This window comes from Gobio gobio (assembly GCF_949357685.1).
Source record: "Gobio gobio genome assembly, chromosome: 9".
In the NCBI taxonomy this organism is placed as follows: Eukaryota; Metazoa; Chordata; class Actinopteri; order Cypriniformes; family Gobionidae; genus Gobio; species Gobio gobio.
Window position 1 is genome coordinate 44,053,400 of NC_137115.1, and position 72,089 is coordinate 44,125,488.

Consider the following 72,089-nt stretch of genomic DNA (forward strand, 5'->3'; position numbering starts at 1 on the left):
TTTTATTAGACAGATGAGCAACTGTTTGGATACATTTATCAACAGAAAACTGATCATTGTTATACAGCTCAACCCGGTTAGTCTTATTGTTTGAATCGCTTGTTTTCTTGATTTACCTTGAGTAGCCTACCATGTTTGACCACGTCTCAAAGACTACACTATTTTGTAATATTTTCTAACATAGCATAATCAGAGAGAGGTTTCTCCATCATACATTTTAAAATTAATTGCATGTCATTTAGCAACAGTCATTTAGTCATCTAGATTACGGCAACAAGTGTCTCATACCAGCCACCGAGCGAATGCACAGTTATGTTATAGCATAGCTTTCAACACACTCAAATGTATTTAGTATGATTGTTTTAACCATGTAAAACAGCGCTGCGTTACCCCACATACGCAACGAAAAGAGTGGAAGCAGTCGACTGCAGCATAATAAAAGCTCAGCTGGCCTCGAGGTGTGAATTGCAGGTGTCTCTCATTAGCATTCACTCCCACGGCTCTCGGCCCGCCCTGCTTCATACCACCTTAAAGGGGTACTTTGGAAAGATGAATGTGTATTTTAAATTGGGTCATTTATGTTGTAGAAATGTGAAATTATTTTAGAAGTTGGTGCCTTCTAGACTGAGAAAAGCCAGAACATGTATTTTTGGCTCATATGGATGAAAGACAACAACTCCCAGAATGCACTTTCTTCACTGCCCTACGAGGCCACTCCCAACATGTCCGTGCGGCCGTCAGTGTCTTACATTCTGTGAGTGAGATCCCACCCCTTTGGGCGGGTTGAAAACATGCGGAACTTGCTCCTTCTACTGGCTGTAGTCTTTAGCCTCTGGCCAAAAAATCCTCCGATGATGCAAATATCGTCATTTTGTGTCATCGGAGGCTTTTTTCCAGACATAAAATACATAAATCTCTTGTCCCGAGTTTCTACTGATACAAAGCTTAATGCTAAATCGCTGAAGTAACCCTTTAACGTTAATGAAACTTTAATACATTCCCTCATTCACAAACTTGATTTCTGCCCGAGTCTGTTGGATTCCATTCCATCGACTGTGGAGGTGAAGACAGCAACTCCCAAGCTACACCTTTGTTTTGAATAAGTGACCTCTAGTGGCGAAAATGACACATTGTGCCTTTAATTCTACTTTAATATAAATTTGAATTGCAGTTATGCATCCTGCTTGCTACTTCAATTTACATACAAGAAATGACTTGGAAGTTAGTTCAATTCTAAATCGCAAAACTCTAATGCTATACATTCCATATAGTAGTCTGTGTGTAGATGGTAAATATTCTTTTGGAAACTTTGAGGTGGACGTTTGTGTCTGACGTTTCGTGTTTTTCTTTGACTAGGGGAGTTCGCTTTTAAAGTCGGTGTGCGGGATGTGTTTGTTTTTATGGAGGCCTCAAATTTGTCCAGTTCTCAGTCTGTAATAAGGCTTGTGGGTCTGCCTCCTTCACACAAACTCACACACATGGATCTGTGGTAACAGAGTGATCCAGCGTTGGCTGGCGGCCCTGACCTCAGCTCTTCCCAGGCTGGGTGGGATGGCGAGCGCTGCCAGGCCGCAGTTTTACCAAAATGGGCTGAGAGCTCAGACACCACAATGTGCGTGTGTGTGTGTGTCCATAGCGCAAGGGGATGTGGCTGTTTCACCAGTGACCCTGTTATACCAATGCCACATACCAGCGTGGCCCACCCAGAAGCTCCTGAACACCAGTAGCCTAATTACCCGCCCAGCACCTGGCTGCACCATCGCAGCGGCTCAGTACGTGGCTGTGCATCAAAGGTAGAGGGCTTGAGCAAATGTGGGGCTTTCTGTCCACAGTAATTCATGTCACCTCCGAGGCCTCTGTGCTCACCGTAACAGCAGTGCAGTGCTGTGGAATGAAGGCTCTGTGTATAATAGGAGTCGACACCCCGCTCTTATACCCATTGGCTGGGGGGTGATGGAGTGGAAGAGTGCTTCTCTCCTAGGTACCACAGACCCAGATCTCTCATCGAGCCGTCTCAAGGCGCTGGGGGCAGAAACTGTGTGTCACCCAGGCGCGAGTCACCACAGTCCTCTCCCCGCGGGTGCTGCCCTTTGTCCTTGTCATATTCTGTTGATAGAATCTCTCAGACTAAACTGTACATTTGCACAGGAAATAAGGCTGAGATAAGATTCCTCAAGGGTCCGACTTATCTGGAGGTATCAAAGGGGAAAAAGCTGGAGTCAAGCCAACTTATCTTTCCCCTCTGTCCCACCAGTGTCCACAGGCCTGCTGTTTTGTCTGGCTGTAAATGTTAGTCAGCTCGTAAAATAGTTTTTAAATGGAACTGTAACATTGTCAAATAATATTATTCCAATCTAAATGAACTGTTATCTATTTTGATACATTTTAAAATGTCATTTATTTCTGTGATGGCAAAGTTGAATTTTTTAGGAGCTGCATTTGATCGATGTTGCTGCTTAATATTTTTGTGGAAAACTTTTTTTTTTCGGGACTCTTTGATGGATAGTAAGTTTAAAAGCAACTGCATTCATTTGAAAGCCTTTACTGTCACGTTTGATAAATGTAATGTTTCCCTGCTATAAAAGTATTCGTTTCTTTTTTTCAAAAAATTCTTACTAACCCCAAACTTTTGAACAGTGGTGTGTGTATATATATAAAAAGTAAAAAAAAAAAAAGAAAGGAAGGAGGAAAGAAGATCTTGATATAAACATTAACAGCTGTCACAAGTTTACTGCACTGCACATTCCCTCATGTAGGATTGTCTGCGCGGTGTTTTCTGCATGTTTGCATTGAGTGCAGGCGAGGGACATGAACGTCTGTCTGCCTCTGGGTTTTAGAGGAAATGCTTCACTGCTACATTTTACAGCTTGCTACCATATGAAATATCAAAACAGAGTCTGAGCAGGAAGGAAAATAAGACATCACAGTATAAGTAGCAACTGTGCGCTCATCTGAATACATCCTGTGATCTGGATGCCCATGGAACCATTATAATAGTCTATGCGTTACAGCCGAATCAATCACATAGCCATAGACATTGCACACAACTGCAGGGGCCCAGGCACCACTCAGCACTACCGCAGTCCCAAATACAGGGTAGCCGGCTCCACGCTAAACCCCATGTTAAGCGGCTTCCCGACCTCAGCACTAGGGGTCAGAAGCGGGAAAAAACATCACACAAGAGCCACAATTACAGGCCTCAGACATGAAAAGTGTCTCTTTTTATTCCCTGACAGGGCTCCCGTTGTTAATGGCTGGGTCTGCATGCTGCGTAAACAAACTGGCAAGCCGAGGCCAGGCCGCGTCTGTGTTGGCTGCCAGCAGCAGCGGCAGTGGTTTCAGTGGTGGCGACCGATTACAGGATGCAGCATGGGCTGTGGCTGAGATGGCACACAGTTCAGTCCACTTTGGGCTTCCGTCACATTGTAAAGTGCTCTCTATCTCTCTCCGTTTCCTCCTGACCCTCAGTCTCTCACTTTTCTCCCTTCCGATTTCTTTCTGTCTGTGTTTATCAGTGGTTTTTGCTAAGGGAAGCATCATTAGCTTAGCTTTTTTTAAATCAGATTGATGGCCCAATCTGCTCATCATGTAAACACCTCAAATGATCCAATTGAAAGGGGTGGTGTAGACCTGACAGGAAAAAATAAGCGTGTAAACACATGATGTGATGTGTATGTTTACTTACATTTTAAATTGTACGAGCACTTGAGTTTATTTATGTATAAATTAACTCATCAGTGAATGAGACTGAATATCTACTAATATTTGCTAAAAAAAAAAAAAAGCTCAGTTTTCTTATTAAATGTTATCTTTGAGGCCAGTAAGTAATCACAAAGCAACAACCCTATATAGCCTACTGTAACATCATGGAAGCACCACTCACATTTGCTTAAAAAAAATTGTTTTGTTTGATGTTTCCCTTTCTTCTGCTCTCACTGCTGCCATCAACATCTATATCATAGTATTTTGGAAGAGCCTTTGGGCTTTACGCAGATTCAAATCAACTATCTTCTGGTTTTGGAACCGTGTGTGTTGTACATCTGTTATGCAGATATGCTCCCTAAAGGAATGACTGTCATTATGCTGATAAAGTCCATGAGGAATGACTGTTACCAACCATCATTTGAAAAATTATACTAATGTACAATATTTTTAGTGCTGAGAACATCATACCCCAGAGTTGGGAATTATCCTGCTTATCTTATCCTTTACATATTCAGCACAAACTGAGCCTGCATGAGGTGCATGTCCACTGTGAGAGACATAATCTAAAAAAGAAAATCCAGAAATCACAATGTATGATTTTTTAACTATTTATTTGTATGATACAGCTGCAAATAAGTATTTGAACACCTGAGAAAATCAATGTTAATATTTGGTACAGTAGCCTTTGTTTGCAATTACAGAGGTCAACAGTTTCCTGTAGTTTTTCACCAGGTTTGCACACACTGCAGGAGGGATTTTGGCCCACTCCTCCACACAGATCTTCTCTAGATCAGTCAGGTTTCTGGCCTGTCGCTGAGAAACACGGAGTTTGAGCTCCCTCCAAAGATTCTCTATTGGGTTTAGGTCTGGAGACTGGCTAGGCCACGCCAGAACCTTGATATGCTTCTTACAGAGCCACTCCTTGGTTATCCTGGCTGTGTGCTTCGGGTCATTGTCATGTTGGAAGACCCAGCCCCGATCCATCTTCAATGCTCTAACTGAGGGAAGAAGGTTGTTCCCCAAAATCTCGCAATACATGGCCCCGGTCATCCTCTCCTTAATACAGTGCAGTCGCCCTGTCCCATGTGCAGAAAAACACCCCCAAAGCATGATGCTACCACCCCCATGCTTCACAGTAGGGATGGTACTCATAATTCTTCTTCCTCCAAACACGTTTAGTGGAATTATGACCAAAAAGTTATATTTTGGTCTCATCTGACCACATGACTTTCTCCCATGACTCCAAATGGTAGCCTGGCGTGGCCATACTCAATTCTAGTCAGAATTTGAGTCTGGTACCGCTCCATTGAGCTTTGATTATGGGGCGTGTTTCAACCGAGCCAGGAAAGACCTCAATTGGATAGACCCACAACCAATCAGAGCAACGGAGCGACGCGTAACGTTAGTTGTCAAATGTCAACAGAACTCAACTGCACTGTGTTGCCAAGTCCGTGTTTTTCTCCATGTCCGCGGGTTGAAGTGACCCCAATTATGTGATTATATAAACCCAGGAATGCGAATTTTAGCAGGCAACCTTGCCAAAATAACATATTTTGCCAACCAAACGCCATTTTTTTTCCGGAGAACACCCCGGAAAGTTATTGTTTTGGGCTATAGTTTTGAGTAGCAATTGTGCGCAACATTGCAAAAACACTTGGAAACCCTGTCTGCACGCACGCTGGATTAAGTAACGTTACAAGAAAAAGATGTGTAAACGATCTTTGCCAGTAATAAAATTATTTAAGGATACACAGAGTACTTACCAACACGATCATCGTTTCTGAGAGAAATAGTGAAGGTGAATGTATATACGAACAAGTTCTCCGTTTAGGATAAGAGCAAATTCAACCCAAGAGCCTTTGATGACGTGGATGATTACGTTACTGTTGATCATCTGTCCATCATCGTCTAAAGCCCGCCCTGACAATTTCATTGGTCCGAACAGTTTCTGTTCGGGCATAATTACTCCTCTATGGAGCGAGTCCAGACCGAATTGCCCGAGCAAAAAAAATTGTGGGCGGGGCTAAATTCAGCTGGCATCCAGGCTATCCAAATGGTCCAAATGACATCCAAATGGTCATTGGCAAACTTAAGACGGGCCTGGACATGTGCTGGTTTAAGCAGGGGAACCTTCTGTGCCATGCATGATTTCAAACCATGACGTCTTAGTGTATTACCAACAGTAACCTTGGAAACGGTGGTCCCAGCTCTTTTCAGGTCATTGACCAGCTCCTCCCGTATAGTTCTGGGCTGATTTCTCACCTTTCTTAGGATCATTGAGACCCCACGAGGCGAGATCTTGCATGGAGCCCCAGTCTGAGGGAGATTGACAGTCATGTTTAGCTTCTTCCATTTTCTAATGATTGCTCCAACAGTGGACCTTTCACCAAGCTGCTTGGCAATTTCCCCGTAGCCCTTTCCAGCCTTGTGGAGGTGTACAATTTTGTCTCTAGTGTCTTTGGACAGCTCTTTGGTCTTGGCCATGTTAGTAGTTGGATTCTTACTGATTGTATGGGGTGGACAGGTGTCTTTATGCAGCTAATGACCTCAAACAGGTGCATCTAATTTAGGATAATAAATGGAGTGGAGGTGGACATTTTAAAGGCAGACTAACAGGTCTTTGAGGGTCAGAATTCTAGCTGATAGACAGGTGTTCAAATATTTATTTGCAGCTGTATCATACAAATAAATAGTTAAAAAATCACACATTGTGATTTCTGGATTTTTTTTTTTAGATTATGTCTCTCACAGTGGACATACGATGACAATTTCAGACCCCTCCATGATTTCTAAGTGGGAGAACGTGCAAAATAGCAGGGTGTTCAAATACTTATTTTCCTCACTGTATATTAAATATATTGAAACAGTAATATATATATTTATATGAGTGTTTATATCCGATCTTAAGGAGAGCATGCAAGCAGCCCAATTATGGCTACCTCCTCAGATAAAACAGGTCTTGTAAACCCTAACACTCAAAATAATGAATTGGTTTGAGTAGAGCCAACTCAAATTAAACAAATTAGTTCAAACAAATGAACTTTTATGAGTATTTAGAACTTTCTTTTTGAAATCTCAAAATGGATACATTTTAAGCAGTGCTTGAAGTGGAAAAAATAAAGTGCCGGTACTCATCAGAGGGGGCGGGGCTTTGTTTGGGGGTGTGGTTTAGTCAATAATTCTAGAAGGTCCATATTTTAAAGCTCTTTCTAACTTGTACTCAGCCTTAAAACTAACATATAATTCTTGTAATTGTTTAATTATAGCATTTGTTACAATAAGGGTTTATTTACAAAGCAAGACCATTGACGCCTCCTCATTACCATGCAGGCCAATGTTAACTTTTTTCTATCTTTTTTTCTAATCAAAAAGCAACACCGTTAGAAACTATAGCTACAACATGCCACAGGTGTAATATCTTTAGTGAAAAAAATGTATTCCCTTAACTGATTATCTATTAAAAATTCTACAACTAGTCAAAATTTACCACAATAAATACAATAGAACATGATAAATTCTAGTAAATTTGGTCATCAGGAGTTTAAAAAGCTTGCAGAATGATGCTTCCCCTCTTTTCATCAGTCATTGTAGTGGCTGTTTTAGCTCATGTTTGGGACGCACATTTTATCATCAACGTCACATAGGAACGGCGCGTGCAAATCTTTGCGCGAGGGTGCGCGCGGGAAAAATTATGTCATCGCAGAGTGGACGGTCGTGTGCATTGAGAGCGCAAAACCCCATTTTGCTTGCCGTTGTGCCAAGTGGACGAGGCGCGCGTGCAGTCAGGGGATGCTCGCGCTGCGGAGCCAGGCGAAAGTATACTTTCGCGTCACTTAATTAAACATTTGGGCGTCCGTTATAAAGGCGAGAAGTAGCGGTACGCAAGAAAAGGTGCAGGTACGCTTAAGAGTAAAATGTAGAGGTGCCGGTACTGTGTACCGGTGAGTACCGCCCCACTTCGAGCACTGATTTTAAGTAATCTGAATTGTTTAATTGTTTTGAGTTTTATGAACTTGTTTCTTTTCATTTAGACTAACTTAAATTTAACCGAAACTGGGCTGGGATTTCTATTTCCCAGCATGCTTTGCCATGATACTCAAAGGGAGAGAAAATGCCAAATATTATGTTTTTTGCACAAGATTAACGTTAAGTGGGAGATTTAGTAGTGTTTAATGTTTTGTTATGCTAGTTTAAAAGAGTTTCTGTTATGTTGTTTTTTTTGTTTATTAGCTTACTCAAATATTTCAAGTTCAGAGCAATTCAAATGTATGATTACAAAATAAAAATATATAAGTTCTGCTTACTTAAACAACCGATTGCCTCAATTTTGTGTCATACATATAAAGAATACTTTTTAGTTTTTTTTGTTTCGTTTTTTTGAGTGGCTTAATGATGGCTTAAATAGGCTCCCTCCGTAACACCTTTGGAAAATGTTTGATGTTAGTTTAGAGTAGACAAAAATGAAAATGAAAACACAGGACATATTGAAAGGAGAAGATTACCGCAAATACAGCCCTTCCATTAGACATGCACACACAAACATCCGTAGGCTTACACACACCATTCCCCCAGCGGCCTCTGAAATAGAAAGAGAAGTGCAGCTGGTGCACCTGCCTGTGTTTGTCTCCTCTCCCCTCCTAAGCTCTGCTAATGAGGGGGATTTTAATTACTGATAGCGTGTCCCAATCCCTCCGCTAACTGTACTCGGCTTCATTAACCGCCATCAACAGGAGAGTGCTGAACATAAACACAGCTCATTAATGCTGCCTATCCTCCCGCTCAACTCGCCTCATTTTTCTCTTTCTCTCTCTCACACACATTCTCCCTCCCTCTCTCTCTCTTTCCTCTCGTTCTCCTTAGTGGCATTCCTGTGGGATGGGAGGTCACAGTCCAGGTCAGCCTCACTTAGATTAAGAAGCAGAGTGCTGAGAAAGTGATGTTTTTTGTTTGTGCAAGGACTATTTCAGTGAGTTCTCGGGGCAGGTCAATATTTGTCCCCATAGAGGTCACATGACTGTATAATCTGCACAGGAGAGATTCACCTTGATGTAGAAACACTGGCTGTTGTTGTTGCTGAATTATCTTATGAAATGTCACCGAGCAGTTTGAGGAGCAAGTGAGCAGAGCGCCCAGCACCCAGCGAGTCCCTGTGGCACGTCAGATAATATGGATTAATCTGCCTTTCACACTCCAGATACAGCAACAGCATGAGAAGACCCGGGCCTGCTCCCTCTCTCTCGTCACTCTGGACTGTTCATTGGACCTGAAAATGTATTTTCGCATCTCAGCCATACAGAGAGGGATGGAAAAAGGGAGGGAGAGTGCTTGGGCAGACCTCTCGGATACAAGAAGCACACAAGAACTGTGTTTTACTTTCTCAATCTTCCTCTTTATCTGTACACACTCACACACAATGCCTTTACACATTATCATTCTGACAGACACCCAACACTGAGTGGGTAGCTGCTAAGCAGCACATTTTCTTTTATATTCTCACCCAGACATTTTGTTTAAAAAATGTGTGACAGTGACAATAACAACAACGTACAAATGACTTGTTCATGACATGCATATAAAAAATTGAGAAAAAAAAAAAAACATTTTACTTTTTCAAAAAAACTAATTCTGACTCAGTCCCCCACGGTGACACGAGTCCCCATGAGTCAGTGTGCATTCAGGTCCCCACCAGGATAGAAAACTATTGAACACACACACACACACACACACACACACACACACACACACACACATGATCTGTCCTTTCAAACATGTTATACTCATATTCACATTCAAAACAAAATATTATTGTTTTTTACCTTTACCGTATAAAGCATAACCATGTATAAAGGCCGGGACACCCCAGTCAGCCATTTTTTAATGTCGGTCGGCTTAGTTTTTTTGGTGTGTTCCACTCCATTGACTCTAGTCTGGGTTTTGTGGGGCGATTCAGCATGTTGATTCGGCGAGCGATTCAGTGCGCGACATTAAAAGCAAAAGTGATGAAAGTAAGCAAAGAAGTCAAGACTGTACAGACCAGGGTTGCCAGGTTTGTGCAACAATAGTAGCTCAATGGCCAGTGAAAAGTAGCCCAAAAACAGCCCAATGCTATTTTTTCTCCACTGAATTTGTACATTTGGAGGGTGTTTTGAGGATGTTGGTAGCCTGGATGCCAGCCGAACTTAGCTCCGCCCACAACATTTGAGGTAGGGAAGTTTGGTCTGGACTTGATCCGTTGTGGAGCAACTATGCTCGACCAGAGATGTTCGGACCAATGAAATTGTCAGGGTGGGCTTTATACGATGATGAACAGATGATCAACAGTAACGTAATCATCCACGTCACCAAAGATCCCTTGGGTTGAATTTGTTCTAATCCTAAAGGGAGAACTTGTTCGTATATTAATTCACCTTCACTATTTCTCTCAAAAAGGATGATCGTGTTGGTAAGTACTCCGTGTATCCTTAAATTCTTTTTTACAACACCGGCAAAGATCGTTTACACTCATCTTCTTCTTCTACTTCTTCCAGCGTGCGTGCAGTGGAGTTCTGTTGACAACTATGCGTCGTTCCGTTGCTCTGATTGGTTGAAGGTCTATCCAATTGAGTGCAGAGGCATTTTCTTTCCTGGTTCGGTTGAAACGCCTCATAATCACAGCCCAATGGAGCAGTATCAGACTCATATTCTGACTATTGAGTATTACAATGTCAGGCTAGGATGTTGGAGGTGGAAATCAACCCATGGGGGAAAAATTAACCCACAGTTAATGTAAAAGTAGACTTGGCAACACCGGTATGGACAGAAGGCTGTTATAATTTCATGTCGTCTTACCTGAGCATTCAAATGCACGGATATTTTTAGAATAACATGAGCCGACTGGAATGAATAAAGTGATCAGCGTGATTGATATTCAAAATGGTAAGCAAGGGCTGCTTTGTTTACAGGTTGTATATCTGCAGTCCTAGTTACGGTTTCCCTTTTTGAATGGCGAAAATACATTTACATTTATGCATTTGGCAGACGCTTTTATCCAAAGCGACTTACATTGCATTTAAGGTACACATTTTACATTTTGTCAGTTCTTGCTTTCCCTGGGAATCGAACCCATGACCATGGCGTTGCTAGCGCCATGCTCTACTGTTTGAGCTACAGGAAAGCCAGGAAGCTTAAAATAGACAACTGATACCTGCTGACGTAGACAGATATCTACTTACACGCAGACGCACATGCTAGTTGACAGTCGCCTTTAGTCCTTTTGGTGTGTTCAAGCGCAGCATTTGGCGGGGACGCAGCCGTCGAGAGGGGACAACACAGTCAGCTTTCATCGCCGCTAGTTCTTTGACGTCGGCTTGGTGTGTCCTGGGCTTTAGATTGGAAAAAAGTCAAAACATTTGACTTGCACAACATTTGGATATATGTAACTGCTCAGAAACCCTTGTATTGATTATCTCGACATCTTTCATGGCTCGTTTTGACGGTAAACTGGTTTGAGATCCGCAAAGAAATCTCAGCGATAAGCCTTATGGGATATGCGGCCTTGCATGATATCAGTGCTCCAGTAAAACCAGTCTTGGCTCTGGAATGAATGATTAATGTGGCTACAAAGAGGGAACGTTTATGACATCATTTTCCCCTCTGGAACATGAAATGTGTCAGATGTAAATGCAATCATTTGCCATTCTAATTACTCTCTAACCAATCTCTTTCTCCATCTCACTGGCAGAGTGATACATTGCACCAGCATTCACACGACGGCCCAGTCATTAGGCAAAAGTGGCGTCAATATCACAGGCCTGGAATGTCGGCCCACGTATTTGGAGCTGCATGAAAATGTTTTGGACCATGCTCCGATTCCTGCCCGCCACACGTCATCAAAGCCTTTAATGTTGGCTGGCTTATGCGTGCACAATGTAGCAGGTACACTGTGCTCTTTGTTTATCCTCTTCTCTTACCAATCTGGTGCACAGATGGCTAACAATTATTTCTCTGTGTGCTCATTGCTGCTGGCAAACTACCAGCATGCTCCGAGATTGGTGTAATCTTTTATTATTTATGATTGTCTTAGATTTCTGGATCAGTATTTGAGCACAATCTGTTGAATAGCTGAGAGGCGCGACTGAACGGGGGAGGCGGAGGAGTAAAATTGAGTGTAAACAGAGCCGAGAGAAGTGGAGGAGCTACCGTAATGAAGCTGTGATATTGGGGCCGTTTAAATGCGAGACACACTCCTGAATTCAGCTGGATTTAATCCCATTACCACACGCTAAATATACAATTTGTTTTAAGCTTGCCTTCGGTTGTGTGTATGTTAATAAGCGGCATGCTGCAGGCGCTTTCAGGGAGACTTTTGGAGGGCACAGGCTAATAATTAGATTTCAAAAAGGAAGTCAATTTAAATCCTCATTTGAAGGAAAAATAAGAGGCTTAGTTTCACACTGTAGAACCACATTAATTTGCATGGCTTCTGTTCTCTCGTATTAAGATCCTCGTGCCATATGATATCAAAAATCTTAAATTAGCAAACGTAATGACCCCATTCCAGCGATATCAATGACTCGGTCTTTATCGCATGGCTGTTTTTGTTTGTTAAATGACCGAACGGTTGAACGTATAGGTCTCAGATCGATGATCAATGTCATTTCCAGGTGATTGTTTTGAAGGCCCCCTGGTGAGATCAGAAGTGCTCCGCTTCACGGATCTTCCCGTCCCAGTGAGCGATCTCTTGCAGAAAGGCCAGAGTTCCAGCTAGAGGCTCGCTCTTAACACCAGGCCTCATCTCCTGTCAGAAATCACACTCTATCCATCGATCTGTTGTTCCACGTAAAAGACATCTCTCTCCCCCTGCCTCTTTTCTCGCTCTCTCGCTTCTCTATTATTCTTTGACTCTAGTCGTCCTTCTCATTTTTCTCCTCCTCTCTCACCGTATCACTCTATTACATTCCCTCTCTATCTTTCTCTCTCGTTTTCAACTTAATAATGGAATGGAGTCCCCCTCGGAGGCGGCAGAGCACCGTAGATGGAGGAGTAATTTTTTTAGGGAGCATGTGTCAGTCAGCAGCTATAGGAGTGCTTGTGCACAGGCAATTTTGCCTGGAGGAGCAGGGCTTTATTGCTTTTGTGGCAGGAAATAAGAAAAGAGACTCTCCATGGTGTGGAAGTCATGAAATTACAGTATCTTGGAAGAAAATGAATAGGGGCCGTGTGAAGTAAACGCCAGCCTTTGTTCTGTGAAAGCAGCATGCACTGGCTGCCTGAGCCTGTCCGAACGTCACCGTCAAACTGAGTGCATGGTCACCCTGATGGAGATCAGGCGTGGAACAGGAACAAATGCTGAATTTAGTAGTTTTTTTACACCAAAAAAAAAAAGAATTACAAAATTATTTGCATAAATATGAAATGCTAAACGTGAATGCCCTTCAGCCTCAATAATATAGTGACAGTATAGCACAGCCTCTTGCTTAATCACACATTACAGAGACCTTGAATTTGTCTTCCATCACTGTTGTTATTGTGCTCTGTTCATTTTATAACCTTTACGTGATGGTTTATATTTCCTTTTTTAGTGGAGTGGGCATGGCCTTAAAGGAGTAGTTCACTTCAAAATGAAAATTCCCTGATATTTTACTCACCCCCATCTCATCCAAGATGTTTATGTCATTCTTTCTTCAGTCGCAAAGAAATTAAGTTTTTTTTGAGGAAAACATTCCAGGATTATAAATATAAATGTAAGGTGTGTTCGACATCGGCTACGGCTGGATGCAACCGATCGGCGAGAGTAGGAGCTTGCAAACGTGAAGTCTACGTTTTTTATCAGTTTTATTTTGATAACCATGACAACATAACATTGCGACTACATGAAAGGAGGTTTTACCGTTATAAAAATAAAACAGATTTGTGAGCATTAGTGGAACAGAAGGATTTAGAATAAACATGAAACACACGTGATCGCTGTCATGCGGTGAATCTGGCCAATCGTGTAACAGCTGTGTCGTCATCAGAGTCTGTGCAGTCTGGTGCAGCCGATCTAGAGAAACTGCACCGGCTGTATTACCCGACTGCTCTCGAATCGCTCTCGCGATGCTTTGATGCCATACGTCACTGTCACGTGGCGTCGGTGCTGCCTCAAGTCGGACAACATTTCTAACCAGCATGCAGTGCTTCAAGTCAGCCGCCGATCGGTCTGCGCGTCGCTGTATCAAGTCGAACAAGCCTATACTTTTTAACCTAAATTGCTCATCTTGCACTGCTCTGCGACGTGCTAATGATTGCGCAACCACGTCGAAAACGTCACCCTAGACGTAGGCAGATGTACCGCCCCCGTGTTTACAAAGTACACATGCGAAGACTAATACTAACGCCCTTTAGAAAAAAAAAAGGTAAAACAACGATGTCAGACGATTTTGAAGTTGAAGATGAAGTGTTTTTTGGTGAAGGGAGTTTGTATTAGTCCTCGCTCGGTCGCTTGGGGTTTTCGGCGTGATTGCGCAATCACTAACACATCGCAGAGCAGTGCAAGATGAGCAATTTAGGTTAAAAAGTATATTTATTTATTTTTTAAATGACAGATTGTTTCGCTAGATAAGACCCTATTCCTCGTCTGGGATCGCGCAGAGCGTCTGAAGCCCTTCGAAGTCCTTTGAAACAGCATTGATTTGGACTTTGAACATTTCTGGTTGCCATTGAAAACCATTATGTGAAGAAAAATCCTGGAATGTTTTCGTCAAAAAGACTTAATTTCTAGCCGACTGAAGAAATAAAGACATGAACATCTTGGATGAGAGATCAGGGAATTTTCATTATGAAGTGAACTAATCCTTTAAAGTCCCCCTGAAATCAAAATGGAAGTTTTTTGGCTTTCAGCATGAATATGTTAGTCTTACTCTATCTGAATATCTTAGTATTAATCTATAAGCTTGTGTGCTCCAAAACAATGGATCAACAATTTTGATGACATTACGCTGCACTTCAAAGGCTCTAGTCAAGCTGTGATATAAACGAAACGCTATTGGCTGTTTTTAAAAAAGGGGAGGAGCTGTTCGATACGTCCCGCTCTGTCTTCCTGTTTCAGAGGAAATTACGTCAAATATGCTTAAAAAATGCTTAGCATTTCAAGGCACTTCAGTGGGCCTTTAACGAAAGCGTGAACCTGTAGGAAAACTTTCATTTTAGCTATAATTAATGGAAATGTTTGTGCAAATGTATGTTTTCAATCCTTTCTATTGTATTTACTGTACTCTTTAACCCTTGTTCTTAATAATCTTATGTATTAATGTATTATTAATATATGGTGAGGCAAGAGTTAACTTAAAAAAAGGTATGTTCCAATTAGTAAGAGCAGGAAAGATGTGTATATAAGATGGCTGTCACTAGAGATTCATAGACCGATTGTGGTTTTAGAGTAAATTTGGACAAGGTTATTGTAGCGCTGCTTGACCACAGTGAAACTCTGGCCTCAATTGCTGAAGAGGGCAGTTGGTACTGTTTTTAGTACCTACCAGTTATAGTTTTTAGACTGTTTTTATTAATAACTTTTGAACTATTTATGTTCCTATTGCTTATATGCTCATATTTATTTTTGGATGCCAATAAGATGTCTACATCTCATTGTGATTTTTCTTGTGACCGCTCTGGTCCCTATCACAGGAACTGAGAACTGGTTCTGAATATACATTTTAAAAAGAATACCAGAACCAAATTTGGCATTCAGGCTAGTTATCAGTTTGAATGCTGTGCTAAAATATTCTGTAAGGGTTCCCTGCATTACTATTCAGCTGAAAAAATACAGTTAGACTGAAGTCTATTCCTTAAATGAATCAAGAACATTCGGTGCGACCAGTGAAGTCTGATTCTTCAGTTTCTTTTTAGTGATTCAAATACATATAGTGGGTCCACTTAAAAGGAAAGTTCACCTTAAAATTAAAATTCTGTCATCATTTACTCACCCTCAAGTTGTTCTGAACCTGTATGACTTTCTTTCTTCAGCTGAACAGACAAAAATATATATTTTGAAGAATATGAATATTTTGAAATATTTTACCAATTATTTTTCTTTGTTATTATACAAAGTTCTGTCATGAAACTCTAGATGGCGCAGGCTAATTGGTCATTTAGCTACCTGCTTGTAATCACATCGTCATCTCTAGGACACTGCTGATTGGTTCCTGCTGTATCAGTATCCAATGAGCTTGTGTGCTCAACCTTCAAATACTTGGGTAGCATTTGCCTTAGCAGTGCAGCACACTTTCAGAAACCCTCCACCTACCATCCCAGCTCCACCTGTATAGATCTGCTACGGGTAATTCATGTACGCTGTACACATGGGCGTCGGAAAAAGAATTTGGGTGGGTCCTCTCCCAGAATTTTTTTACTGGAGTAGATGCCATTTACATTAAGTACAAATATATCGCCTTGTTTAACAAACATTTGGTTGGGCCAGACAACATTACGGAAAACACTGATTCATATACAGTGGCAATAGTGTAGGGGTAAGGTTGTCTGGCTATCACCAGACCAAGCTCAATTTAAGATTCAACATTGGTCTGGGGAGTATTTTCTCTGTATTTTCTACTGCACACACGAGCTGAACGCGCATAAATTAAATGACTCTGTACGCAATTGGATAGTCCTTCAACCAATCAGACCACAAGAGGTGTGATAAACAAGCATAATTCAAATGACTCTGTACGCAATTGGATAGTCCTTCAACCAATCAGACCACAAGAGGCGTGATCAACAGGCAACGACCCATCGCTTCTCTATCCGTCTTCGTAATAATCCCTCCAATAGCGGGCCAGGTGGATAAGCCAGTCTGTGATTGGCCGCAAAAGTGTAACAGAAGCAGTAGAAATGAGTGTACGGGTTTCCAGACTGAGTTGCCGGGCGAAATCAAATCGCTGGCAGATCAGGCTGGGTTTACCCAGTCTAGGGGTAAGGCGCATGGCATCAAGTTTTGATGCAAATCGACCTGAGGTTCAAATCCGCCTTTTGCCGAACTCGCTCTACTCCCTTTTCCTATCACATATCAGATCGGAAAGGCATTTATTTTCAATAAAAATGAAGAAAATATTCGAAAAGTGAAAATAGAGCGTCTAATGTCTATACGCTTTAAAAATAAGTGTTTATCATTTAGGGGTAGGTAAACAGACATGTGCTGATGAATTAGAGATGATAAAAGTGAGTGGGTCCAATATCATTGGTCTTAAAAAGGGGGTGGGTCTTGTCCCCCCCACATACAATGGTTCCGACGCCCATGGCTGTACAGCAGCAGCATGTCTTTCTTGCTCACAGCAGCAACATAGCAAATCTATTCCGCCAAGACCAAACATATTAACATTGTCATACCCATTACCATGCCAAACACTCCGAGAGTTGTCATGGCAGAATTACATTTACTATTGAAGTGAAATGATTTCACTATTCACATCAAAATTGCATTTAGTTTTCTAAGAATTTCTTCCTCAGATTTAAAAGAACTGCTGAAGGAATCGTTAAGAAACCAGAATCATTCAATTGCCAAGTTTCCATCTCGAGATCTGTCAAAGCGTTCTTCTGTTCTCTAAACAGGTTCTCTGGCAGATTCTCTAAACAGAGGTCCTCTGGCCTCTGGAGCATGGGGTACAATTTTTATTATTGTCGTATCTGCCTTCGGTGCTTGTAATACATCTCTATAATCACACAACACCACTATTGGCCAGACAACTGATAACTTAATCTGCCTCCTAATCCTTCTCAAAGCATTCACTTGCGCTGAAAGCCTCTCTTTTTTTGTTTTTAAATATTACTTTAATGCATTACTTTACATAATCGGTTTTGATGTGCGGTTATCTGACTGCAGTTGGCAACTTGTTCAGTCCAGGGTCAGGTTGACTGGACAGCCACTCTTTCATTTCATAATAAGTCAATTAGAAGAATGAACCGCCAGACTGCTTATCTATTATTTTGTAAAATATGAGTCATCGTGTATTATACGAACATACGTTGTTGTGTTTCTTTGGATTGCACTTTTCATACTTGTTCCCATGGCAACTATGTACTGCACCTTTGCAAAGAGATTATGTTTCGACTAAAGTGTTCTTAATTCCAGCTTTGAAAATGAATATCATTTGTTTTTTTATTAAGTCTTTATGAACAGATGAAATAATAATCGATTTTGATTGAACAGTAGCATGCCAGTGTGTGTGCGTAGAGGAAAGCGAGCATAGCGGCGTTCAGTGCATATGACATTCTGGAAGTGAGTAACAAGCACGTAGGAGATAACAACTTGGCATGTAGACAGCACTCGAAACCTGCGGTGAGTCTCCTGGCATGGAAAAGCATCCAGCGACAGAGCAGTTATGAGAGTAGACAGCACAGTAAAGCTGTTTGTTGCGGGGGGGGGAGGAAACAAGCTGTGCCTGCATCTTCTTTCAGCATTAGAGAGGATTTCTGGATGAACACGGGGTCATCTGGAGCCCTAGAAAGTCCATCAGGCTGGCACGTGAAAATAACAGCCCCACTGTTTCATGCTCACATATTGAAGGTCCCCGCTACGGTTTCTGGCACATTGATGACATGATGACCCAGTCAACCACCTGCAGCGCTCCCCGAGGGTGGCGTTCTCAGCTGCAGACAGACGACGCCCCCTTCTATCTGCTCAGACAAGTCTCCCTGTGATTGACCCACAATCCACTGGGCTTTCAGTTCCCATGGCAACAGATCTCCATGCAGTCTTGAAGTGATCTACAAAATAATGCACATCAACGTTCCTGTAATATGCTCCGCTGTCTCTCTTCCCAGCAGCTCGGCGCTCGCAGACGAGCGCGCACACGCTGGAAATCTGTCAGACAATTAGTTTTGCTTAGATTCATCACAGAACTGTCAGGCACAAAGCTTACATCAATCACACTCCATTGATTTTATCTGCTACCGCGAGAAACGAGACCTTCGCAGATGTACAACAGATAGTGTTGATTTGTGCGAAAATACAAGAGAGGCAGAATCTAATTAGAATCGGATTAATCTTTTACGGGGGTGGGCATAAACTGACAATGATGTTTTTGAATAGAGAGGGGGGGGAGGTGTGTGAAAAACAGCTTCCCCCTATTTTCAAGACGCTAATGGCGTCATCTTGCAAGGTGTGGTGGGTTTACACCTTGATTACGGCCCATTGTGTCCGCCATCCTTCGGGGACAATTTGAGCTAGATTTTTACGAGCTCAAAGTAAAATAGGGGTAGTTTGGGGGAACGGTGGCGAGCGAGAGGGCCTTGTTGATCAGTGTGGAATAATAATGACACAATACTCCATTAAAATCTCCCTCCCAGTGACTAATCCCTCTCCGCTTTAATGAGAGCGAACGAATCCAACAGAGACACGGAGCGGTTTGTGCTCTGGGAGTTCAAAGGAAAGGCTCTGGGAACTTTAGCGGCTCATTGTGAAATTGATGTAAATGCCGAAGTAAGTGTCGCTAGCAATTATCTAACGGCTCTGCTCTGGCCTAGCCTGAGTGAGATGTGACTCGAAGAGAAAAGGCGAGAGCGCGGATAACAGAGGGCCCTTTTGCCGCTGCAGCCATGGGTTTGACGCTAACAAGAGAGCGGAGGGGGTCGCGCCGTGTTTACAACAACACTGAAATCCCTTCGTAGGGAAAAAAAAAAAAAAGATTCTCAAGTGTCATCGTCTCGCTGGTTTGCGGTTAACCTGAAGCTACGTGATGCTCTATATTAATGGATTGCTAATCAACAATGGCACAAGAGAGGCTTTCAGTAGCTTTTTGTAGCTAAGAATGCCTGACAGGAGGTCAGACTTCAAGGGTTTGATATCACACAGCCTGCCAGCCTGAGCGGAATAAATGATGGCCGTTACCATTATGGTGGAGGAGAGGCTTTGTAAATGGGAGCATACAAGCCTCTTGACAGATGAGTCAGTCGCGGCGCACAATAGTCATTAATGCGGCTGTGTTCTCCAAACGGGATTCATTGTAGCATTTTATTGTCAGAGGCTGAATAGCATTAACCCTTGCTCTGAGGATATGAATATACTCTCGACAGATCCTCCAAATGAGGAAAAAATGACCATCTGACTGGTAGTGAAATATTAACAGGCCGGAGGGAGTGTGTGCGAGAGGTGTTTCTTTGGCCGTTAGGCCCCTTCTAAAGCCAGTGTAGACAGGGCTATTGATTTTTACGACAACACAGTGAGAAGGTCATTGTGGTTGAGAGGTTTTGGGGGATCTTTACTGTTCATTCTGCCAGCATTTTACCCTTGGCGGTTCCAGCAAATTGCCGAGGCAGCTGTACTTTTCAGACACTCGCGTGTAATGAGATCTTCGCTTGAAGTGCTATCAAAAGGCTGAGGAATTAGTAGAATTGCATTTATTGGTGACAGCCAACTAATTCAAGGGACATGTTACCGCAACTTAAATAATGTTTTAATAATGTTGATCATTAAATCAACTTAATATCGTCTGTAATTTAATCTCAAAGTTCTGCGTTAATTGGCTTGTTTTTTTATTATTAGGTTGTGGTAACTTAACGAAATACTTTGGAAATTAGGCAGTGAATTTCTAGTTCCCAGCATGGGACTGGATAAGGAGAATAAATGTTAAAAATTAAGTGTTCATCGAATTATTTTTTAGTGAAGGGAAAGACCTGTTAGCGTTTAATGCTGTTATGTTTGACATTTAAAAGAGAAATTTTGAAGTTTTTGTGGTTACTAGTGTGCTGAGGAGTAGATACATGAAGGTAAACACTACATTGACTCTGTAATCAATGACTGCGCTAATGCCAGTGACAATATATATCTTACTTGTTCATTAAATATACATGTTCAATAAGTTATGTTAGCATGTGCTATGATGATAGCTGTTGATTTGAACTGAAATAGATAAGATTAATTGGTTCCAGGGCTACAACTCTGGTAGTTGGAGTAATCAACTTAAAAAAATTGTGTTCCTCTCACTCAATGCAGCTTGTTGGTTGAACGTAAATTCACTCAAAGTTGTCATAACTAAAAAATATATGTATATTTTTTAGAGTGTAGAGAAAAATATACAAAAATCAGACGGCTAATATACTCATAACTGAGTTCACATTGAGTTAAAATGGTATATCTTTTTTAATGATTACTTCTAACACATTTGGTAAACAAAAGTACAGTTCATTAAAATGCTAAATATGGTGAACTTGAATAGACTTGGACTTTGTCCTTATCCCTCATGCACAGTGCAATGGTGACACCAGAATAGAATATTCATGAATCTGCTTAGCCAAAAGTACAAAATTACAATATATTGTTACACCCCTAATGACTATAATCATCACAAAGTCACATTCAGCTAAAATATGAAATAATCAGATGACCTAATTTGTGTACAGTGCAGTGCAGAGACAATGCATTTCCGCTTGCTTGCAGCACGTAGTGCTAATGCCTGTACTTGAGGCTTTAAGATATCAATGAGTGGCTGTTGATGTCAGAGAATTAGAATTTCTGAGTAGTAATTGGCTCCGTTTCCCCGCTGCTGGCTGAATTCAGCCTGGACCGGAGCCTCTGCCAACGGCTCCATCCCTTTTTGTTTGGCGACACTGTTCATGTCTGCATTTGTCCCTTTTGATAAGGCCTTTCATCCTGTTTGCATTGATTACAGCCTGACGAGTCACCCTGATACACTGTGGGCCATTCAATTCCCTTCACCACACACTGGGCCCATTGTGGGCTTGGAATGCATGTGTGTGTGTGTGTGTGTGTGATTGCACTCTCTGTTCTCCTGGCTTTTAGGTACCAAAGCGCAAGCATGTCAGTGCCCTGGAGACAGCGCTGCGGCACAATACTCACTCATCACGGAAATAAGCCCCCCATTTTATGCTCCATGAGCGGGAACCTTCCAATTGAATATGGTGGAGAGCGTGGCGCATTACTCATTTATGGGCTGAGAGTTTACATTTCACCCTGGCTTCTTATGTGCGTCACATTAATGACCACATACTGAGCAATCTGCATAAGGCACCAATCGGATGGTGATGAATGCTGCTGCAGATTCAACAATTTATCTGTGCCTCATTTCCAGCGTACAAACATTAATGGGGCTCACAAGACGTATAGCCTCCTTATGAACTGGCATTATACTGTATGTTTAACAACAGCTGAGCCAGAGCAGGAAAGAGCCATCTGTAATGGCGAGAGGGAGAAACATCAAAACACACAAGAAGACCTGAATAACTGGAATCTGTGCACATAGTTACTCAAACGTCTGAGCGTGGCTGGATTGTTTTCAGTCATGTGTGTGTGTGTGTGTGTGTGTGTGCGTGTGGGAACCGGGCAGCGGCTCAGGTTGAGAGCGGGGCAGGCGATCCTTGTTCTGCAAAGAATTAAAAGCACCTCTGCAAATAGTGGCATGTGTAAATTCTGGGGGTGGGAGTTTCACAGTGGCTGGGGTTTCCGTGTAAATAAACAGTGAGGAGGTCTGCGTGGGTGGAGGGGCCCTGGCCTTCTCCCTGGGGTTAGGCCGAGTCTTTTGTTGCTCTAAATCCAAGCACTTTCTATTGAGGAGGATGGGGGGTTGCCTGGGAGAGATTAGTCTGCCAGTTCTGACACCCACCCACACACACACACACACACACACACACACACACACATACAATCTCCAAAAGAACAGCCCTGATAAGCACCTCCTGATTTTTCTTTTTTTTTTTTTCTTCAAAAGGATGGACAGAATCAAGGGTATCAGTCACCGGCCAACCGCAGAACATGACGTGTGTCTCTATGCATGACACCCTCAATTCAAAACCAAAACCACAGTCCATAAATACTAAAGACTTCACATCACTGAGCTGTAAGTAGTCCCAGACCTGGAATAAACATTAAGCAAATTCATGGTGCATTGCATTTTTTTCCTACAAGACCACCTTGGTGTTTATATGTTGTATATTATCTATGTTGACATGCATATTATAAAATAGAAAAGTATGTAATATGCAAATCCAAGAACAAGTAAACAATAGTAATATAATAAATAGGAATAGTGGAAATTTTATATATAAAAGACAAAATTAACAAACAATATTAAATGTCCTAATCACAAAGTAGCAATTGCTCTCTAAATACTGTCTAATTTGTTTGCTAACAAATAGCATCATGTTCAAACATAATTTTAGTTTTTATTCCTTTTCAAGAAATAAAATGACCGTACACTGCTATAATTGCGCAATATTGTCTTTAAAATGCACTTATAAGCTGGATGTTTGCTATTAAAAACATGTTTAATAACTGCACGGAAACGTAGATGACATTAATATGACTTTATTGATATGTGGGTAACATGTGATTATGAGTGAGGGGATTTTTTTTTAATGTTATTAAGTGTTTGCATGCTCCTTTGCTCCTTTGTTTTATGTAAGGCTCTCATTACCACGTGGTAGTAACAGATTGTTTGAACTGGAAAGAAAAGCCATTCGAAGCTAATTAAGCAGCCATTCCAGGCACTATTCACGGGCAGAAGAGCGAGAAGCACAGGCATTTGTCAGCGCTTGACCCCGCGTGGTATTGATTGACAACAAACCTTCTTGAATGACAGCCTTAACCTTTACTGTCCAATTGCAGTCGAGAGAATATGAATGCTAGCCTGCGATTGGCTGAGAAGCTGTAAAGCCGCAAAGGGATCCCACGTGGGTGCAACAGAAGGAACTGCACAGGATTGGGCGCTTCTCTGAGTTCAGACATGGCTGTTGTTCACGGAGATCAAACCAGAACAATCATCGTATTCCCAACGCTAGCTATCTGTCCATCTCGACGATATGTCATATTCTTATAGATGTACACGTCGCGGTGCAAAGTCGTGCTATGAATAGACATTGAATTTGGAAAATGATGTTTTGTAAACACAGATTAAACCTGCGTTATTTAAATAGGAAAATTAAACGGATTAGAAGTTATGATGACGTATTATTTATATATACCATCTTTGAATTGTGATTTATTTTTAACCGTTAAGCCAGATGTACACACAAACGTTAATATAATGTGTGTAATCTCATCGTCATCATTTCATATACTGTTTTCCTCTTACAAACTTCAAGGCAGATTTCTAACCTACTAAACATGTAATGTTTTAACCGACATTAATGATGAATAATTCACTATGCTGTTGTTTTTCCGGCTCAGAACGTCGTCTGTACCTATACTGGGACTGTATTAGATCTCCAAACAAAGACATCCACTGTGACATCGGTCCACTTTGTTCAAAAATACCTAGAAATGTTGTTCGGCGGTTGCATTACGAGCTACCTGTTCTGATCTAAAATGGCGAGTATGATGTCATGCATCAGGATGCAGTCCCCACGTGGGGACGGGGCTCTGCAATTGGCAGGCAGGGCGAAACTCTCGGTTCTCTCATCTCATTGGCTAGCAGGAGGCGCTCTCGCAGTGGCTCAGCCCTCGTGTCAGTAGACTGTCTGTGTGTGGCACAGGGTTGCATTGCTGGACGAAGGGGAAATGCGCGAGCGGCGAAGAAGTACAACGTTACACTTTTAAACGTCCCAAACCTCTTCAAAATCGGAAGTACATTTTTGCCAGTGTTTTCTGGGGATTACACGAACCTTTTTTTTCGCGCCGTGGAGTTTGGCGTCTCTTTATTTCTTGGGCTCGGAGAAGCTGATTCTCATCGAGTCGCTTCTTGTGATAGAGCGAGCGCACGAGAGATGTTCGCCACCGTTCGCCTCTACCAGGAACCGTATCTTTCTCTCAGATATTGAAGCCGTGATTAACATTTCCGAAGTTACCGGAACAGTGGAAGCGATTCGGCAGCTCGGACGCACAAAGACAGGTACAGTGGGCTAGCAGGTTAGCTAACGACAATAGCTTGTTATCCAACCGAGACTTGAAACGCTTCTCACACTCACACACACACTGACTGAGCTCATCACTTATCACTTTGTCGACTCATTTACGGTCTTCTTATTCGGTTTCTTTCGAGCAACGTGAAGTGCTAGATGAGGTCCTGTCAAAATAGCAACACAGAAAAATAGCAAATGTTCATGTTTTCTTTTAATAGTGTTGAATGTGTCGTTTCGCTCGAGCAATTTCCCCCCCCTGACACAATGAACGGGCTTGTTTTTAAAGTGCAGGTGAAAATACGTTGTTAACGCTCGTCTCAACCGCGAGTTTAAATGTCCAACCGTCATTTTTACCCTCTGTTTGAATGTAACGGTCTCCTCCTCGTCTGTTTGTTTATTTTTCATTGTTTGGGTTCCAGCAACAGAGACCCGAGAGGATTTTTGCCCCCAGCGTCCAGTGGGCTTCGTGTCCGGCTGATTTTTACAGTACAGTGGCGTGCCAGTGGACACCCCCCACCAAATAGACCTCCAATAAATAAGGGATACATTTCAAAATGTATCCACAGGGCCGGCATCCGGTAAGTGCATCTTGAACTGATATGGAACATAATTGCTACATCTGCATCAGTTTAGCTGGAGAGCAAGGGCAGAGCCGCCCGTCCATGACGAACGACATCCTGATGTGCATGATGTGCACCTTCATTTGATTTGCTAAGCCCTGGTGCCTGTGATAATGCTTTGATGTGAGAGAGCAGGGTGGTTGGAAGCGAAATGAAGTGGGGTAAAAACCTCTGACGCCTCTTGTCAATAAAGTAGTTGAATGGTAAAGAAATGCTCTTTGTTCTCTAGTACATTTTCATGTTTTTCACAAGCACCTGGTTTAGAGAGAGAGAGGCTGAAAACAACAGCTATTTTACAGGCGTAGTTTGGCACGCTCAGACCTATCCAAGCGAGGCGACCCCATTTCTCCCGCCGGTGTTTATGTGAGGCACTAAAACGGCGGATCCAGAACTGTAAAGATTCCCCCCTCCTCCTCCTTTGTCAAAACGCTACTGGTGCTCCAGCTATCTCCCAGATGTCACTGTAGCGTGGATGTCACCCCAGCCCTCATTCAGGCTGAAATATTAGAGCTGCTCTCCCAGGGCCCAGAATGCATTAGAGGCTCGCTCTGCAGTCGGTGGAAAACAAATTTGGTTCTCTGAGGATGTAATTGAGTTTGATTGATGTGATGGCTGTCTTTCAGGCGCCCCACCAGCCTGGTCAGCCGGGCTTCAAATTCACAGTGGCGGAGTCCTGTGACAGGATCAAAGACGAATTTCAGTTCCTGCAAGCCCAGTATCACAGGTAATAATTTAGAGTTACATGCCCGTAAAGTAGCTTGTACAATTACCGCACGGCCTAATTGTGTTTCACAGGCGAAAGGGAGGAAAAATACATCTAGTTCATGTTAAAAAAAAAAAAAGTGTGCTTAATGGAAAAAAAAGGTGAAATAAAAGTGCATGTTGTACCGGCACCATATCGCTTATTAGCTATTGTTATGGATATTTAATTGATTACTTTAGCCATCGTATAATGTTAATTTAAAGTGTGTGTTTTCATATTACAATAAGGTCTCAGTTGTTAACATTAGTTGATGTGTTAACTAAGATGAACTAACAATGACCAGTATTTGTTCATGTTAGTTAGTTCACTGTTTGTTCATGTTAGTTCACAGTGCATTACCCAAATGCATAAGTAAATGTTGAAATTAACATGAACTAATATTAATAAATGCTGTAGAAGGCGTATTGTTCATGTTAACTAAAGTTTTTAACCTTAAAGTGTTACCCAATACGGACATCCAGATATTTTTCTTCTGAATTAATTTTAGCATTACAAAACTTAAACGTTTGGTGATTTGAGTGGCAACGTTATGCATTTTATCTATTTATGCCTTATTATGACTTGTTTGATTGTTTTAGAAAACATAGTTTTTAATGTCAGCCATAATATGACAGTAATTATGATATTGGCCCAAATATGAGAATAATTATTTTCATTGAGCAGAATTTTAATATCGGTGCGTCCCTAATTTAAAGTGTAAAAATAGATTTTTGAAGCGTTTAAAATGAAGCCCTGTAAAATGTGAATTTATTTGTTTAGCTTCATGTTTGCACTCTGGATTATTTGTGTGTGTAAGCAGTGAAAGCACATGTTTGTTCAGTAACTGTGTTTTGTTTTCATCCCAGTCTTAAAGTGGAGTACGACAAACTGGCCAATGAGAAGACGGAGATGCAGCGCCATTATGTCATGGTAAGATTAGCCAATATGTAAGCTGCCATTACTAGTAGCTGGGGTGAAGGCAGATGCCTTGTTGCGTGTCTCTCTGTATGTGTGTGTTTTAGAATGTGTTTGTGAAACCCCCTCTGGTGCTTTTCGTTCAGCCTCCTGCTTTATTAAAGGGCCCTGACTGACTGCTCTTAGCCTCGGGCTCTTTCATACACCAACCCTTAACCGTAGGGGTCAATGACCACAGCATTGTCCCCTCTTTCTCTCTCCCCTCTTGCTCTCCCCCTTCTCTCTACCTCCCTCTGTGTGTGGATCTGATTATTCTCCAAGGAGACGCTGCTCTCAGACAAATGCATGGCTGTAAATTGGGTGAGGGGTGATGGAGGAGTGCCAGAGGCGTCTGTGGGAAAATACTAGATCGCAACTGAAATCCGAAGACTCTGCAGCGTTCCGTCTTTGATTACCAGATTTTACGCACAAACAAACGGCTACATAAATTCAGTGTTAATCTTAATCACGGGCTTAATCATTTACACAACGCCAAAGCCCTAAATTCAATCGTAGACGTTCAGGAGATCAAAACAGCCTCATGTTAGGATTTATGATAGGGAGAGGAAAAACAAAGCTTTTCGTTGTGTAACTAAACAAGGTTAAACTGTGGAAGTGTATTCTCTTATCTTGTGTAAACACGCGAGCAATGACTTTAACCAATACCCAGGGACGCTAGTTAAACATTCCATTCACAGGAAAAAGCATGTCAGTCAGAAAAGAGGAGGAGAGGTTAGGTAAACACCATGTAGAATCCCCATGCCGACTGTTTGAGCCGATGGTGTCAAAATCTAGACGTGCAGAGGACTGCAGGGTGATCAGGGTGTTTTTTAATCTTCCTTTTTATTAGTGGTATTTTTTGTTTATTCATGAGGTTTTTCTAGATCAAGATGACATGGGTGTTTATATATATGTGTATATATTTTTAATAAGAGAACAAACATTGAGAAATCAATGTTAAGTGGTCTCTTAATTTTTTACAGAGCTGTATACACTTAATATTTATCCTTTTATATCTTTTTTCTGCTTGGATATAATTTTTTGTGCTAGAAATTGCTCTGTGTATTTTGCTTTGTGTATTATTATTATTATTATTATTTTAAACGACCGTAAGATATGTGGGTAATATAGTATTTTATTGGTCAAAACGTATATGAACTCTTACCTCAAAACCAAATGGGATTCCTATCGTAAACTTTTATCGTTATCATACAGAGAAAGAGAAGCTGTGCAGATATGAGAGACTGTTATGGCACATGATTTTGAAGTGCGCAGCAAAAGCCTGTTCTCCTCTTTTCCCCCCTCATGTTTCACTAGAATCTGACTTTCTTTTCTCTACTCTCTGATGTGAGGTGAAAATGTTTGATGTGGCTCGGATTGAAGGAAAAAAAAAACTGAGTATTTTTCATTTCTCTTTCTTTCAGTACTATGAGATGTCCTATGGGCTGAACATTGAAATGCACAAACAGGTATGTAGCCCTTTGATCCCTGTTCACACAATCTTTGAGTCACAGAGGATCCATGCGCTGTGTGTGTGGAGACGTCAGTCAATGCAGTCACACCGGTGTGTTAGGAGACAAGTGAAGTGCACTCGGTAGAGATGATGAGAGAGAGACTGTAGACTGTGTTCTTTTGAGAAGCCGTTAGAATCAGCTAGAAGTCAGGACATTACAAGCAAACACACACACACACACACACACACACACACAGTCAAGTCTCTTTTCCTGCTTGTGCTGAGTAGAGTGTGGTCAGACAGCTTTGATAAGATTAAAGTCAGGACTTTGGCAGGAGGGGCCGTGTGATTTAATGACTAAAGGGAGCAGAGTCTGTGGAGTCCCTATTATGTCAGCACATTTAAGACACCCTTTATAAATTAATGCTAAGGGAAAAACAGACCGCCATGAATTCATCCCCTCCAATCAATTCTTGCCCTGCATTTTCTCCAGGGCTGCAACTAACATATATTTTAATAATTGGCTAATTGGACGTTTATTTCTTTGATTTAATCGTATATTCCATATCTTATCCAATAAGCGCCTGAAGCCAGTATCATGGAACTATATAACCTATTATGACCTTCTTCGAAGCATTGGGCAAATTGTGTTGTGACCTTTTTTCCTCCCTCTGCCATTTTTCATTTCTTCCCCCTACATAATTTTTTTTTTCCTACTGCGAAGTGACACCACTAACAAATGTTATCTATGCTCGGCATAAGAACTAAATAACTGTTTTTGTATTAACAACTATTGATTTTATAGATTAGTTGTTTCTTTCCAAATTTTCGTCCGCCTTACCACATCAATTTGCCTCCACCGTATTTACAAAGACTAATCTGATATGTCCTGACATTATTGTGATGCATCATACACGTCCTGTCCCCTAGATAATAATGAGATTGTGCTGTGCACCAGATGTAGTTAGGCCACCTAAGAGACAGCCCAGCTTTCTCAGCCTGATCCCCTTCTCCACCTTATGAAGGTTAATGGCATCAGGGAGGAGCTGGTGGATGGCGATCCATCAGTGTCCACAGTGTGAGTCTCTGCACTCCTCTCTCTGTCAGGCCCCTTGCCCCTGCGATGCGTCCTGTTAACCACTTATCTCCCAACTGGCAGCGGAGGGACAGAAGAGTGAGAGAAAAGGAGTAAAAGGATAGAGGGGTGGGAGGGCTGGCCTTGTGTAAACGGGTTAATCGACTGATCCGTTTTAGCGCCTTGACTTTTATCAGGAACCGCCACAGAGCCCATGGATGCACTATTGAATTATTCATCCGACGCTGAGTCTAACCTGCTAAAGAGGAGGGAGGTAATGGTGTTCATAAGCAAACACAGATCCCAACCTTTTATCCAGCTCTGTTGATCTGGGTTGAACTGAACCCAGGAGCTGATGCCAGGCGGGGAGTGGTTAACCAACGGAGGTAGCGTAGATTGCTGGATCCGCACCGCATTATTCTCAGCACTGAGGATTTAATTCTGACCGCTAGGCAATCCGTCTCCTCATCCATTCGGTCGTCTCTAGGCACTTTGTATTTTAAACAGTCGCGGCGTAATGCGGATTTCAGGATGCACGCTAGCGTCTGATACCTGCAGACAGCCATGGCGAGGGAGGAAATGCAGCTGTAATGGCAGCTGCTCCATGTCAATGAGCCGCTGTGATGACTGAGGTGCACTCACACAGCGTGGCTTATTTTGTGAGTTTTTTCCTCACCTGTTGTAAGACTCCGAGGGAATCTCCTCCCCTCTCCTCGCTGTCAAACCCAGATTGTGCCAGTCAGGCCCGGCTTGACACGGGGACGCTGATAAATGATTTATAAGGGGTGCCCTAGGAAGTGTTTGCTAACTGCTGGATTGTCCTCCTCTATGTGAGCCAAAGCAAACTGACTGGCTCAGTGAGATGAGTACACAAAGCCTCTGATAAAGAGGTGGGAGGATTGGGAAACACAGGCCTGCTCCGTCATACTGTTTATAGTGGTTAGGTCATGAAACCAGGTGAACCTGTACAATGACACCACAAACACATGCATAATAGAGCAGGGCTATTTGCAGAGGTATGTGAGAGACGACCAAAAAAAAAAACCCATTTATACACACAAGCTAGCCACCCGAGCAGACCTACAGCCCAGCTCTACTAACGCCGATCAATGCAGGTAAATTTTAATGCCAGTTCTCAACAGTGCTGCAAGTTAACAACCCTGTTAAGCTTGTGCGTTCACCTCCGGCACACATATATAGGCCTTGTTATAGCTTTACTACTGAGCATGAGGCTGTCAGAGAGCATTACCACCCTCTCACCCTGGCAGAATACAGGGGCCCATCAACCCGGCTAGGTCAAGTATTGTTTGTGATGGAGACACATGCCTGGAAGGGCCAGTTGTTTTCCTCTATATTCAATGCTCATCAGCGTCTCACTCCATTCCGCTGGCGCTGATGGCAACAGACAAATAGCTTTCAGCACGCCATTGACAGCCTGGCCCTGGAGTGCTCTTGAAATGGTGCTAGACAGGTCCGAGTACCTGTAATTGTGTACCAGAGCGTGAAGCTCGCCACTTAAGAGGCAGGCTTTCATCTGCTTAAAGTGACATCCTATTTTTATCCGCAGTTGTAGCTAAAAGCTCTGCTTGTCCAGCTCAATGCACAGCACTGCTTTCATCATAGATTCATATATTACACACGGCGTATGCTGACTTTTTACGTACATCGCCGCCGGACATGTTTTCCCCCGACAGCGGGATTGTTTTTGCAAGATAAAGCATGAAGCTTTAGAGTGAGTGTCAGATAAGGCAACCCTTGACCTCACTCGGCCAGCTGTCAACGTCGCGTTAAGCCCTTAAGGAATGTGTTCGATGCTCTCCAGGCCTCTCAGCAAATCCTGTCAAATGTTAGGCTGCTATTGACGCGGTTTATCTCAGCAAATAAGGATTATACACTGAGCTGGCTTTTCAACCAGTATTTTGTTGATGCATTCTTCTAGTAATTTTTTTGCCAGAGTATAGCAGGGTGTCTGCAAGCTAAACTTGTCACACAAAGTTTGACTATAGCTCTTAAGAATGTGTAAAGCTGGTTTAGGGATTCACGATATGAAAAATACATGAATAAATACTATATATGTATATTTATTTGTCAATCTAACCTGTTTTGTCAAAATCTAACTAAAGCTCATATTTACAATTGTATACTTTATGCAAGCATCAAGCACTTAAACAAAGTTACTTATAAATAAAAAAGTACTTATATTGACTAAAATAAATATGGTTAAATATAGATTGTGCATTTCTAAATGACTGATTTTTCTGATGGTGCAACATGCTTTTGAAATGGACTAATATCCATAATTTCAGAATATGCTCAGCATGTCATTTTTACAACTATAGTACTGTTTTTTTTTTTTTTTAATAGTGTGCATGGTTTATTCAAGCATATTTCCACTATAGCTTGTCCCGACATACATTGGGAGGGAGCGAAACTTTCTTGGGTGTTACAGAGTATCTTGTAAAAAAATATTGTGTCTGGCTTCTGCAACCGCTTGGCATTTTCGGCAATATGTTATAAATAATTTCCTGGTCGGCGCAGTGCTGCGTGTTTGCCATTGAAATGAAAAATAGAGCCGAAATCCCTGTGATGTGTTTGTGCTCCGTTCTGGCCCTGGGTTGAACTGAGCCTCATAAATTCTATAGATGATGTATCTGTAGCCGAGTTATTTTTCAGAGGCTTTCCTCCCCCTCTCCTTTGGTCTCAGTCAAAGCCAGTGCCAGACCTGTGATGTGAGCTCCTTTCATCAGTGGAAGAGGCTGTGATGTCGGCCGTGCTGTGTTCCTGTTGGCGTCTGATGATGGAAAGGAAGAGAGATGGAGTACATCCTACTATAGCTGCGTGTAGCCTTTGGGTGGAGAGCCCCGGCTTTGCCCCCTCTCCTCCTTTTACTGTCATGTGTTCTCACAACGACCCCACATCATCCTCCGCTATTGCTCGCCTTTTTATCCGCCATTCGTGTGCGGTACTCAGCCGATCGACAGGCCGAAAATTCAATTTAATGACCTGCCTGTGTGCACGTAATATGATTTTACAGGCTGTTACGGTCAAGCTGAGGTACCATTTGCATAATGATCGGCGCGCGATAGGAGATGGGGCCTGCTCGGCTACAGTTGCCATGGCAACGGTCAGGCGGGTGGAGAGAGAATGAAGGTCGGGTCCCTGCGGTGGGCTAGATGAAGGGGGGACTCGGGGGTGGGTTGCTGAGAAAATGAAAAAGGTGGGGTCTGGAGAAGGCAGAATAGGCCTCGGCTCCTGACAGGTCTGGACGTAATCCACCTTTGTTCATTAGAAGCGTTATTGTGATGTGAGCAATGGTGTGATTTTTAAATGTTCAGATTTTTTCTATATTATTATTTTTTTTTTTCCTACTAGGTTGTAGTATTTTTTTTATTTTTATTATTATTATAAAAGCACTGATGCAAACAAGATGCTGTTTTGGCTCTGACTGCTGCTTAGACAGTGTGTATAATATTTGGATGGTGGAAATTCATAAATTTGGGATTTATAAAACAGCTTTTTTGTGGTTAGCCCTTAAGTCTTTTATCACATTCGTCTGCTTCCAACATGCCCTCAGGGACTGTCTGCATTATTTAACATCTGCTGAACAACAGGAGTTGGCAGTCATTTTGTTGTGGAGACATGTAAAAATTAACGGAGTCAACTTCTGCAAGCTTTTCTATTTAGTGCAATTACATATCAGTGGCGATAATGGTAGAGGTGAAAATGTGAAGGTCAGAGTGCAGAAGAAAGTATTGTGTGCTAGTAGACTGTACCTGCAGGCTGATGGCAGCTGAAGTGCAGTGCTACTCTTAACGCAGCTCCAGTGTATCTGGCTCGTTCTTCGTGTGGTTTGGAGTATACACTAATCGCAGCTGTGCTCTCTCTCTCTCCCTTGGGCTCTCATAATGTTTTAAATATTTCACATGTCAATATCACGCAGTTTGGAGTGTGCCGAGTCAAGCGGTTCTGATTGCCGTGGTAATTGGCTTAATCGTTGGGAAACGCTAAAAAAGGCTTAGTGGTGCACTTTAACAGAAGTAAATTAACCCTTTTTTTTAACTTTTCCCTCTTTCTTTTCCTCTTCCAGACTGAGATTGCCAAAAGGCTCAATGCGATTCTAGCCCAGATTATGCCTTTTCTGTCACAAGAGGTGAGTTTTATTTGAATTGTAGCTTCATTTTAGTTTTAGATGTAGTCATAACTTTTGTCCTAAGTTGTATTGTTTATTATTATTTAAGAACTTTTAGGCTTTTGAATATGCTTTGACTCTGAATTTTCTCTCCCTCTTGCAGCACCAACAGCAGGTAGCACAAGCTGTTGAACGTGCAAAGCAAGTGACAATGACTGAACTAAATGCTATCATCGGGGTACGTGGACTTCCCAATCTGCCTCTCACCGTGTGTACCCCTTTAATTACTTTATTTTACCTTAGGAACAGGGCAAACCTGCACTGTTGTATATGCAAAAGAACCCTATTAACTGATTTAACGATTAATTTTGGAATTAGTATCTTATTTTAATCATGTGCAGGTTTGCCCCTACAATGAATGCTTTTTTAATGTTTTTAATGTTTAAACATTTCTGATTTGAAATGTATTTGTGGATTGTAGAGCTGCACGATTCTGGATAAATTGAGGATCAACATTTTTTTGTTTAAAATTGAGATTGCGATCCCTCCACAATTCTGAAGAAAAACTAAACACATAATTTACTTAGAGGTTCTGACAAAATGTTCATTGCTTCAGTCTATTTAAAAAATACATTAATCTGAACGAAATAATTAAAATAATTTGAATGGAGTCATGTCTCATTCATAGACTTGTTTCATTATTGGATAAATCAGCGTTTGAATGAATCTCTTGAATGAATGATTCAATGACAAACGTTCCTGGCGTAATAAGCACACAAAAATGTGATTTGCTGTATTTTGATCGCTAGCTATCAATGTTCATACCCAAACTATAAACTTTTATCCCAGTATACATTTGTTCCCCGCTATTTAAATGTTTGTAACGCATAAATAACTGTGTGGTTGAAAAGACTGAAGCTTCTTATCTGTACATTTACATGGAAGCTGCTCTTTCTCCAGATCAACGGCAGCACGAATGCAAATTTGAATGTTGCAGTGCGATAATCGTACTTTTAAACAGTAACCAAAGTCCCTAAAGTCTTTGGTTTAAAGCCTGTTTCACGTCACAAGTGTCAGCGGAGCGTGATCAGCGCATGTTTTCGCTGCCCATATCAATGATTGAGAGCATTCACATCGGAAGCGTGACAGCGGACTCTCTCAATCATTAACGTGGGCAGCGGAAAAATACACGCTGCTCACGCTCCACTGGCGCTTGCAACGTGAAACAGCAGAACATAGCGGAATCGTTGTCATTTAGAAATAAGATCACGTGGGTGTTTGAATCGAGATCGCAATCTTTTAACGATTAATCGTGCAGCTCTAGTGGATTGAGTAAGGAAGTGTATGCGTTTAACTTTAAACTTTCCATCATATCCTGAATTTACAATATTTTACTAACTGTTTATAAAAAGAGAATGATGGAAAATGTACAACCCAGTCCATCAAAGTGATGGGTAATGAGCACAATTGTATTTCATTGCTTTTCTTTACCTATTGGCTCATAACTGCATTATTGTTTATCTAATGTACAGCTGGACACCGTTGACCATGCTTTATTTAGTCTCCTCTATATGTGGCATGAATGTGCTTGGCGTCCTCAGTCCCCCGAGTCCGCATCTAGAAGCTGTTCAGAGCTCTCTTTGAGCATTAGAAGCTGTATACCTTTAATTAGATCAGGTTTTACAGGAGAGGCTCATTCCTCTCTGCTGACCTGGATTGCGCTGGGAATTAAAGACAAATAGGATCTTGCACACATATCTCTGAGCTACTACATCTGCTTTTTTCCTAGAATTGCCCACATCTGCCTTCTAAACATCACTTATTGATCAGGGGCTAGTGACCCAGATCCCTATCAACACGTAGGGAAAAACAAATCTGACCCCAGTACATCTAGAAGTAAGGCTCTGATCTGACCCTGCTTTGATTCGCCTTCTTAAAGATCGCTCTACAGCTGAAGAATCTGATAATAGCGAGGTGAAGGTTTGAGGGTGGATTTGTGTTGTCTGATATTGGAATTCAATTAGATCCTGAGCATTGACACTTACTCAGAGATAATTCCAGGAATCCGGTCTGAACGGAGCAGTCATGTGATCGCTCTTAGATGCCACGTTATCTCCAGGAAGGGTCACCGTTTGATAGCTTTGATGTTATATTACAGCAGGCCAACTTTAATGACTCTTAATCTTTTACGACTCATCAAAAAGTTGAAAAGCAGAAAACATACTTGCTTGTCGAAAGGTTTTTTTTATTTTTTTTATGAGTAGGTGGGTATTTGTAATTCACACAGTAGTAGGCAGTATGTGTGCACTCACGCAGGTGCCAGAGTCCTCATAAATAGTATAAGGCAAAGGTGAGATGTGAGCTACACGTACACACACGCACACTCACTCAGAGTGAAAACCACCAGCATCTCTTATTGATGAACCTCAGGGCTGGTAATAGGATGCATCTAGGGCAGCGGCTCTTTTTTCTGCTGTGCTTTGACTTTGATCAGAGGTCTTAAGATGGCCTCCTTCGGCAGCTCAGCATTTCTGCCCTCACAAACAGTGTGTGTTTATCTACAATAGATAGCCCTGTTTATTTTTCGAAAGCATAAGTATTTATATACACATTTTATATTGTTCTTAGTTCTTTCTCCCCAACCATGCTTAACTTCCTCAGTTTTGTTTTGTTTGGACTGGGCTGGTTATCAGGAGTTTATATGCTGTGGTTGATTTTGGAGCTTGTAGTGGTAGCTCTTGGCGATTATATTAAATATTCAGAATTTGCTGGGTGTATAAAACTAAGCTCTTAGTTTTATGTTTATTTTAATGTGCTTCATTAGGTTTTCTAAAGAGCATGTCATTAGACTTTTGCGATCCTTCCTTGTCTTGTGACTTTAATAGCGTCTTTGATTGGCACTATAGTATATATTGCATTAGATATGGTAAGTTTGATTCATTTCCGGGAATCAGTTGAAATTGTCACATTCAATAAAATGATTTAGTACTCTGATTCTACATTTGAAAAATTATTTTTTTAATTAGAAAAATGAGTAGGTTACATTTTTACTATATTTTACTACTTTAATTATACGTTTTAGCCAATTTAATTGGCTGCTTGGTCGAAATGTTGATGCCTCTAATTAAAAGAGAATTCAGCCTTTTCAAAACTAAAATATACAGATTTAATATAGATATATGTATTGAAAAAATGAAGATATAATTGTTTTAGCTATATTTCCCAGCTCAATGCAGTGGGCAGTCATCTGCTGTGGATGTATAGATACATCTCTATTAAGACTGCCCCCGCCTGTGCTGTGGGCCCAATTAAGTGTGTTTGTGGCCAAGAGGGCGAATCATGGGGCTTTATATTTTTGAATCCCCTCAGGCCTGCATGTTGCATGGTAACGGCACTAAACTCAGGATGGTTTTGTTTAACATACACACCTGAGAATAGAAGCAGGCGCTTGTCTGATTTAGCCACTTATCTTTTTATGTGTCCATTGTTAATTGTTCACACTGGCCCTAGATTCATTGTTTTGCTGTAAGAGGGAGAGATTAGCACCAGTTGAGAGGGTCTTTATGCAGAAATATTAAATTACTGGAGACATTTTATTTCTTTATTTTCTTGTCTTCATAGCCGGGTCTCTAATGAGGGTTCTCTTATTGTCCATGCATATTACACATCAGTGGCTCATTAGCTGGAATGAGCAGGGAGGGTTCTCCCCCATGAATCAATGGCTTCTTTAATTTCCCATGTGGTCAGTCGTCATCTCTGAAGCCACACACACACACACTCCCCCACACACCCTTTTCACTAGCGGTTCACTTCACTTCCTGACACATCCACACGAACACCCTAGCACCTACACTGTTTCTCTCTTACAATCACTCACTTCCACTCTTGTCTCACTATCTCTCTTCTTTTCTCTTGCCCTTTCACTCTCTCTTCAAGAACATGCACCCACCACCCACGCTCAGTGCCACAGTACACGCACACCTCTCACACACACACACACACACACACTTCCTTATCACATCTCCTCACAGATCCACACTCGGAGGCACAGCTCATAATTGGCTTGGCAGCTCTGTTGTGTTGGGGAGGGTAAGGTTGCAGGTTCAAATCCCAAGCGGAGCTCTTCTATATACCATTCGCTCTCCTGCCAATCTCAAAGGCCCCGAGTCTCAATATACAGCCAGCTGTGCAAATAATCCGCAAAGCTGTTAGCAATTATACTCACCCCGAATAAGGGCCTGTGATGGACATCTTAATAATGATTTACCCACTGGAAAAGGGCAAGCTTTTGGAGCATTCCAGACTTATAAATAAGCCTTTAGTATTGATATTTACTTATGGCATGGCATTAATGACCTGCTGATAATTTCGAAAGGTTGTACCACCGTGATCGCCGTACATAGCCAATAACATCTACCCTTTCTACGTCAAGCCAAAAAAAAGTCAGGATTCTCGAAGAATGACCGTAAATGGTCATTGATTGCATGGTGAGGTCTGTACAGAGTTGGGCAGTATGTGCTCTAACAGCCATTTGAATTATTCATTATTCCTGTGGATGCTAATAAATTGTGGAGGCTGGGTTTTTTGTTGTTGTAGTTTTTTTCTTTATTGGTGGCTCTGCTAAGTATTATTTAACCTTGCTTTAAACTGCTCGCTTCGCATGCTGAGTGGTTTTTAACTCTCGTCAGTTTCTTCCAAGCTTTTCAAATATTGATGGAGGTATTGGAGGCTTGAACGCGTGCCAGAACAGGACCCCTCGCTCTTGGCCGCCGTTGCCGCAGCCGCTCGACACGCACGCACACACAAAAGCGGGGCCCAGCTGCTGTTGGAGTGGTGTTTAAAGTTTGGTTTTCTTGAGTGACTCATACTTTGTGCAATAACCAGACCCAAATGTGAGGGAAGTAAATATAGCCGTCCAGCGTTTTGATGGGGCTAAGGAGCAGGTGGTGTTAAGCCAATGAGCTGACAGCATTCCAACGCCTGCTGTCTTTAAACTATCTTAAATAGGGCTTGACGACTGTTTTGGAGAGTGTATGAGTGTGAGAGTTTTATTATTTAATGAGTGAATTTGCATGCCTTTTCGTATAATATTTCACAGATTTTGTTACATTTGAGCTGGGAACCTGAAATGTCACTAGGTGCATGGAATATTTTATGATTTCAGGTTAAGATCCAATAAACATAAAGAAGCGGTTGTTTGCTGGATCATGATTATGATTTGCAAGCATGTGAAGGACGTAAATATCCCAGGACGCCTTCGCTTCTGAATTGGCCGCCCAGAAGCAGTGTTTTGATTGTGGCATAGTTTTCTCTACTTTTTTCCCTCTGGCCCACTCGTTGTCTCTCTCTCTCCTCAGCAGCAGCAACTCCAGGCCCAACACCTTTCTCATGCTGCCCACGGCCCTGTGGCTTTACCTCCCCACCCTTCTGGCCTTCAGCCACCAGGAATCCCACCAGTCACCGGCTCTGGCTCGGGCCTGCTGGCTCTGGGAGCCCTGGGAAGTCAGCCTCACTTGCCGGTGAAGGATGAAAAGAACCACCATGACCTGGAGCACCGAGGTAAGGAGCACACTCCCACACTGCTCTCATTTAAAGCCAAGAGAGTGGAACATTAGTCGCTCAGCCATACCGAACTCTTGTGTGAATCAAATGCTTGTTTCGTAACACCCTCCCCTTCTTTATTATTGTAGCTCTTATAGGCTGCTGACATTATTGACCTTCTTAAATTTGCTTTATAAGAGTACGCTACCCTCATGGCTTGCCATTTAAGGATATAGCCTATTTTCAGAGAAGAACCGAGAATGTGTAAAGCGATTGAACACACACAACACTCTATTTGGCTTGAATGATTGGCCAAGGTTAATAAAGGACACATGCTAATGGTTTGCTCGCTGTATTGTGTACATAACAGACATATTCTGCCTGCTGATGAAATCCTCTCTTAACTCTGATTGTCAGTCGGTCAGGGTAACTGACTTTTGTTTATCTTTGTTTTGTCTTGCCGTTCTGCCTTGTCTTTCAACGCCAACCGGGGTCTGCTGACTACAGAGAGCACGGTGAGTGTCAGGTTTCCTGTTGCCTCAGTTGTCCTCTTCTCTTTCTCTGTGTTAATAGCTTTATTCCAAAACCTAGTGAGCTACATAGGTATCAACTCTGCACAGGAGTTTCGAGACTCTGCTCATTTCAGTAGAGTTTGGGGGACGCCTGTTGCTAAACATTGGATTAAATAATCTATTTGTAATTTTTAAATCTATGTTTTTCTGTATTGAATAATATATAATACTTAATACATTTCTCATTTTGTCCACCCATTATGGTTTTATTTACAATGTGTCTTAGAAAGCAGCAAAATTAAGTTGCATAGTGTTTTGAACAGCCTTCATGTCAGGAGAACACCTTATTTTATTTTAATGTTGCCTCCATAGGCGGCTCACTAGGTTTTGAAACACCGCAAATATGTCTTAGTTTTACTGGGTGAAAAGCACCTCTTGGCCCATTTCATGCCTAAGAAAATTTCCATTAATGTAAATGTCAAGTAAGATCCTTCATCCTGAAGCACACGCAACTCGTGCACGAAATGGTAATCTGCGTTCATTAAAATGACTAATAGAGAAACAAGCTTTTTATGAAATAAGCACTCACATCTCTCCGCAGATGGGAAATGACTCGTATTACAGCGTGCAGATTAGCGCGGCTCTATAATTTCATCACAATTAAAGACGACGTCGACTCCCTCCCTCCTTTGTGGGATTTATTTTATCCCTCTCCCTTCCTACCCACCCCTCCACTATCTCCACTTGTTTACCGCCCCTCTCCGCTCTCTTTTGCTAGCGTGATAAATATGTATGAGCACAGGCGCGGGAATTGTTTTCCTCCCTCTCATCTCTGTGCCCTTGTAAAAGGCATTTATTCGACGGGGCTTAAATCTCTCTGATGGCTGATTGTGGCCGTGAGATTGGGTTTCTGCTGGCCCGGCGAGGCCTGAATGGGTGCAGTCATGTCTGAAGGAAGGGGAGCTCCTCTGGCGGTTAGCAGTCCAGGCGCTGTTGTGTGTTCGCTGCTGCCGTTGTCTAAGGTCATCTGATAGCACGCTGGTGACTCTTCTTAATGAGTCACGCTAAGCATCTCTTTAGAAGGTCAGACATCATGCAAAGAGAGCGAGAGAAACAGAGACTATTGGGCATTCGGCCCAGTCTGCTACTTCATCTTCTCAGCTGAATCCTTTTACGCTTCCAGTGATCTGGCCACATTTTCCCCCTGTGAATCTTGTTGCCTCACACTGAGTGAAGGCTCTTGGGACGGGATGAGTAAAGCTCTAGGAGAGGGATTGTTTTGAGAAAGTGCCCAGAGAGCACTCAAAGTCCTGTTGCACATGGAACATGCTTGCTAAATACTATGAATTCATGAAATAATTTTACAGTGCATTCTTGTGAGTATGGATAGTGGCCACAGGCCGAGTCATCCACCATTTCCTATGGATGTAAGTCACTTTTTCCATTTTTCCACCCAGTAGTCATTGTCTACTGGGAACGAAGGCCCACAGTGTGCTGAGGGACGGGTACTGGATGATGTCCAAACACGCTACATAGATCAATGGCTATTACATGCTCCCACACACACGGCCCAAGTTGGACTTCTCACAGATAATGGGCCGTTGTTCGACACTAACGGTGCTGCTCATGTCTTCCTGAAGCTGTTTGTTGTCTCTTTTAGAAGATGGAGGGAGTGAGGTGGGGGAAGGAAGGGAGGGCAGTGGGGCAGTGAAAACAAGCCCCTCTTTGCTCTGGTTAACTGTCTCTACTCTGTAGTGCAGCCAGCACATTTTTCTCTGTTTAGTCTACTGTGGGTTGTTAGATACGGCTTGGCGAGTCACACTATATTATGTTAGGCCTGTTTTGGAGTTGGATAGCTGGAATGGATAAATCGCTTTTGGCTTTTTAAGTGTGCGGTTTTGGAGTGATAAGAGCTTCTATGTCCTTTTTTCCCCCCTCCTTGCTGTTGATTTCCCAGCTTGGATCTCCTTCAGATCCGACAGCTGTGAAGTACCTGTCATTGTAATGGTAATAGTTTTTGACGCTGAACTCAAATAGTTTATGTCACTACATAAAACCAGAAATAAACTGGAATCAGGTTTGGATTAAAAACTATTGTGTGCTGAAAGGGTCCTACGGGCTATTTTCAAAGCAATTTGGAAATTTTGTGGAACAAAACAGTGGAAACCACCTGCAGATCTGCATGTACAGATAAATGAGTTGAGTTAAAGTCTGCAGTCTGATGGCACACTTTCATATTCCCCCTCTTTCTCCTCCTCAGAACAACTCCATCTCCCCATCAGACAGCCTGCGCACAACCAGTGAGAAACACCGCGGCTCCTCCGATTACAGCTTGGACTCCAAGAAACGCAAAGTGGAGGACAAGGACAACTTGAGCCGATATGTGAGTAATGTGACATGAACCTGTAATAAAAGATTATTTTGTAACAAAATGCTAGGGATACTAACTAGTTGACACATTCTTTTTTCAGGACAGTGATGGAGACAAAAGTGATGACCTGGTGGTTGATGTTTCCAACGAGGTAAGAAACATTTTATGTAAAAATGAAATGGAAAAAATTATTTTTATTTATTTTGCATTTAATTCAACTGAAATGTCATCAGTTATTCCTTGCATGTATGGTCTTATTTTTAACTCCTTCTTGTTGTATATTTGTACTCTAGGACCCTGCTACACCCAGGGGCAGCCCTGCCCACTCCCCTCCTGAGAACGGCATAGATAAGCCCCGCCCAGCAAAGAAGGATACGCCCAACAGCCCTGCCTCTGTGGCCTCTTCCGGCAGCACCCCCTCCTCTAAAAACAAGGAGCACGGCCATGTACGGGTCTCTCTGTCACACACACACAAGCTGGCTGCATTTATCTGTATCCGCTCTATTTATCCGGATTTTTATATTGTAATAATCAGTAGCACAGCATATAAGATTTGATAGAATATGGGTCTATGCCACTGAAGCAGAATTATAGGATATGTTTGATGGGAGGGGGCAGCTAGGGAAGCCTGAACGCCCTGTGATCTTCCACTCTCTCTAATGGCTCAGGAGTGAATGTCTGTTTCCCAGCCTCAGCATTAAATACATCTGTAAATGTCAGGGATAATGCATTCCCATAGCTGGATCAGTCGTGTCTTCCCTGCTAATAACTCAATGCGTTTAACCATTCTGGGCCTCTGCATCAAAAAAAAAGATTAGAGGGAGAAGCGAGGGAAGGATAAAACGAGCCTCATCTCCATTGTAGCAGTAATGGGTTTGGGGATAAATAGCAGGGTTTATAGTTTCGTAGGAGTAGTGAGTTTGTCAGAATTGGATTGGATTAGGTTCTGGCGGCACTTAAATCTTCTGCCTGGATGCTGCCTCGTTTGGGGGGATTTTAACTCTGTTTTCTCTATCTCTCTTTCTCCCTTCTCCTTCCTCTCTTCTCGCACATCTGCAGAATGACAAATCCTCCACGCCCGGTCTCAAGTCCAACACCCCCACGCCTCGTAACGATGCCCCCACCCCTGGTACCAGCACCACCCCTGGGCTGCGGCCCATCCTGGGCAAGATGGATGCTCTAGGTGAGTTCATAATCAACGTCCACAGAGATGTTGTTTTGCTCTATACTGTCGCCTCCTGCATCGTACAGCACAAACACAGCCAATATTGTAACCAAAAGAGAGTTCTTTGCATATGGAAATAATCCAAAGCTTCAGCAAATATTTAGGCTTGCCGTTTTAACAGAGCTTAAAGCAGCCTTCTTAAAACTAGTCTTTGAAGCAGCTCCGTGTAGGCAGGTCTTTGATTGAGATTTATCTCCCTGTTCCCGAGTTCAGCTCCTTTCCCCGCGGTTGACTGATGCTGATTTATGATTGGCTGTGTGTCTATGTGCTTGCAGCCGCCCCTGCTCTGCGCACCCCCCTCTCTTACCCAACTCCCTTTGCCATGATGAGCCACCATGAGATGAATGGTTCTCTGACCAGCCCTGGAGTCTATGCTGGCCTTCACATCTCTCCTCAGATGAGTGCGGCTGCTGCTGCTGCCTACGGACGTTCGCCCATGGTGAGTGTGTATGTGTGTGTATATATATGTATATGTATGTTATGTGATGGGGGGATATTTTGCATCACGACAGATGCATCATGTTGAAATTTTAAATTGATAATCTTGCAGGAAGTTGTTTTTTTTTCATGCACAGCTACAGAAAATAATATTCATGCCCTTTAAAAACAATAACATTTAAGGTTTATCTAATGCGGAATTGCCATATGTATACAAAAGAAAGCTGAACAAGAGTTAACGTATCTGCTTATGCTGTTTAATTGGTGGGTCAGAGCAGGCATGTTTTTATATATGATATTTACACTTTTTTTTGGCAATAGGCCACCCTAACTCCCCAAAGATTTGTCGCTACACTGCTGCTGAAAAATTGAGATGTATTGAGAATTATTTTGAATCGGATTGTGACTCCCTGAAACAAAATCAAATCCCGAGGTGCCTAAAGATTCCCAACCCTACTCCAAAGTTGGCCCATCCCCCACCTTACCTTTCTCTTCCAATTTCTTCCACTCATTTCTTTTTATTTTCTTGCTCGATTTCAATCTCTCTCTCACCCAAAGCCCCGAACCTGAGAGTGGAGGGAGTGCATGAGGTGATGTAGTGTGTGTGACTGGGTGTGAAATGAGCGTTACATTGACTGGGCTCTCAGGCTACCTGACTGCCTGCCGTCTGATTGCTTCATCCTTTCGGTTAAATGAAGGTGCGGGGCACAAATCATTCCTCTCTGGTTGCATGGCCGTTTTTGCAGTATACATTGATCTAGTCAAGTTAAAGGAATATTACACACCACAAAAATCTAAACTGTCATCATTTACTCACCCTTATGTTGTTCCAAACCTGTTAAATGCCAGGAATAAATTTGAAGAGTTGTATTGAATGTTTTTTTTTTCTGTGCATAAACAATGATTGGGGACTGAGGCTTTCAAGCTTAAAAAATGCAAACGTTTAACGTTTTTCACACGCAGCTATTGTATGGTTCCGTAAGACATAAACCATAGGGCACTAGGGGTGTAATGATACACACAACTGACAGTTTGGTACATACCTCGGTTTTGAAGTCACGGTTCAGTACGGGTTCGGTACAGCAGTTTTACAAAATTTTCATGACAGATTTATTTAAACATACATTAAAAAAATCAAGACATCACTTGCAGGTTAAATAGAATATATTGAAAAAAAAAAAAAAAAATCTTATATATATATATATATATATATATGTGTATGCTAATATAGTGCATATATTTAGCGAAAGAGTTAATCTCTCTCTAGTGAACTAACCACTGTGGACACTGAATGACTGCCTGAGGTTTGCTATGTGACATTGTTTACAAGCTGTTTTATTGACGTCTTTCCGCATTTGAAACACTGGTTGAGCGATTACACAAAATATGATATGTTTCAGTAAGTTGCAATGTATCCTCAACATACCTTAAGATATTAATTCATGTTTATTCTTTAGGAAGAGATGATCGCGTTCTCGCGCGCGCTGCCTGACGCGTCTATACAGTGATCAGTCACGTCAAAACAGCATTTATCGTTTGAATTTCGTGATAAAATGAACTGAATACTTAATATGTTCATGTGGGTAACATATATAAGTATGTTCCACGCTTAAAACAAGCCTACTGTTAAAGATTGCATTCGGAACCATTTGGTACACACGGTACACGAAAGCCCTGTACCGATACGGTTTGGTACGAATACATGTACTGTTACACCCCTATAGGCCACAAGTAATATGTGCCACTTTTTGATATATGCAGGCATTACAGGTTACACAAGAGTGAGTAAATGAGCAAATCTATGCACAGGTCTATACTGTATAAGGCTTTGCTTGTGCTGTCTGTAATGTGTGTTTTAATACAGATCCTTTTTGTAATGCAGCATGTTCTGTTTTGTTTCTGTAGGCGGGTTTCGAGCACCCTCATATGAGAGCTCCCGGCCTCCCTGCCAGCCTCACCTCAATCTCTGGAGGAAAACCGTAAGTGTCCGTCAAAGATTAAATGATCATAAATAACTCGTAGCTGCACTAGACCGTTTCCTTTCCCCACACTCTTTATGTAACAGTTCCGTGAGAGTGCTTAAGAGCACAACCTTTTCCACCTCTTAATACCTCATTTAAAACTACTTACTCATATTGCTGTAATTGATTTAATTAACCCACTTCAATCAGTGCGCTGTTGACTACTAGATTACTAACAAGGTCTCTCTCTCTCTCTCTCTCTCTCTCTCTGTCTGTCTCTCTCAGAGCCTACTCTTTCCACGTCAGCGCTGACGGACAGATGCAGCCTGTGCCCTTCCCTCCAGATGCTCTCATTGGTCCAGGTATCCCTCGCCACGCCCGTCAGATAAACACACTCAGTCATGGGGAGGTTGTGTGTGCCGTGACTATCAGCAACCCCACACGCCATGTCTACACTGGTGGAAAGGGCTGTGTTAAGATCTGGGACATTAGTCAGCCTGGAAGCAAAAGTCCAGTGTCTCAACTTGACTGCCTGGTAAGGGCCAAAATCATACTTACTAGAACTATTGCTCCTACTGTTATTGTTTATATTATATTAATAAAGCTATACAGACTTCTAGTACCTTTTTAGTTGCTTCTAAAAAGTAACATCTCTTAACATTGAAATATTTGTGGGCATAATGTGGGAAGTTCAAACAGTTTTGTCCTAATTGTTTGGAATATTTTTTGTCCCTCTACAGAACAGGGACAACTACATTCGGTCTTGTAAGCTGTTGCCTGATGGCCGCACTCTAATCGTCGGAGGGGAGGCCAGCACTTTGACCATTTGGGATCTAGCCTCCCAGACACCCCGCATCAAAGCTGAGCTGACCTCATCCGCACCGGCCTGCTACGCGCTGGCCATCAGCCCCGACGCCAAGGTGTGCTTCTCTTGCTGCAGCGATGGAAACATCGCCGTCTGGGACCTCCACAACCAGACCCTCGTCAGGTGGGCCTATTTCAGGATTTTTTTTCTTGAGAGTTGCATTTTCTTATGTCTTTAAGATTAAAAGTAAGGCCATTCTTTAAACCCTTTACTTTTCATGATTTGCAGGCAATTCCAAGGCCACACAGATGGTGCCAGCTGCATTGACATCTCTCATGATGGCACCAAGCTCTGGACAGGTGGCCTTGATAACACAGTTCGCTCCTGGGACCTGAGAGAGGGCCGGCAACTCCAACAGCATGACTTCACATCTCAGGTTAGACCACAGCACAATGACTTTTGAGGTCACGATGAAATGGAAACAGTGACAGATATTTTCTACTGTACTGTGATATACATCTGAGTGTATCAGTTCTGAGAAATGTAGAGTGGGATTCTATGCATAGGTTGTTGATTCGATTTTGAGATATGGGCATTGCACCAAAAAATGTATGACCGTGAGCATGCAGGGGCGGGTTTAAGCTGACTAAATGATCCAAGAAGTCCTGCATATGTCACTGGAGAAAAGTCTGTTTCACCTGAAGATCCATTTAAGAGATATATATATATATATATTTTTTTTTTTTTAATTTATTTATTTATTTATTTATATTTATTTATTGATCCATGCATATGTATATGTATATGTATATATATATATATATATATATATATATATATTTATTGATCCATGTATGTATGTATATTTCCCGTAACATGCATTTGGGGACAACATTAATTCCATGCTGACTTCAACTGCAAAGCTATGGTGCTCAACTTGTGTCTGTTCCCCCAAACGCAGATCTTCTCCCTGGGCTACTGTCCTACGGGCGAGTGGCTGGCTGTTGGCATGGAAAGCAGCAATGTGGAGGTGCTCCACCACACCAAGCCTGACAAGTACCAGCTGCACCTTCACGAGAGCTGCGTTCTCTCTCTCAAGTTTGCCTACTGTGGTAAGAGACTTATTCAAGCTTCACAGATTGAGTGCAGGTACTCCATACATATCTTCACTAGAGCTCTTGCACCGTCTTGAAGTTATATGGCAGCACTTATATACAGCACAACGACAGGACCTTGACTTTTTCTGCTAGGCTTTCCATTTTTTGGCTTTCTGTTCATATCTCCATTTTGGCTGTGCTCTGAACAGAGCTCTAATTACGTTTGATTTCCCTTGACAAGGTAAATGGTTCGTGAGCACTGGGAAGGACAATCTGTTGAATGCATGGAGGACTCCCTACGGCGCCAGCATATTCCAGGTACAGAGATCAATACAGACTGTCTGCAGGAAATGTGTGGGTTGCCTGAATCAGTAGAAAGGGCACGGTGACCGCTGGCTGACAGGCCGGGCCTCGATCAGCGGAAATGGGCTGGAGTATGTCATTAACGCTGGGTCCTGACCACTTAGTGCGGATGTGGGTCCGCGTGTGTAGCTTGCATCTACCAGCTTAAGAGTAAATAATGATAACCCTTCAAGTGTTTATGACTGAAGGGGCTCGGCATGAACGCTAATGCATCATTTGGTGGGGGGAGAGAAGTGCTTATGTATACAGCTGTCAGCATTTTCTTTGAGTAATAGAGGATGTCTGAAGAGTTTTATGCAGGCCCTTTGTGGCACATTCGAAGTTAAATTTCAAATCTTTTTATTTCACCAGATTTAATGTGGCTTTTCTTTCCTTCTCGCAGTCAAAGGAATCATCCTCGGTCCTGAGCTGTGACATATCAGCCGATGACAAGTACATTGTTACAGGCTCTGGAGACAAGAAGGCCACGGTGTATGAAGTGATCTACTAGACTGAGAGGTAACAGACTGGAGCACTCAGGCCTCTGGAGGAGGAAGGGAGGACACACAACTTCTCACTCCAGTGACTCTCCTAGTCAAACAGACAGGAACAGCCCTTGTCTGTCTGTCTGACTGTCTGTCTCACACTCACTGACTTTTTACTGACTGACCGCAGAGGTGAACGGGTGGATGCTGGGGTTACCCTGGACTAAGCTGCCTGGACTAAGACATGAATGTGCAGCCCTACAGACCCCAAACACTCTGCCCAGTTCATATGGCACTAGAGAACTCGATGTTTCCTTTCTTGCTGGTTTTCTTTTTTTTTTCTTTTTTGCTTCAAATCTTTCTTTGTTGGATTTTGTTTTCTTATTTTTTTCCTCACTATGCAGTGAGAACTTTCCATAATGCATCACGAAGCAGCGCTTCGTTCTGAAACTTCATCTGTGTGGAGGGTATGTGAAAAGTGTACATAATGGAGTATTAAAATGCCTTTTATAGATTTATATTTTGGTGTCCTGTTACACTTGTGATGGTTCTCTTTCTCTCTCTCTCTCATTCTCTCCTTGATGCTTCGTTTCCCCTTCGAGGTTTGGAAATTAGATTAAGACGTTTTTTCTATGAGGATATTCTATTCCGTTTTCCCCTCCCTTTGAGAAGTTCATTTTCCAAGCTGACCTTTTATGGCAATCTAATTTACTTTTTTTCCCCTCTCTCCTGAAAAACAATTTTGAGCTAAATCGCATTACAGAGGCGTTTTTGTAAAATGTCCTGTGGATTTTTTTAGTTCTTTTTTTTTTTTTTTTTTTTTGAGTGGCGTAAACCCGATGGAAGGCACCTGAGACTGCAGTTGAGACTCCGCGGGGAGGGGCGTTTCCGTTCTCAAACAAACTCGCTGACTGCTCCGCCTTCCTGTGAGAACAGAGGCCCTGCCTCGTACAAGCAAGGGAGTTCCTCAATGGTGCACTCGGCCCTGGATTTTGCTATTTACAGATTAGTAGGGGACTACTCTCAAACCTGTGACTTCATTGTGCTGTTGTGTGACCAGGACATGACATCTTCTCTTGTAGTGGAAGACTTGGAATTTGGATCAACTGGTTATTTTCCCTCCTTTCTTGAGTCCCAAGTGACATACACTGTGTTTTGTGTGCATAGTGTTCCATATACAGGAAGCACAGAGTAAAATGTCTGCCGATAAGCCAAATGGACTGTAACACCCTAGCCTAACGCGCAGGCATTTACTTACTGTCCAGCTTGTTTATAGCATCACACTGTTAGTATGCCCCCTCCCGAAAATAAAGAGAAAAGAGCTGCAAGAAATGGACACGTCTCAAAATACACACCAAAGTATGTAGCAAACTGTGTTGTCACTGAAGATATGTACAGTTGTTGATAATTCAATAAACTGTTTTTTGTAAAAAAAATGAAATATTTAAGAATGTCTCCGTGTTGTAAACTAGTCTCTCACCGTTGGCCTGTTCAGTGGGTATTGAAATGGTGCATCAATGGAGAGTTGAACTTCAAGGCACTTGATGGGGAAGCATGACGCAAACCCTGCTCTTCGGCCTCTCTGAATGTTCTGTTAGCAGTGGAGCACTCTTATTAGGCGGTCAGCTGAGATGAATGCCCTCTCCAGCCCTTATTTTCTGTCTGTTCCTCTGTATAGCGAGGGGCTCTCTTTGAGAGCTCCATCCCCTCGCCTCTTTAGTGATGTTTTTGTAAGACTATAAAAGCAGAGACGGATGGTTTTGGCTCTGAAACGCTCTCTGTCTCTGCTCGGTTCCCTCGCTGTAATGCCCCCCCACATAGACACAAGTGTGCATTTCCTGAGTGCATCTATATAGCAACCCCTCTGCTCTTCTGGAACTTTCTTCCTCTCAATCAAGAGGTTGAGGGGCCGTACAGGGATGAAAGCTTTTGCTCCCTCTGAGTGCCTGACACTGGACGAGTGGATGGGCTGTCAGTCGTTTCCGTCCCTTTTCATGTTTTCAACAGATCTGCTGGAGATGGAGACGGCTTTTCATTTACATCTTGTATTTCTTATTGACAATGAAATCAGGTAAGCCTTCAGAGAGCTGTGATCTTGGTTTCAAGAGAGGCTTGATCTTTGTTGGAGCAGCTTTCGTCTGATTGGTGCATGGGAAAGTACATCCGTTTTCAATACTTTTGCCATGTTTAGACCCGCTCTGTTCCAAAACCTAGTGAGCTGCATCTGTAGATAATGCATCTGTAGGGGCAACTTAGAAAAACATATCCTAATATACCTCATTGTGGATAAATTCATTTTTTTAATAGTTGGAAATCGTTAGAAACTGACTCTTATATCTAAAAGTTGTGTCCTATAGTCTATATATTTATTCTCCAGTGTGAATTTTTTTTTTTCAGTGTCAATGCCTACACTGCTTGTGTGTAAAGTGACCGTAATTTTTACTGTTATGCTCACCCAAGGTGATGCAAAGCTGAATTTTTCAGCAGCCTTTACTCCAGTCTTCAGTAACACATGATCCTTGAGAATTTTTTTTGGTGCTACATTTATTATGTTAGTGTTGAAAACCGTTGTGCTTTTTAATATTATTGTGGAAACCGTGATGCATTTTTTTTCAGGATTTTTTGATGAATAGAAAGTTTGAAAGAACGGCATTTGTTAAAATATTTTTGGGTAAAATGTCTACTGTTACTTGATAAATGTAATGAATCGTTGCTGTATAAAAGTATATTATATATTGTATATGTATAGTAAATTGAAAGTATATTTATATCTTTCAAACTTTTGAATAGTATGTATGAAGTTCCATTCTGGTTAGGATGCTGCCTATGTAGACATCGAGGCTAGGTTTTGGAACAGAGCTTTGGTTTCTAATTGACAGACATATTATACACCTTTACTGGAAACATGATTGCCAATGCCAAACTGGATTTTCCCTGACCAATTTGTGGTTATGGTGCTCCTCGTACCATATTTCTCAGCTTACAGTTGCAGCATTAATGGATATGGATCAACGGCAATGTGCTTCTGCTGGTGTGAAGTTACCTTCCCTTGTAGCTGGTGGAGATGGACAATGTTTCGACTGGCAAGGTCCTGGCACGGGGCTGAAAGACTGTAATAATGGCCTAATCACCTGAGCATTGCCAGGCTTTGGCTTTATCTGGCGTGGATGCGAAAGCCCCCTCGGTGCTGTGTGATTACAGCGTTTGATCTGGGTAATAATGTCTTTACTGTGGCCCTGTCTGAGCCCTGCGGGCACTGCTCTGCACTAATCCACACAGTGCATTCTAGTGGAATCGTGTTACACAAAGACCACCAGAGTTCTCTGCAGAGGAGTGGGAAAACGGGGGGGTGGACGACTGTGGTTGCCATGGAGACAGATCCCTTTTCTCTGCTTTTCAATCTCCCCTCCTCCTTTTCTCTCCCCTCTGCCACCTCCTCGCTCTTTTTCCCTCTATCCCTCTCCTCTCTGGCTGTCTCTCTCTCCCAGGACAGATAAGCATGAGGACAGGTTTCTGTGTTTACTTGACACAGTAGGGCCCTCCAATCCCCGAGCAGGGCTGACCCTGATAACACCGCCTGTTACAGCAGCAAACCACTGACAGTTGATAAGCTGCGGTGCAGGCATCTCCCTTCCCCTTTCTCCCTACCCGGGATAACCACAGCTACGCACGCCGTGTTCATTTGGATTAGTGTGGATTCAATTGGATTATTCCTCCTGTGTTCAGAATGTTGATGTCCGAAAGCACGGCACTGTTGCTTCCTTTTTTAGGAGGCTGGAAGGATGAGCTAAAAGTCATAGTCAAGAATCTGCTGCGAAGTTATCGGCCAACTTTGGATTGTGTGGTCACTATCGGATGAGAACAAAACTTGAGCTGGATGATGACACTTGGCTGAATCGAATACGTTTCATAATTGATAAAACGTGTTGTTGAACAGAACTGAATCAACATTGAACTGACTTGAATAAGACCACTATTGTCTTATGGAGAACTACTTAAAGCTACATTTGAACTTGTTTCATAATTGATTAACTTTACACAAACTGACTTGAGCAGAAAGACACATTCAACAGCATTTCTTATTTGATTAGGTTTGCACCATTGATTCTTTTATTACCATGAAGCTGCTTTGAAACCATTACAGATGACTAGACTTTAAAAAGCGGCTTTTCGCAGACACCTTGAAGTTCTCGTGTGCCTGCATTCCTGAGTGTTTATCTCTTTAACTGCTGGCCTGTGATCGTAGTCATATGATGGTCCTTTCCGTCCTCTTGACATGGGGCTAATATGCCTTGATCAGAATCACACAGTGTGGCTGTAAACGATGAGGTATTTTGAGGCTGGGCTGTCAGACTCAGGCTTTGTATTCCTTCCAAGTAAGCATTGAATTCCAGGCAGTAATTAGATGTTGTCCGTAATGAGATTTGTGTGATACGTTTGCTGTGAGAAGGTACCGGCACTCACTCACTTTGATGTCGAGATTAAGACGCGCACAAGAGTGCTTTTATGGCGCATATTAAGCCTACGCGGTAATTACATTCTCACACAAATGTTGAGGTTTTAGGCCCAGCTGGGGGTTAAAAAAAGAACATGCTTAATTATTGAAGCGAGAAACAGATTATTTTGTGAAACAAATGCTCTGGGTTTTTTTTTTAAACCCTTGCTTCCTGGTGTACATGCAGACTGATTTGATTTGTGAAATAATTGCGTACGTTTACATAGACGTGCACAAATTAAAAGTTATTTGATGACTATAGGCTGTCTTTGCCGTTCCATCAATCATAGCGGAACTATACCGTTTTTTTTTTTGGTCTTTACACGTTTTGAAGATACTCTAAAATTATGAAATTTACTCAATTGTTTTTGTAATATGATCATTTTCTGTGGGATTTTTCATCTTTCAATGGTAAATTGTCAGACATTTTAAAATGGCCCTGCTAGCACCCATAAATAGTTTAAAAATGGCATTGCTTTCAAATTGAAAAACCAGGCTCCAGGTTGTTTATTTAAGCTCATTCCATTTTTAGCACAAAGTTCATGGACTCTGAACTACCAACAATATGGAAATACTTAGCCGAACAGAATGTGTTCAATTCAGGTCATAATTATCTCTAATGAGATTCTAAGAGAGGTCAATCCAAGCTGCACACTGGCTAATTTCAAATAATTATAGATGTTCTAGAGCTTTTTTTTCTTCTTCTCCATTTTACCTTCTTCATGGTTTAACATCAGGTGACGTTTTAAAGCTCAGGCTGCCAGTCCCAAAACCACTTGGATTTAACAGGCAAATTTCAGTCACCATTCTCTGTTCATCTTTTATATGCAGGCAAATATTATTCAGACTTAATAACAAGTACATAGTGTGTTTTCTAACTTCCTTTTGCATCTGAACATTGTTATATGAGAAGGTCTGGTCCGATTTGATTATTCTATAGGAATTATAGGGTTTATGCTGAGTTATGCAAATTGACAATTTGCCTTTCCCAAGGTAGCCATAGTCAATGGACCATCCAAACACACAACGTGTACAGATTCAAGGGCAGATGCACTAATATACTGTATGTATATTATATAAGTGAAAGGAATGCAAGCTTAAAGGCAAAGGGTCTTTTGCATTTATTCATCCTGTATTTTTCCTAATGAGCAGGAGCTGGCCCTTGTTTTTGCATGTCCATTTGCATCAAAATGATGCTTGTCCAGCACAATTAGAGTCAGTACGAATGTGAACATTAGTGCAAAAGTATGGGCGTTTGTTTGTCAGTCCCAATTCCAGTTTTTGTTTGACACATATCTTTAAAAATATGGAGCCCTGCACTTCACTTACAGAAAAAGTAGGTAAATTATGCTTACAAATTAGTATAATATAGCCAAAAACCGGGGAAATTTGTGGGAGAAAATGTTTTACTTGTGACCAAAATATATATTTTTTCATGTGCATAGTTACAAAACACATTTTGTTACATTTAAGCATCATTTCCCTCTAGTCAGTGGCAGTCCATGGTAGAAGTCAATCTTAGTGTATTTTTTTAAATTTGTGTATTAATTCATGCATTTAATCAATTTAGGGTGTCAACATCAGTAGATCGTTCTTCTAAAGAGTTCCTGTAGCTCAACTGCTAGGCTGAATCCGAAATCGCCCCCTATACCCTTAAATGGGGCACTATTTGAAGGGACAGCCATTTGTAGTGGTGTCCGAAACCATAGTTGATGTTATTGAGTGCACTCATTCAATCCCACATAACGAGTGTAAGGCTGTCTGAATTCATTCACTCCTTCAAGTGCACTATATTAATGGACTAACATAGGGAATAGTGAATGAGGGTTTAGGGGGAGATTTCGGATTCAGCCCTAGAGTTTCCATTTTATGCATTTTTACATTGAAAAAAACAAAAAAGTCCTGCACACTTACCAAAGTATTAAAAAATAACTTTATTGGCAACGTTTCGGTCCCATGACCTTCATCAGGCATATACCTGCAGGTGTGTGAGGGTAATTGTTAATTGATTGTTTCATGCATTTTTACATTAAAGGGTTAGTTCACCCAAAAATGAAAATAATGTTAATGTTGTCACTCACCCTCATGCAGTTCCTTACCCGTAAGACCTCTGTTCATCTTCGGAACTAAAATTAAGATATTTCTGTTGAAATCCGAGAGCTCAGTGAGGCCAGCAATGACATTTCCTCTCTTAAGATCCATTAATGTACTAAAAACATATTTAAATCAGTTCATGTGAGTACAGTGGTTCAATATTAATATTATAAAGCGACGAGAATATTTTTGGTGCGTCAAAAAAACCAAGTAACGACTTGTATAGTGATGGCCGATTTCACAACACTGCTGCTTGAAGCGTATCGAATCAGCGGTTCGGAGCGCCAAAGTCACGTGATTTCAGCAGTTTAGCGTTTTGACACTCGATCCGAATCATGATTCGACACTGATTCATAATGCTCCGGAAAAAAAATCGGCCATCACTATACAGGTCGTTACTTGTTTTTTTTGGCGCACCAAAAATTTCCTTGTCGCTTTGTAATATTAATATTGACACATGAACTGATTTAAATATGTTTTTAGTACATTAATGGATCTTGAGAGTGTAAATTGCTTTGCTCCCTATGGAGTCTTCAGATTTCAACAAAAATATCTTAATTTGTGTTCCGAAGATGAACGGAGGTCTTACGGGTGTGGAATGGCATAAGGGTGAGTAATAAGTTACATTATTTTCAGTTTTGGGTCAACTAACCCTTTAACTATATTAAACTTAACCTTTAAATGTATTAATTTCTGGTTAGCATGTAATTCTTTATATAGCAATTTCCTGGACAATGAAAATTTGATTTGGGCCTGTATGATGAACTGTAGAGATTTTGGGGGCTTTGTGTTTTTTTCCTCCGTGAGCTCATTGAAAATTTCAAAAGTTATACTAAAACCTTGTTTGGAGAGGCTGGAATTTATTTTAGGTCAGAATACTGGAATATTTATTTTGAACGTTGCAGTATTATTTAAATGGCAACTTTTCTTTGCTAATGGTATCTGTGTCCTGAGGCTGTTTCGCAGTAACTAATGCATTTATTCTTCTAATTGAACCATACTGCATTTAGATATTCCCTTTCAGTGGCTTGGCAATTAAACGGCGGTGTCAACAACTTAATACAACTGCTTTTTGTTTTGTGTCCTCCTGCCAGGATTGCAATTACAGCCTCTGGTAATGGACACGCTTTGCTTATGGGTCAGTAAAATGACTCAATAGACTTAAATGCTCAAATCCAAGTTGGAGTTTATGATTAATCGATTCCTTTCACTTTTGGGCCATTTTAATGTTTCACGGTTTAATGGATGAACTATCTTACCCTGTACATGTTCTTGGCATCAGCCATGTCAGGTCACTTGCACAACCTAATTTTGACTCACCCCCATGAACCACAATGCATCTTTTAATTGGCTTAGACATGGATTGTAGTGGTACACGGTTTAATGCCCACTTGGTTTACAAAACAAAACATGAGGTATAGTGGAATTAAATATGTTGATATTAGTGATTAGTATTAGATACAACATAGAGGATGTCTACAACATCATCTCAGTTTGCTGAAGTGGGAAAAAAAATGGACATTTATTTTATAGAGACAAACACTTTTTTCAAATTATTGAGGTGGAAATTTTACGGATTCTTTTAAAAGTTAAAGTCAACAGGCATATTGTGTGTGTTTTTTATTTTATTTTTATTAGATGTGGGAAAAAATGAAATATAGTTAAATGTCATACAATGGTGGCGATTATACTTTTTTTTTTACGTTTCTTTGATAACATAGAAGGTCTATTTCAAAAGAAATCAATATTTCTTTTCTAAAGTGTATTTATAATTGTGAGGTTACTTCTCTTAAGTGGATCTTTTCAGTTAGTCTCTGATGAGAGTCTGGCAAGGCCAAATGCCTCAACGCTAGAAGCTGCCAGATATATTGTTAAACAGAACAATACCAAGATATTGTTATTCATTCACATGGCGTAGGCAAAACTTGCCTGTCAAATATGAGTAAAGATGAGACTGACACTCCAGACTTTCTAAACCTCTAATGGAATGCTAATGGAATGTCATGTATTTATTTATTTATTAATTTTGTTTAAAGTGAATAATTCCTACCACTGTTGATTTCCCTTTCCATTTTAGGGTCACTTTAACTAACATCCGCGGGACGGCAGTTCACGCTGGGTGGAAAACGCATCTACCGCTGCGGTGATGTATTTGTGGCTGTGGTAAAACCTCTCCAGGTGCCCTGTTTGATTCATTGGCGCATCTGTCATCCCCTGCCTCTCCTGCTGAACCAGACAAAAGCAGAGCCATGCTAGATTGAAAAGGCAGAGGAGCAATCTTTTAAATGGATCTCTTTTCGAAAATATATTATGACATAATCATGTTTTCTTCTCAAAGCCCAAGGGAAGGCTGCCTGTCAGACTCTGGCCTTCTCTTCACTCGCCTTCCCCTGAACAAAAAGCACGAAAAAAAGAGAAAGAAAGCGAAAGGGAGGGAAAAAACGTGGTTGTGTGCTAATAGAACCCAGAGGCACTCTGAAACCTTAGACATTCTGCTTTTCTGCTCTGAGTCGGGAGATTAAAGCTGGGGAAACGTTACAGGAGGCTGGATAATTGCCCCTGTGTCTCCAGCAGACAAAAGCCAACGCTTCGACAATTCCCCGCGGTAAGTCGTCAAGAGAGGCTCAAGGATCCTTCAAGGCTGCAGCAAATTGTATAGTCCTGTCTAACAAACTACCAATCTCTGGATATTATGAGGCACCCATACAATCCCGGGCGTAATGACAGCTTGCACTGCCATAATGGAGTGGAGGAACAAAATGTTTTTTTTCCTTTTTCCTTTTTTCGCGAGCGCACTTGAAAGGGAAAAAAGCTACACTGGCTACTGTTTTTTTTCTTCTTTCCCTTCCTCTTTTTGTGTTCCCGTTTGTATTTGTATTTTGATTTGCACATTTGTCTTTCTCTGCTTTAAATATTCACTATCGCCACCAACAGGTGATTGCAACCTTTTCCCTAAAGGACCACTTGATCCTTTGCCTGAGAAAAATCCGCACACAGCTAATGAGTTGCCTAGAATTGGGGTTGGCTATAAATTAACAAGGGTTTTTGGTGTGATTTTTTTTTTTCCCCCTCCCGCTCTCACGTTTTTCGATTTGCTCCCTCTCTCTACCTGCTTCACGCCTCATTGCAGGCAGCAGCGGCGGCAGTGGTGTTGTCTGCCTCCGAGCAGCCTTTTTTGTCGGTTCGGTTCATGTTTAGAATTAGCCATTTGACAAGAACAAAAGAAATTAATTGGTGGTTTAAGCCCTAATGAGACGGCTTTGAAATTAACAGGGCTCATCAATGGAAACAAACAAAATCCTTCAGGGCCGTTGTTGAGGGAGCATTACTCTGACAGAGCTTTTGACACAATGATGAATAGCAGGTCAGGAGAGACCATCTGTGCTTATTTAAACTCCTGCAGGAGAGGGGAGGGTTGCGGCCTGGCTGGAAGAGATGGCGATAAAAAGAGGGAGGAAAGGGAGTGGGGGCCGCAAATAAGCCGAGAAAAGCTTCAAATTCACCAGCTTTATTCATCGCCCTTCAGCATGACACCACTGCCCAACTAGGGCTACAAAGGAAATAAAAAGCACTCACATTTGCATGTGAAAGGTTCAGGGACTCTGACTATGCATCCAGAAAGCCAAAGAGCTCTGATTTCAAGGGATATTTAACCTCCATTCAGACTGCAACAAAGGCTTGGCTGTCGGGCTGAGAGCCCCGGCTCGGGCTGATTGGGGAAGGGGGAGGATGGTGGGGGGGGTTCGGGATCACAGACCTCATTTGTTCTCCCTCTTTACTCTGCCCTGTCTCTGTATCCGCCAAGAAGCCCTAACCGCTCCCTCCTGTTCATCTCCACAGGCGCAGAGCCCTCCGCGTTTTGTAAAGGCGCCATTTTGCGGCTTTAATGTATAATTAACACATTAATAATCAGTCGGACGCACGAGAGGGGTTGTTCTTCTGCAATCCAAGTGGGTGTTTTTCCACGTGATTTCGGGGCGGTTGCGGAAACGGTGTCGCCTGTTATCTCCAGGCACAGCTCAGACTCAATGGCCTGGCCCCTGATCCCCGAGACTGTCCTCCCAGCATGCCTCAGCTCTCCCCTGCCAGCTTGTTTGTGGATCACAGGGGAGTGGTGATAAATAAACAGCCTGTGCGGTGAAGGGGGTGGGCAGGATGAGTGCTGCGGTGTCTGTGTGATGTTTAGCTCTTCCTCTGTTAGATAAGGAAATGTTTGATGAGGTAAGGAGGAACGAGAACGATTTAGGTCATCTAATCTGATTCTCAGAGAATTTGTTGAGCCTCAGTGGGGAGCAGTAATTACATAGTAGGATTAGCGGGTCTGCCTCCCCCCTCCCTCCAAAAAGCGCTCATGCCCTGTAGGGGTGGCCTTTGGAGGCGGGATGGCTCAAGGGGACGTTCAACATGTCAGTCACAGTGCACTCTGGGTAAAGCTGGGGAATGAAGATCTAATAATATAAATAGGTAAATCCTTTGCTTGCTAAGGCCGGGATTGCTCCGTGCCCTAACAAGGATTAGCCCAAAATATAACATCTGATGCTTTTTTGGGTCGGTCAAGTAGTAGGTATTAATCAAGTGCAAACTGATAGCTGCTTAGTGCCTAATTTATCTGGTTAGGAGGAATTAACTAATAAAGATACAGAGGACAGTCTGATTTAGTTACCAGGGATTTCTAATTGTATTCATCCGTTTTTGTCTGTGTGGCTTACAACTGTTTTCAATGTTTTAAATTAACAGGTCACTATGGAGACCTGTTTCTGCCTCTCAGTAAAATCATAAAAAGAGAACTGAAAGAAAGTTTAAAGAATAAGAAAGTCACATTGTGAGATGTAAAGTTGAAATTGGAAAAAGTATTTTTATATATTTTTTATTTAGGCAAAGGTGGAAACAGACTTCTGTAAATAACAGCTCATATAGTCTATTTTCAATAATTTTTAGTAAATTGTAAAGTTTTACAGTATTATTCTATGTGTGAACATCATTAGATGTGCAATAGCTATGAAATGTTAACTTTACAGCTTTTATTAGTTTCTACATATACAGTTTTACTATAAATTAATGGTATAATAGTATAAGAATGCATAATATATTGGCTATATCGGTTATCTGTTCATATTAGAGTTTTTTTTTAACTTGTATATCTAATTTCAACCAATTAGGATATTACTTTTGCCATTTAAAAACACTAATCTGCTGTTAAATGTAATCTTTAGCAAATATCAAAATTAATTCCTTTTTTTTTAGTTTTGTTAGAGAAAAACAGTATTTATTTTTATCTGTTATCAGACTTAAAAGGAAAATAAATATTTCCCAGAATATTGTCCTTAATATTTATAAATTAACATTATCCTTTACATAGCCTAATTATTTCAGCTTTCATTAATATTGTTAGTTCTGACACCTAATGTTAACTATGGCTGTCAAAACAACAAAAACACTTGGAAGGCTTGTGTATGTCCATGAATTTGAGCATGTATATGGTATAATGTATGTACATGCATCTACATATATTACATATAACATTGTAAGGCCCCATCTTCATGCTCGCCATTGGTTCTGCAGCCTCACGGGACCATTTGACAGGGTGCTTTAGCATACAGAGACATACACGGGCCCTGCCCTTCTGCTTACCTTCTGTCTGCACCAGAAACACAGTCTTCAATGTGCCTTTTGCATAATTCCAAACTGTCAGTCCATTGCATCCAGGGTCAACTGGGAGTTAACTTGTCCCCAAGGAACATTATTTGCTGATGGATACACACAACACATATTGAAAATTTCACTGCGCTCCACCCTCCTCCATTTCATGCAGTTGAGTGAGTGCGCGTGTGTGTGTTTGAATATTGAGCGGCTACTTTAAATCATGCAGAGAATGCGAGCACGCGTGTGACATGACTGTGTTTTTAAATTGCACACATAAACGAGCGCGGCCCTACGAGAACAGCAGCCTCGATTGCAAAAATGCCTGCCACGCATGGCTGCCGTTTGGAAAGGGTAATCCACTCATTGCCGTTTGCATTCAGTGCTGTGAACCGTGGGGCGCCTGCCTGGATGCCCGTGCATAAATTACTGGCACGGAACATAAAGTGCTGGGAGGATTTTCCTTAACGATCGCCCTGGACCGCTTTAAACGCTTCTGCTTGAGCAGTCGATACTGCGCAGCCCATTCAATTATGCAGACGGCAGTCCCTCATTAACAGAATCCCGACCTTGACATGTCTGCCCTATTTCTCTCCCCTGCCAGCCCGCGCTGTCTCCCCCGCTGCACACGCACACGCACGCCCAACCGCTCTGTTTGCCTCTTCGCTGACCTGGAAATCCATGAATATCGATTAGTTGTTTGCAGTGTAATTGAAAATGTCAGTTATGAGGCCTGCACAGATAAAGATCAACACCGGCAGTGGGGGCTTGCTGTACTACTACCTGCTGCCCGTGTTTATGTGTGTGCTAGAGCGGGAGATGAGGCGGCGGTTGCTAAAGTGCTCTAAATAATGTATTTCATTGACTTGGTGTAAGTGCACAAATGGAGATGCATGTATTCGGTTTGTTTTCATTCTAATAGAGAGGTATGTATGAAAAAAGATTGAAACTCTCTGGAAACTTGCCCCCACCCCTCCCTCCAATTTCATAACCTTTCTATCATTTCATAACCTTTCTCTCTCGCTACTGGGTTTGATGAATTGACAGCATGTCACTTGATTTGAATTCAAAATCAGTTTTTGAAAGGTCAAAGGTTAGTTAGCATTCAGTTCACAGAGGGCTCGCACGGGGTTTAAGATTATGTTGGGCATGTAGATGCCTTGTGTTTTGATCTCCATGCCATCCAAGAGCAGGTGGCCAGCGTGCTTCCCATAATGTTTACGCATTAGGTCAGTAGGCGGAGAGCAGGCGGTCTTTTGTGGCTGTTTGAACGTATTTGACCACGTGAGCATTTACACTACTAAAGCAATCAGGTCAAATGCGTTTTGGACAACCTCTGGAAGTGGTCGTAAGTGGACAAGCTCAAAGCGTATTAGACCCCGTGGGCCTTAGTTGATGTTTGTTAGCTTTGAGGCTAATCTATATGTTAAAATATTCTTAAATTATCAAATTAGCATTAAAGGAACACTCCACGTTTTTAGAAATAGGGCTTATTCAACTTCTTTCCTACATTTAGATATGTGGGCAAATGCATTTTTGTCTCAGTGCATGCATTGTTTTAGTTTGGCAGGGTCGCCGCTAGCTTAGCTTAGCATAATGAATGGAATCCTATATTGCCAGCTAGCATGTCCCGAGTAAAAGTGATCCAAAAAAAAAGCCCCCGCCTAATTACGTCTTGTGGCCTGCGTATTCACAACGAATACAAACAGCGATGCAGATATTAACTTGGGACTATATTATGTGTTGCGTGATATCTCTGCACCCAAGTTGCAGTGCTTCGCCTGTGCTTCCCCATAATATAGTCCCAAGTTAATATCTGCCTAGGAAATCGCCTAATCTTAATCTGCATCGCTATTTGTATTCGTTGTGAATAAACAGGTCACAAGAAGTAATTAGGTGGGTTTCTTTTTTTTGGATCACTTTTACTCGGGACATGCTAGCTGGCAACATAGGATTCCATTCATTATGCTAAGCTAAGCTAGAGGCCAAACTAAAACAATGCATGCACTGAGACAAAAATGTATTTGCCCACATATCTAAATATAGGAAAGAAGTTGAATAAGCCCTATTTCTAAAAACGATGGAGTGTTCCTTTAAGGATAAAATAATTTCATACTGCCTCTTTTATTAAAATGTTTTATTTTTTAGTTATTAGTAAATAGTTATAGTTAATTTTAGTCTTTTTTATCTCTATATAGTTATTAACTTTTATAATTTGTTATTTTAGTGTTTTTAGTTAAACAAAATGAAAGAAATATTGCTTGGGCAACAAGCTAAAATTAATAAAATTCAGTAAGCATTTAGTTTAAGCAACAAAAACGTATCGAAAAATGTCCATATTTAACATGTTATAAAGTAAAATATTTAGCTTCCGGTGGACCGCCTTCCGTATTCAACTAAAAAAACAAAAAACAAAGCATAACTTGTGCGAGGATGGACGTATCGTTTTGAACTGCGCAAGGCGTTACACTTTCTTTGTTAGTTGAATATGGAAGGCGGTCCACCGAAAGCTAGGTATTTTTACTTTATAACGCATTAAAAATGGTTATTTTTATTATTGATCCGCTTCAGAAGGCCTTTATGAACCCCCCGTAGCTGTGTGGATTACTTTTATGATGGATGGATGGATGGGTGGATGGACAGATGGACGGATGCACTTTTTTGGGGGACCTCTTTTAATATAACTCCGATTGTCTTTGTCTGAAAGAAGAATGTAATGTACACCTAGGATGGCTTGAGGGTGAGTAAATTATGGGATAATTTAAATTTTTGGGTGAACTACCCCTTTAAGCCTCGCCTGTGAAACCGGGGGAATGACTTTAACTTTAGTCCGTCCCTCTTTCAGACACACCCAGGCTTCCCAGGATGCCACTGCCTGCCTGCTGGTTCTCTAATCGATTGCTAATGGCTTCAGTTCCATCACTGCGGAGCAGCTTGGAATCTGGCCCTGGGACTGAATGGAGCGGAAACACCATTTTCAGCTCTATGAGCCGTTATACTGCATTGAGAAGCCCATTCTGCATGCTCCATAGCCCTGCTGATGGCGAGTGCATGGCTGCTAGATGGCTTTTGACTCTGACTCGCTCTCTAATGCTCTCTTTTTCATTCTGTCGATTTCTTTACAAGTCGTAATGCTGAGGGCGCAAATCGTTTCGACATACAGCAAAATAATCTCCGCCAATGCATCCGATGATTGCAAATGTCCTTGTTGTTTTCTCTGTTGTGTTTTCAATAATGTTATCAATATTTATGACTGCATTACTGAGCACTTTTTAAGTACGTCCTTGATGTGTTCTATGATTTTAGACGACGCGATTGTTGCGTCTGTCATACAGAGTGTTAGTGTTTACACACATCAGTTGGCTCAGTGTAAGGTCATGCTGACATTAGAGCTGCAGGCTCTATAGGATGTTATTCAGCAGAGTGTGTCAGTAACCCAGGCCTGTGTTAATCTGGGATTTCTGCAATCCGGGCTCGCCGTTAATGAGCACCTGTGGATTATGGCCACAGGCGCCCCTGTGGACCACTAACAGGCCTCCAACCACAACACCACATGCTGATGATCTTCTCTGCTCTGCATGCATTTTAAGTTGGATTGTGGTTTGACCCAGCCTTGGGCAACTTATGATAGTGTTCACTTATTTTAAGAAAGTTTTGGCCTGTCAAGAACCAGAAGATTTTACAAAGCCAAAGGCAATGCATGTTTATTTATTATCTTGAATTTTCATAATGCATATTTATTTAGTATCGTGTATGTTCATATTTGTGTTCTGCTTTATCATGATTTTTATTTATTATATTGTTTTATCTTCCACCATGTTACGCAATATTTTGTTATTTACATATGTTTAATACAAATAATTTTAATATTACATTTAATTGAATAAATACAACATTTTACCTGTTTACCTAATGTACAATACTAGTGTTATTTTGAATAAGTAATCAGTGTGCAAAAAAAAAAAAAAAAAGTCTGTGTGGGCTATTAATAACGTTAACCAATAGCCAAATATTATTCAGGCTTAGTTTAAGGAAATTCAACACCAACTTTTCCCCATGCAATCAATTCCTGATGAATAAAAGTTCCTTTTCTTGTTTCTGTTAGAAATATTTCAGATGTCTAAATGGGTTGCGAACAGCAATTAAAATACAAACATGCAAAATTATTATAAACCTGGTTATCCATTCATTGACAAATGTCACTAGCACCTGCTTTCATGACCCCCCTCCCTCCCCCGTCTGCTATTAAACTATGTAACATTTCCTGATCACATTAAACGTGCCTTTAGATTTTCCCTCCGAGCCGCAGGGTGGCCGCAGGCTTGCTTTTCCCTCTTAAAACACACGTTTGTACTTACAGTACCTTGTGGGGGAAAACACATTAACATCCCAGACTTCCTCTTGGGAGTCAGCCAGGGGATGCTGAGTGTTTAGAAAAGAGAGTCATGCTGGAGGAGAGATCAGTGTGTGTGTGTGTGTGTGTGTGGCACAGTGACGTTTCAGAAGACGTCCAAACGTGATGGACTTCTTTGAAAAAACAACTGTTCGCATTCTCTTCCAGAGAGCATCTGAATAAAGGATTTGTTCTTATGAATATTGTTTGTCAGGATTTGGGATGGGATTGTAATCAAATCTGTATTTGTTGTGCTTATGGCTGTAGATATTGCATCTTTCTACTGCCTTGCATTTATTTGCTTTTATATCTGATGTTTCTTGTGTATCTTCTGAACCCATGATTTGCATAAATGTTATGTTTATGTTTATATATTCAGTGCCTAGATCTTTCCTTGGAATGTATGAACCATGTGGAGTGCATTATGAATTCATGCTAAATATTTATTCACATTGGAAATAGCCTAATCGGTGAGTCAGTATATCTCAAATCTAAAATGAGTTGTCTGCTGTTCATTGTTTGCTTTTATTTATGCTTTTTGAATTAATTTTAAATTGTATTACCTTTTTAAAAACATATACAATGAACCAGATTTACCCTACTTTTTAATTTTTTTTATTTATATTTTATTTACAATTCTTTCAGATCAGTTTAGTTGTTTTCGCAGGGACCACATATGCAAATGAGCTATTTAGCTAACTCTGACACATTTGTGTAGCATGATCCCTGGTAAATAAACTAAACTGTGAATTGTTAGGTTTAGATTAGTTTTTTAAAACTTTTTAAAATTAGTTTTAATTTGAATAAAAACCAAGTTAATGTGGGATGCACCGGTCTATCGACTAATAATCGGTGTCAGCCGAAACAGCCGATGATCAGGGCCGATTTGATCCTGTTAACCAAAAGAGGGCGGAAAACGTGTCAGACTGCAACTCATACTTCAGAAATGGTTACTTGTGTTAAATTTAGAACTGTCGAAGTTATCGCCACAATTACGCATTAAAGCTACACTATGTAACTTTTCCGTCCACTAGAGGTCGCCTGTTCAAAACAAAGGCGTAGTTTGATGACGGCACGTTTGAGCGCAGAATCTCGGGACATGTGGTTTTCACCTCACAGCCGGTGGGAAACAGTCAGGATAGGACTCGGGCAGAAATCATGTTCATGGATGCGATTATTAGCATTACTGTAGTCTGAAGTAGAGCAGGAGCGAGTGTTGTGGAGCTGAGCAAGGCCGCAGGAGCGATTGAAGAGCGGGACTGTTATTATGGCATAGTCGCTGGCGGGACTTTTATTATGACACGGTTGCCGGCGGCACTTCCTCTTCTCCAGTCATGAGTCTGAGGTAACCCAACTCTGTTTATCGTATTAGATATATCTGAGTGTGTTGAAAAGGAAGTTATGACGTTCGCTCGGCGGCTGCTATGACACTTGTTCACACTGCAGTGAGAGTAAAGTGTTTCACTGAATAAAACCGGAGACCGAGGGTGACGCAGATATGACGCAATCGACAGGCGACTCCCTCACACGCATAGCTCACACGTCCCGGCTCCTCGGTTAAAATAGCAATTTTCTCACGATTTACAAATAGTTTAAAACATTTGGGATATTCTAAGTACTCAACTGAACAAAATATATAACACTGGCCTAGTGGTTTCTGGATATTTTTCTGCAAAAATCCTACATAGTTCACCTTTAACAGTAAAAAATGTAAGCAGACTCTATTAAACTCTATCACCCGTAGTTCAAGCCATGTCCGCGGTTTTCCCTACCACAAACATTTGTAGCGTGCCTCCCATCTAATAATTACACAGCTTTTTTACTTCACGAAATTCAAATAAAATGAATGCTGCTCTGACGCTCTGTGATGTGGAAGATCGCTGTAGTGCCAGTCTTTTCTCCCACTTATATAACAAAAAACTAGATTAGATACATGTATATTGATTAAAGAGCCATAAAGGCACCAGTGGGTCATGCATGACAAATGGAAATTATTATTTTTCGAGCCACAAAATGACTCTAATTTGCCTCTTTGAATAAGAATTCTCTAATTTAACCTTAATTACTATACTAATTGTAAAATAAATAAGAAAAATATTAGAAGAAAAATATTTTAAGTGGTCATTAATGGACCATAATTATTGCACAAATAGTATTTAGTTCCAAAATATCTCAAAATATTCAGTGATATTATTGAACTAAAATATAGAACATTTAGTCAATTGAAAAATAGTTAAGGTGTATGGTCACATTTGACCATCAATGAGTATGAGTGTGTGACCAATTTGTAAGGAATACCTGAGGGCTAAATACAAGAAAAACATGAACATTAATGTTAACATTGTTGCATTTCATGATTATATTATCAAGATTATTACGCATCACTCTCCATTATAAAACGATCCTGTATGGTTGACGTAATAATCAATGCACACTATGCTGTACTGTTTACCAAAACTTGCTGCAAACACCTGTAAAGTGGAGCTGTAAATGCCATTCAAATGTATTGACAGCGCTAGAAGTATTGAGAGCTCCGTGAAGCACGTGATTGCGCACGCCACCGGGAGATGAGAGCATGTCGCCTCTGTTTTTCAACACACTATTATCCCATATTAGCGCCAAAACGCTATTTATTGTTTGAATTTCACATTAAAACTTAAAAAAAAAAATTAAAAGCTTAGACTTTGTTTAATATCAAAAGCAGGTTTGGCTTGAGATTAAGTTGGGCAGCGTGAGAGCGTGAGACAGAGCCCGAAAGCGTGAGTATCACGCCAATTGCGTGAGAGCTGGCAACCCTGTAAAACAGCTTGTGAACAATGTCATTTGCAATTACCTCAGGAAAGTTTTACATTTCGTTTGTTAACTTAGCTATAAAAACACTAGGGAGGAGCTTATTTACTGTTAATTATACATGTGTGTTTGAATACATCTAGAAGACAAGTGTTTATAACTGCTCCACACGGCTCCGGGGTGGGTTAGTAAAGGCCTTCTGAAGCGAGGTGGCGCGTTTGTGTAAGAAAATTATCCATATTTAAAACTTTATAGACTAAAATAATTAGCTTTCGGCGGTCAGCTGTACGCAAGCCGAGTCACGGTGAAAGAGGAACCGTTGACCCCTTTGACGCATGCGTATTGACGAACGCAGAAGCGCGGAGGATAGAGCAAAACATAACACCGAATTAGAAGTCTAAAACGAGAATTTTAAAATAGAAATGGTGGAGGATTTCAATATAAGAGAATAGGGGCTTGAGTTTGTTGGCCAACACTATCCGCGAGAGGCGTCAAAGCTTGCAATGCTCCTGTACATCACGTCAAGGGTTAACGTTACTCTTTTAGCGCAACAGCCGGAAGCTAGTTATTTTAGTCTATAAAGTTTTAAATATGGACATTTTTCTAACACAAACGCGCCACTTCACTTCAGAAGGCCTTTATTAACCCCCCGGAGCCGTGTGGAGCAGTTATATGATGGATAGATGCACTTCAAGTCATCTAAGTCAACAAGTCACAGCCATTTTAAAGCTTGGAAGAGCCAGGACTTTTTAAATATAACTCCGATTTTATTCATCTGAAAGAAGAATGTCATATACACCTAGGATGGCTTGAGGAGGGTAAGTAAATAATAGGGTCATTTTCATTTTTAATAGCTTAACTGCTATAGTGGAATTTTCATGTTTAATGTAGGTAGATTGTAAAGGTTTCAAGTTGATGAATACAATTTGATGCATGGTGTTATAATGCTATGTTATAAATTATTCTGTGGCATTTTGGCCTATTAGGGTTAGTTTTGTAGTCGCAAAAAAATTATTTTAATTTAGTATGTTTTAATTTTTATTTCAGTTAGTGAAATTTTTTTTTTTTTTTTTTTTGATGCAGTCATTACAGTCCCAGGGCAGTTCTCAGGCATGACTAAAAGAGAAAGAAACATGGGTGAGTAGATGATGACAGCATTTTGAGTTCAAAGCAAATGAAGTTTGACCCGCATGACATCGATTTCACATTGAGGTGGCATGATGCTTATGTTTGAAATGCATGTATTTTTTTTACAATTTCATCATCAAGTGTTGTGTATGCGACTGCTCACCTACAGCTGTGAAGCTAGCAAAGCATTGAAAGCATAGAGGAGGAGTTCCAGATGGAAAATAAGAGGGAAGAAAGGCATAAAAGAGCATTATGTTATATGAGCAATTCTGGGAATAGCCACATAAGAAAGCATACATTAATATATTGCACTGCTGTGTATGTGTGTACCAGGGAGAGAGTGAGCTCATCCTCTTAGAGCGCTGGTTACATGGGCCTGTATGCTCGACGAGAGATCTGCATGGGGCTCAGAACCGGGAGCTTTGTTGAAATGCAAAGCTAAGCAGTCAACACTGCTCTACATTTCTGAAGCATTCCCAGCAGACTTTGCGGTCTTTGAAGCATTTCTAGGCCAGGGATACAGCCTTGTTTATTCAGTGCATCTGGAAAAAAAAAAAGGAAAACAGCACGAGAGAGAAAGAGAGAAGAAAAACGCAGGCTATTTTTTGTTCCCTCGATACAGTGAAGTGTAACTCTCTTTGACGTCTCAACAGAAGGCCTTGTACTACAGCACTTACTGCCAGATGCCTTGATAGAAACACCCTTGTCAAACAGGAAAAGAAATAAATGCTTCATTGAACTAAAGCTTGGTTGGAGGGGGTGCCCGGGTGTTCGTTCCCACCTTGTGTGTTTTCCCCGCCACGTTGCGTGTGTGAGAGAGAATTGCTTTAAACAGGAGAGGAGTGATCGTAAACCTTAAATTCTTCATTAATAGATTGTTGTAGTTCTTAGAAATGAAATGCAGTTTGACCTTTTTTACTTGACTTGACTATTTGCAAAGCAGATGTTTGTGTTTGTTCTTTCAGGCACATCCTCTGCAGCGCCAAGTAGAGTATGAGAGGATTTACATTCGGGCTTCTTAATCTGTGTAAGCGAACCTGTTTCAGGATGTAATTCACATGGTATGTCTTTTGATTCGGATTAGTTTGGGCAATCCTCTTACCCGCTGGCTCAGTATAACTTATCACTGACAGGGCTGTCTCGTGGAACACAGCAAATCCATATATCCATCCCGCCCAGACTTCCAGCCCCTAATTCTAATCTGTCTAAATCTGATCGGAGACTTTAACTTCCAAATACCTCTTGAAAGCCACAGCTCGCTGGGTAGTTCATGCGAGGGCTTTATTTTGATGAGAAATCATGGCCGAGGATCGCCATGTACTTTTTGTGCGCAAGCTCAGGGGATGTTTTTGTCATTTTAAGGGTTTTATTCTGCATTGATGTCGCAAGGTATTGTCAGACCTTCTAGTGTTTGTGCGTGTGTGTGGTTTAAACTGTTTTCAGTGCATAACTATGACCGTGTTCCATAAGTGCCGTCGCGCCTGACCGTAAAGCATCGGTTATGAGCGTGAAGACATGCATTAGTCCCTTTTACACTGGCATGGTTGGCAATGGCGCCTAAATTGCAGTCTTAAGGCCAGCAGCCCACTCGTATCCGTGTTACTTCCGTGTGCCTTCATCTTTGTTGGTAAAACATCTTGTTGAGATAGATTTAAAATCAGGGCATGGCTTAAAAAGCTTGAGGCCAATGTTCTGTCACTGGCCATTTCTCTACTTTGGTTTTTTTTCTCAGTGCTTTGACTTAGAAATACCATGAAATATTTAAATCCTTGAGTCATATTCTTTATCCTTTAAGGTTCTTTATAATTCAATAAACAGGATTAAAGGCAGAGCAGGCATGCTCCACTTTTCTGTGTCAGCCGCCAGGCCACAAACAGGCTCTTATTAAACGTTGTAAGATTACGCCTTAATCTCGCTGAACACATGTTGGGAGGAATAAAACCAATTTTATTTCAGAAACGAGAGTCCGTGGCTCTCTCCGTAATCTCATCGTCGTGCCGTCAAAAGGAAAAGACGCTGTTATGTGTCAAAGGCAATGTGAGGGTGTCGAAGGAGGGTGGAAGACAAAAGATGTGACATGCGGGGTAATTCTTGTTCTCTCTCTCTCTCTCTCCCTCTGCCTCCCACATGTGCACGCATACACACAAACACACACACACCTGTTTTCCAGTCGGGCCTCCTCCCTCTCCCCTCGCATGAGCCTGCTTACTTTAATTTGCTTCCCAATCATGCAGGATTTGGTGCTGTGGTCCCTGCGCCCAGTGCGAGGCTGGTGTGAAGATGACGATAAGCTAAAGCCGTAAATCCCTGCCTCAGCTGTCTTATCAGGAGCTGCTGGGGCGAGTGGCATGCTTTAATGGAGGCGGCTCTCTGTCTGGGATTTAACTCCAATCGCATTAAGACTCGCCTTCACCACTGTGCCTGATTTCTTTTTTTTTTTCCCCACCTTCTTTTTCGTCATCATCATCATCATCTCTTTCTTTTTTCCCTTCTCTTTTCTCTTTTCTGTTTTTTTTTTCTTTTTCTTTTTTAAATTCAAGTTGCGGCATGGATGTAGGGAAATTCGACTCATAAGCTCCCGCAGTTAATTCTCCGCATAGTCATTTGTCTTCCTGGCGTTTTTCTGGCTGCTGTTCGGCAATGATTGTGAAGAGGCGATTTAATAGCAAATTACTTTGCTTGCTTTTGTGCTGATATTGTTCCTTAATGGACTGAAGGGGAATTTGGAACAGCCATTACGACGAGATTGTTAAAACTGACACTGTAAAAGATATTGGACTTGTCATAATGCTTTTAAGACATTGTTAAAGCACATTTTAATGTCTGTACTCCTGTTCCGCTGCATCTATGGATTAATACGCCTTTCGTCTAAAAGTTTAGTACCTTAGGGCTTAGGTTACATTCACACTGTCAGTGTTTGGGATTGACAACTGAATGTATAGGTGTGAGTCTCAAAATATTCTGTTCATACAGTAGCTTTTTGAAATGCTGTCTGCATGAATGTGCAACCGAAGTCAAGACCGTATTCAATTCCTGTCTAAAAACACGTTTTTCACAATGCACAATTGTTTCATAGCAGCTTTACAAAAAAATCATGATATGAATGTTTATAAAATCTTAATATCTTCATTCCTTATAGTTCCATTTAGCAGATTAGTGCTGGATGATGTATAATTGAAATTTTGCAATGATACAAGCAATCAACCAGTTGAGATATATGCTATTTATATTGCTCTTTGTGAGTAGACTGTATATGCAGAAAAAGGTGGACACACACACACACACACACACA

At 41.5% G+C, this 72,089-nt stretch overlaps 1 protein-coding gene across 1 annotated transcript; it reads left to right on the forward strand.

The window, feature by feature from the left end:
- The first annotated feature begins 24,116 nt into the window (after positions 1-24,116).
- On the forward strand, positions 24,117-49,712 carry tle3a (TLE family member 3, transcriptional corepressor a). Its single transcript, XM_079826220.1, has 21 exons — positions 24,117-24,497; positions 24,927-25,085; positions 25,751-25,851; positions 26,736-26,799; positions 28,248-28,292; positions 33,439-33,501; positions 33,644-33,748; positions 38,838-39,039; positions 39,529-39,536; positions 41,794-41,916; positions 42,005-42,055; positions 42,198-42,350; positions 42,964-43,087; positions 43,405-43,568; positions 45,473-45,546; positions 45,814-46,063; positions 46,269-46,516; positions 46,622-46,769; positions 47,295-47,445; positions 47,672-47,748; positions 48,176-49,712. Exons 2-21 carry the CDS (start codon positions 25,062-25,064, stop codon positions 48,281-48,283), a joined length of 2,283 nt encoding a protein of 760 aa, XP_079682346.1. The 5' UTR covers positions 24,117-24,497; positions 24,927-25,061; the 3' UTR covers positions 48,284-49,712.
- Positions 49,713-72,089: the final 22,377 nt, after the last annotated feature.

What these genes read in the sequence shown, in the direction of transcription:
- tle3a (XM_079826220.1), top strand. Translation starts at nt 25,062, where the DNA reads ATGTATCCACAGGGCCGGCATCCG. An exon ending in ATCCACAGGGCCGGCATCCG is followed by an intron (nt 25,086 to 25,750) that starts GTAAGTGCATCT and finishes GCTGTCTTTCAG; the next exon opens with GCGCCCCACCAGCCTGGTCA. An exon ending in CACAACCAGACCCTCGTCAG is followed by an intron (nt 46,517 to 46,621) that starts GTGGGCCTATTT and finishes CATGATTTGCAG; the next exon opens with GCAATTCCAAGGCCACACAG.